This window comes from Ixodes scapularis, unplaced genomic scaffold (assembly GCF_016920785.2).
Source record: "Ixodes scapularis isolate PalLabHiFi unplaced genomic scaffold, ASM1692078v2 PGA_scaffold8__174_contigs__length_109621045, whole genome shotgun sequence".
Taxonomy (NCBI): Eukaryota; Metazoa; Arthropoda; class Arachnida; order Ixodida; family Ixodidae; genus Ixodes; species Ixodes scapularis.
The window spans coordinates 71,023,750-71,095,838 of NW_024609883.1; the positions used below are offsets into that span (position 1 = coordinate 71,023,750).

At 45.8% G+C, this 72,089-nt stretch overlaps 3 protein-coding genes and 2 pseudogenes across 3 annotated transcripts; 2 read left to right on the forward strand and 3 right to left on the reverse strand.

Moving 5' to 3' along the window:
- Positions 1–18,557: 18,557 nt before the first annotated feature.
- LOC120838589 lies at positions 18,558–27,952 on the forward strand (annotated as a pseudogene).
- Positions 27,953–31,838: 3,886 nt separating this feature from the next.
- LOC115324609 lies at positions 31,839–50,802 on the reverse strand. The gene is made up of 4 exons (XM_042287025.1): positions 50,775–50,802; positions 50,367–50,531; positions 47,022–47,123; positions 31,839–31,876 (listed from the first exon to the last, which is right to left on the reverse strand). Exons 1-4 carry the CDS (start codon positions 50,800–50,802, stop codon positions 31,839–31,841), a joined length of 333 nt encoding a protein of 110 aa, XP_042142959.1.
- Positions 50,803–51,079: 277 nt separating this feature from the next.
- Positions 51,080–54,474, forward strand: LOC8037465. Its single transcript, XM_002405014.5, has one exon. It carries the CDS (start codon positions 51,143–51,145, stop codon positions 54,326–54,328), a length of 3,186 nt encoding a protein of 1,061 aa, XP_002405058.3. The 5' UTR covers positions 51,080–51,142; the 3' UTR covers positions 54,329–54,474.
- A 6,861-nt stretch (positions 54,475–61,335) lies between these two features.
- Positions 61,336–67,791, reverse strand: LOC115309437 (arginine kinase Pro c 2.0101-like). The gene is made up of 3 exons (XM_040208582.1): positions 67,747–67,791; positions 67,016–67,600; positions 61,336–61,437 (listed from the first exon to the last, which is right to left on the reverse strand). Exons 1-3 carry the CDS (start codon positions 67,789–67,791, stop codon positions 61,336–61,338), a joined length of 732 nt encoding a protein of 243 aa, XP_040064516.1.
- A 48-nt stretch (positions 67,792–67,839) lies between these two features.
- Positions 67,840–68,575, reverse strand: LOC120838590 (annotated as a pseudogene).
- Positions 68,576–72,089: the final 3,514 nt, after the last annotated feature.

Genomic DNA, 72,089 nt, shown 5'->3' on the forward strand with positions numbered 1-72,089 from the left:
ACAGCTCTTTTATACTTCACTCAATTTTGAATTGAAGCTATTTTATCAATATTATTAGCACGATGCCCACTCGTTTGGGAAGCTTTTTTGCTTTCAATCTATCAATCTTTTTTGTCATTATACTAATACTGATTTGGTTTTGATAAATTTGCTTAAATAGCCTTAGTACCTAAAATAGTTTTAACATGTCTTACACTAACGTCGACGTTCAAACTAGCCTCAAACAAGTTGAAGTTTTCCTGTTAGAACGTCTTGTCTAAAAGCAGAATTCGATATCTAAATGTTTGGAATCTTTGTCGTTGAATGACTAGAAGCAAAGTCTTTTAAATATTGAGATCAACGGAAAGCTCTTAATTTCAGTGTAGAGGAATAAAATGTTTGATTGCCACCTACAGGTTGAAACGAATGTGCCGATTCGCGTGACCTGCTCCTACCTTAATGTGCAAAGTCCAACGGCGAACTGTTCCGAAGGCTACCTGATGATCAACAGCAAAAGGCATGTATCACGTCACTGTGACACCAGTCACGAAATTGTGAACCTTACAGGAAGATGAGCATATCCGAATGCCTCGACGAACACTAACGAGGGAAATATCTTACGCTACCTTAAACGTTTTGTAAGCCTTTCGTACTCCGCGTCTGCTTCAGCAATAGTCAATGACAAGTTATGATAGGCATGGCATGGTTGATAAAGTGGAAACTTGGGCGAGTTGGTGATCTATATTCTAAGGTTAACAGCGAAAGATCAATCACACACACCGACACACAAAAGCAAAACACACGCGCTGAGTTGCAACTGGGGTAATCAAGTAATAAGCGAAGTGAGAGATAAAAAGAAAAAGACAGCTGTTGTTCCATATATACATAATGTGTCACATGGACTTAAATACCGCAGCCTCTGCGGTATCGATTTCCGATTTTGTGGCGTTTAAAAACTGTATTGCCAATATTTATATTCCAGAATTTGACTAACCTATTGGTATTTTTCTTGTTCTGTTTCATGTGCATATCTTAGATTTGCTTTATATTATGTAACCCACTCCCCTCTGTAATGCCCTCGGGCCCTGAGGGAAAAATAAATGAAATGAAATGAAATGAAGAGGATAGGAAACCGTATCAACATCAACGTAACCTTTTCTGCAGCGAATGAGCTTCTGAGCTTATGCAGGAAAGTCAGTGTGTCAGCACATCGTCAACCTGGTTGTACAAAAAAACAACAACAAAAGAACTTTGTTATTTCCATCAAAGGGGTAGTTTATTTTATTCAACTCTCATGTGGTAGAGAATATATAGGACAAACCGGCAGCTGTTTAAACGATCGCTTAAGAGAGCGCTTTTATAACACCCACAGAGTCGTTTCAGTACACCTGGACTTGAACTGTAGAGATTGTGGATGCGTTCCGAATTTTGAAAAATGTTCTGTAGCAGGAAGAAGTCGGGACCCGCTGACCACAGAGATAATGGAAGCTAAAAAAATAGCGCTTCTCGCTGACAAGTGTGTTAGTAGTCCGTCCTTAACACTGTCTCAAAAAGAGCTCAAATTTGTATCCTGAAAATTGCGGTGAGGATTCAGAAACATATTTAGAAGTGTTTCCTGTATTCGTGCTATTGTGCTGGTCTTAAAGATTGGGAGAGTCAACCCAGTGAGAAGAACAAAGAAGTAACAGAACACAAAACGAGTTGTAAGTTAGCGCATGTGTTTGTCTTTTTGTGTGTCGGTGTGTGTGATTGATCTTGAGTGTTAACCACAGAATATCGCATGGTTATTTTCGAGCATCTCATTATTCCTCCACAACTAATGACATTGAGACATCAGCTGGCCAGTACACCGAAGAATGAATAACGAAGTAATAAGCGTGTTCATAATAAACCACGCACTGCTTTTCTTCGGCCTTGTGATTAAAAATGAAAGAAAAAAAACCTGAAACCCCTAATTAATTTATGTTGTTTATCACCTAGCTTGCAAGCTATCAACGCGATTCTACTTAGTGTTAAGAATAGAGGAAGTTAACTCTTTTAAAGTTCGAAGGATTTTCTTTTGTCGTTAACTGTTCCCTCAAATGCAAAAAAAAAAAAAATCTGCCTATGCCATAAGTGCTACTTAAGAGTTGGTCTTCGCATCACAAGATAGAACTTGCGCAGAATATATTTCTTCATTTTATTTAGTATGGGACCTATATTTAAATGCGTCCTTCACTATATTAACGTTGGAATCAAACACGACGGCACGACAATGAAAAATAATTGCACTGAAGTGCTGCCCCTTGAATCTGTGATAAGATACAAACGTATTCCCAAAATAACTCAGTTTGAGTTATTGCCCCTAAAGTGTTCTGCGTTTTCTGAGTTTTGTTTGTTAGAAAATTTAGAGGGTCTTTCTTGAAGATTATAGCTCGCCAAGTATTCACGGTTTATCGGTGTTTATGTTTTTTTAAATTCCCAATTTTTTAATATTCGGAGTATAGTTTTTATGTTAAAAAACTTCAGAAATTTAAGATATATTTTCGAACTCAAGCATACCCAAAATTCACCTGCATCGATGATATTTCTTCAGGTAGAGTTGGCATAGGCGCCATTGCCATTGGGAATACTATCTGTCATGACAATATTGTTAAAGAAATGTTGCTTGATCATTGTCGATAATTTAAAGCCCCTTAGCACTTGGCGATCATATACGGTAAAACCTTTTTGGTCGATAGTTCGATATTTGAAAGGAAACTTAAGTGGCCTCTCCTCGGGATCACTTTTGTGCTCTGATCACAATTGCCGTTTTTGTTTCCATGGCAACCTTGAACTTTGGAGTTTTTGTGATAATTCTGAATCGACGAAAATTTTATTGGCAAAATATTATCAGATTTTATCGGATATATCCGGAAAAACGGAAGCCTAAATGTAGTAATATATGCGGAGTTCAATGTTGAAGTTTACATTTATGAGCCATGCATTAGAAAACAATCTCTCTGCAGTAAGAAGTAATATGCCGCACTACTTGTTTCTTTTGATTTTTAGGTAAAAATCTGGGCAGTGTTGGCGTTGCACTCAATTTGGAGTAAATTCAGTTATGTCAGCACATTAAAGAAAGTTTCAGTAAAACATAGTAGAATACAAGACTAATTGTTTTAAAAAGGTTGCCCTTTGTGATGAGAAAATTATTATTTATCTAGTATTGACCATAGACGAATAACATAAAACGTCGTGGCGCATTTCAGTTTCGTATTATTATAGCCTAAGTAATTTCTCCATGCCTCAGAATAAAAAAAAAAGTTATATGGACAAACTCAAGTCACTGACGTCACGCCACTCCGGTGGCGCTGCTGTCGGTACTGCGCATGCGCATAGGCTTCCCTCCTCCCGAATTTGGTTTCTGTGCACACGTAAAGCGTTCCTGTTTTTAAACATTGTCTTGGTACATACGGAGTTGTTATATGTGGAAGTAAATAACACGAAAAAAACAAATGAGACTGATATTGCTTTATTTTTAGTTAAACCGTCAGTTTTAGGTTTCGAAAGAGCAGAAGTTTTGTACGCATGTGCACTATGCGAGCAGTGCGAGTGGTGGTTTTTTTTTTACAAAAAAAAGTTTGATATCTTAAGAATTCAGACTGCGACTAAATTACTACTGATAGTTTCATCCAGTAAGTTGATATAAATATATATAACATATTTTTTATGCAGGTACTGCAACCTTCAGAGTCCCCCGCCTTCATTCACCTTCATGTCTAGCTACCCTGGATCTCAGGAGAGCATGATCGTGCTCAAGACCCACGACCCCCAACACGCGTCTTACTCGTGCGAGCTGCAAGTCATGAAAAGTAAGTTTCTTGTACCTGGTTTCTTTACAGTTTCATATAAAGTTCAAAAGTAAATAAAGGACCTGCGCGGTTACGCGATCTTTGAAGAGAAAAAAGTAAAAGAATATTATTTTACAAGACGCTCTCAGTGGCGTATAGTTATCACAATTTTGGTTAAAGCTGCTCAATGTTTGTCGACTTTCAATTTACCACTAATCTATTCACTGAAGGGCTTTGATTTGGTTATGAAACAATGAATGCAAACCTGGAGTACCTTGTTTAAAAATGACACAAAGCTGCGTTATATTATATGAGGAAAGGTTGTTCTGACGTGATATCTGTGGAATAAAAATTTTGACTTGACAGATTAGAGCGTGCTGATAAAGTTACGAGGAAAAAAAGCAACATGAACACCATTCATATTGTTTTCCTTTATCCGCGTAAAAGTTTTAAGCGGCTTCTTTTTATGTAAAGAGCCCGGTTTCACAGCAGCTGTTCTTAGAAAGAGTTAATGAAAGATGCTTTACGGCACTCAAGCATTTTGCTTGAAACATTCAGGAGAATATATCACCTTTGTCCGACGTGGCAAACAAACAACAACAATATACTTGCGCACTTATGAGAACAAGCGGTCGCTTTAAGTTGGATAGTAGTTGGTTATTTTCAATTTTATGGGTTCCATTCGAATTGTTGGGAAGTTTTTTCTTTCTAGAAATTTGCTTTTTTTTCTAATTACAGTATGTGCAAACAAATCAATATTCCACTAAAATAATATAATTGTAATACACTAGATACGCATCAGAGGGCGAGTCATGAGTGATCGTAACGGTAAAAAAAACTAAGCAATTAAATTTTCACGTTTTACGATGACTGTGTGCTACTTAAGTAATGTACCAAGTTGTTTATGGCTACTGCTAGACTAAAGGAATAAAATTGATCAACGGTGTGTATGCTCTGTTCCAGGGTAACAAAAAATCTTGATATCCTTTTAAAGGAATGAAATCAATCATGTTTTTATTTAAAATAGATAGATACGATTTAAATCAACATAGGTTGAGAAAAGTAATTATTTATCACTAATTGCATTGTATTACTCGATGTGTCCCTCCAATAACTGAAAATTAAAAAAAATTAAAAAATATTGTGAAATTTTAAAATTTTAAGTACAATACAATTAACAAAGTGCATCCATGTAAGCCTTACCATGGTAGAACAAACTTCAAATTGATTTTTTAGTTAAGGAATTAGCTTAATTTTTTTTTCTATTATGGATTCTCAAATGCTTGTAACAGGAGATTACTTGATTTCCTTGCAATGGTCGTTATGTAACTGACGAACGAAGTTGGAAGAAAGCTCAACGCTCTGATTTTCTAACACTGTTTTCTGTTTGTGCTCAAACTGCTATAGATCTTTCTTACCTGATGATTATTTAATTTAAACACAAAACAAACACCACATGGAAAACATCAAATTATAGACAAATGTTAAGAAATATATTATTTGGAACTAACCGGGAAATGTTTACTTAAATCATTTTAATCAATCGAACGTGAGTTATTTCATGATTTATATGTGAATTAAATCGTGATTCAAATCAACATGATTTTATTCTTCACCCTGCCTTGTTCCGACAGTCAAGGGACTTGGTTGTTGATGTTGCATTACTTCGTAAAAATATCTCTACAGTAGATTAACTAATTGCAAATGCAAAGAGGCGTTACTAAATGTTTGAAATGTTTATTATTCAAGCACGGAATGCTTTTTGACGGAAGCCCGTAATCCCAAATGTTTTTCCGTCTGTGCGTGCAAAATTAGAATAGTTGACGTCACGTTAGGTCGTGGTACCACGTGACACCGCGACTTGACAACGCGACGTGACGCCCCATGACCAGGTGAAGTTACGTTAGGTTACGTGACGTCATTTTCTACGCTAAAGTTAGTGGGAAAATAGACGCCACGTGATAGCATGAAGTCACGTGACGTCAGGCCACGTGACACAGTGACCTAACGACGTCAGGTCCCGTGACACTGTGGCGCCACGTTGCGGGATCACATCGTGTGATGTCAGGTCACGTGACGTCGATTTTTTCATATAATTAGCATGAACATTAACGAACGATATGTTCTTCACTCACCGAAACGACTGTCTAATGCCCTATAAGCATATTTGAACGATCACTCCTTAAACTTTGCATTCTATACTTTAGATGTAAAGGTCCCTTGTATTTCTTTTTTTAATATAGTGTAGGCTAGCGTAGGTATAAAATGTCTGATTGAAAACTCCATCAGACTTGCTGTTTTTTTCGTTTTTTTTTGTTTAAATCAAGCGGCTTTTCTTCGCTGACACCACGCAATAATGATATCATGTTTATATGGTATTTGTGAACAATTAACGATTTCAGAAGGCAAAGAGAACATAATCGATTTGACGAAAGCCGAGACGTACGACCTTGCCATCGACGGAGGATCTGGTCACCAAGATATCGAATATCAAATTCTTGTGAGTAACGCTGTTAGCGTATGCAGCTATGAGTTATTTTACAGTTCGAATAATTTGCATTCAATTGTAGTGTATTCTACTAAATTTGTTCACGCGATTTTGTTTTCACAGAAAAATTATGCAATATAAATCATATTTGCGCGTATACGTCGAATTTGATTTGGCACACTACTTTATATTTGGCTTGTGAGCTGGAATACTTACGCAAGGTGGTGCTTTCTTATTTTATGTCGAGTTCTATGCATTTACTGTCTTTTAGAAATTTAGATCTAACTTTTTCATATCGAAATTGTGATCCAGATTACACTTCTTAAATCCGAAGGAATCACACAGGCAAGCGATTAATGTTCTGGTCTGAGTTCAGAAGTGACAATTTTGTACACCCATCAGACAACTTGCCGAGAATTTCTGAAAGTGAATGGAATAATTTACCGCGTAAAAATAAAGCATTAGTATTTGAAACTTCCGTCATTTTTTTCTTAAAAAGGCACTTAAAATGTTAAATAAGGGCAAGTATTTTACTTTTTTCATTCGATGTATAATTCACCTGCTAACGCTCACCCGCTCTTTTAAATATGGGTCGAAATCGCTAAGTCAGCATCGCGGCTACCAGGTACGGTTCTGCGTTTTTGACTTCACGAATAATAATGGACCTTATCAAGGGCGGATTCCGAAATTTCTAGACAGGGGGGGGGGGGGGGGGGGGTCAGGTGTTGGTTAGCGCACCATAAGTTTAGGAACAACCCCCCTCCCCCCCTTCTTTTTTTTCCATTTCCACGCCCTGAATTTTTACACATGCAGAAATAAAGAGGGGGGTCAGGACGTCGGGACCCCCCCCCCCCCCCCCCGTCTAAATTCACCCCTGGACCTTATACATTAAACGTGTAAAAATATAATGCGAACTCAGCTATAGCAAATACTTCTGCATATCCTTTCATAACGAAGTTTTTGCTCATTCTTTTATAACGAATTTTTCTACATGTCTATACAAAACGCTTTTTAATGCACACCCATATACAATGAACGAAATCAAGTTAAGAAGGACGCATAGTAACTATACCAGCCCACATAACTTTTCTCCAAGACGTGTTCCACACTGCGACAGTTAATCACGGCTTACCGTGAATGAGTGCGCTTTTTTTTGTGTGTGTTTTTTTAGTCCACTTTTAATCCGCAATCGCCAGCACCGTAGGGAGCGTAACCTCTGGTCATCAGTTCTTAGAATTGGAAATGAGCGTATGATTAAGCAGAAGACTGAGGTCTAAATTTTAACAAACGAGTACCACAGTACAGAAGCAACAAGTCACGGACATTGCGTTTGTAATGTGCTCACCAAACTTGCCCGGAGCACGCGAACGGTGTCTTAGCTCGTGAAAGCGCTATCCTGGCGGTGGCTGAAGACGTTCTCCATACCGCAGTGCTCAATTGGATTGTATGAGTAGGGGAGTCAGTTCGCTGGAATGTGGACACGGCAGTAATTTTGTCAGTCAGTCCATCTATGTTTATCGCCACCCCTTCGCAAAAAGGTGAATAGGTGACTGTCGAAACAGGTAGTGATTGAAAAATTCAACTGTAAGCAACTGATGTGTCAACTAAAGGAGGCGAAAAGCGTAGATCGTCTCGTAGGCAAAGTTGCTGCGCTGTCCCCGTTCGAGTAGCCATTTAAATCTTCAGCGAGCAGCCTTAGCTTCTCGGACTGTTCCAATGAACTCTGTCATGGAGCAGTTCGGCCGCCGCCAGGATAGCGCTCCCATGAGATAGGACACCATTCGCGTGTTTCGGATACATTTGGTAAGCCTTGTATATTCTATTATTATCAAAACATGTCCTGGTGACTGTCTTACTTTATACTCAACCAGCCCTAAAAACAGAAGAATCGTCAGAGAAAAAACGTATGAAGATATACGAATAGCTGAATTGTTTGTTTATCTGCATGGTTTACTATGAACATGGTGGGGCAAAACTCAATGCTTTGAGCTGGAATATCCGCAGCTTTTTGGACTGTGAAAACATCAGGTTTGATGGGCCGACGTGAAAAAAGTGAGGCATGCTCTCCTTCTCCAGTCATGGTAAAAGCCGGGTGAAAAGGATCCTGTGAATTATGCATGCATGGTCCTGAGGGAGCTTGAGCAGCGAAAGTGTGATCAGTATTTTAGCGCATATTTTTGAGTGATATCACGTACTTTGCACAAACGTTGACAATGAAGCTTTGTTTATTTAAGAAACACAATAAATAATACGTTTTTTTTAAACCAAAAACTGTATAAATGGCAACGAATACTACAAAATATTAGTTTACTTAGAGTATAATAAAATTAGTTATCGTTTACAACTTAGTTGCCAAAGTGGATCGTCGCACACACCATTGGCTAAAAGACGAGTACAATAAAGGTAGATTAAAACTATATTTCAGATATTGAAACAATGTTGCAGAATATGAAAATATCCGTTAAGTTACCCTTTGGTTAAGAAACAAAAATACACGAATAATATACATTTAGCGTTTTGTTCTTTGAAAAGAATTGTTGCGCAGGATTTCCGTTGCACACTAATTATGAGGCTGCACTATATCCGGCAGTTTTTTTTTTAAATAATTAAACATTTTTAGAATGAATATTTCTTGCGTCCAAAAAGTTCTGTTTCCGATTGTCAAAACTGAATGCTCCGCATCATTACGATGTTCAACTTCAGGCTCCAAAGAAGTCCTACGTGGTGCTCAAGTGCCCGGTCTTCGAAGTTCAAGACTATTGGCCCTGCAAAAACAGCTACATAGTGGTGAACCTTCATAGGTGAGGCGATATCTGAATATTACGGTGGTTTATCGGCTTTAGAACTTTGGAAGTGTTGATCATATTTGCACAGGCATCCCCTCTTCTTGGTTTTGAATAAGTATGCGCCGAGCAGCCTAAAAATAAGTCCTGAGAGCTAAATCACGAACAAAATCATGCTGCGATCTGTAACGGAAAGCAGACTGAGTCGCAAAGCTGAAGAATGAAAAAAAAAGACACAGAGCTAGGTTAATATTTTTGGTTGAATCTTTGCGGGGAAACATTTTGTAACACACAAGGAAATTAGAATAAGCACTTGGATGTAGAATGCCTAGATTAAGATCATATGAGGCATTTATTTCCTCCCAAATTTACTAGGTACTGCCATTTTCCAACCGCCCACGACGTTGAAGTGGAAATACCGCCAACACGATCCGCGAACATCCGGGTAAAAATGGCTTCATCCCAACACGATCGGATCCGCTGCACTCTGACAAGAATAGCCGGTGGGTAAATGAAACACTATAGATAAAGGAAACGTAAGAAACGCGATTACTATCCCGTATGGCTTTAGGATTTCTACTTTGGCGTGTTTATCGGTGGACGAGGCAATCTCATTAGCTGTGGATTGATAAGATGCTCAGGTGTTGTCCCACCTTGCATTACTTAAGTTGTCAGTGGTCGTGGTCACTGACAGATTAAAAACCGTAGGACGTAACGATTCCAAGGGTCTTATTATCGCTCGAGAGCCAATAAGATTGGTGCATCATGCGATGAGAACGTCTAAGAACAAATCGCGAAGTAAGACGCGTGAATAATAATCCACACCCTGAGGTTTTCCTAAAATATCAGTGAAAATTTAGTTCTGTACGACAAAATATATGGTACTCGATGTGATTGAAGCTCAGAGAGATACACCAAAAAATATTGAAAGAGTCAACGCATGCCGTTGAGGCTGGGGTCTTGATTCATTTCGTGTACATGATCAAGTATTTCGAGATTTCGAGTGCCTGTAAGAGTTTACGCTTTTTCTCCAGTAACTTTGGAAAGTGATTATGCGTTTGACGTGTGTAGTTAACTTTGCATGTTTTCGCAATTGGTTGCTGAATTAAGTTATCTCGAAATGACAAGCTCTTTATCATTGTTCTATGATATTGAGATGAACGTGGCTGACTACACTCTCCATATTAAATTTCAAGGGATTCTGGAGTGACTGAGGGCTTTAAAAAATAAGGCGTGGTTGATTATTTTCACGCTTCTTGCTTCGTGATTTGTTCTTTAGAGTTATTATTGAATAATGCCCTAATCTTAAGTCTTCTGAGTGATGATTAGTTTCTTAAGCCCTGGATAAAAATAAAAACGTGTTTTGTTTCCGTAGCACCTTTAAGCCTGAACTTTATGTGAAATGTTAGGATAACATTGTCAATCAATTTTCCACCTTGCTACAATTTGGTAACACATTTTGAGGTACAGCTTGAACTATGGATCAAAATTAAACCTATATATGACTGGTACCGGCTAGTAGAGTATGAGAAACTATTTAAAGAAAAACAAAAAATTAAATAAATTCATATTAACAAAGCTAGCGAGAGACACCATGTTCTAATACAGCTGGATTTTCGCTCTTGTAGCCTATTTTTTTATTTTTTACGGCGTAAAACACGAGACATGAGAGAAGTGCGCGACAGCAATGCAGCTAGCCGTCAACATCGTAAACCTTGCTTCCTACCTCACAAAAAGTAAATTAAAATTTTATGAGAAAAAAAAATTCCTGAATCCTACACTCTAAAAACTTTGGAGCGACTACTCTAACACAAGGCACTTGGGTAAGCCAGCTGCTGCACTCTACGGGAACATAAACCGCAGACTGAACTGTGGAACTGAGAATGACATTTCTCATTTCTCAACTCGGCAGCCACATCATTTGCCGAGGTCCATCCTTAGAATGCAGCAACAGGCTTTCTCAAAAGCATTAGAGGAAGGGTAATGTCACTCCAGATTTTTTAGAGTGCACAGTCGGCACTAAAACAAATTGGTCCGAACAAACGATTGCCGGGTCGGCGAAAGGGCGACAGGTGGCGCTGCAGTCACTCCAACGCAGGGGGATCGGGATTGCCTAGAGGGCTCCATAATTGTTATGAATTGATGTCGGCAGGCAGCAAGCGTTTCGGAACCCCGCTTCTCTGCCTCAACGTTTCGCGGGTCATGCTTTATTATCCACAGGGGTCTTTTTTACTTGCTCGTTGAGCGCTGTGATATCTTCTTATATATATATATATATATATATATATATATATATATATATATATATATATATATCAGGGTATCGAACCGGAACCGAACCGAACCGAAAACCGGAACCGAACCGGTATTTCTTCCGGAACTGAACCCGAACCCGAACCGTTATATTGTTATCCCGATAAACCCGAACCGGAACTGAACCGAAAAAAAAAACGGTTACCGGCTCATGTCAAAACGGTTCGGCCACGCGCTGTTGACAATGAATGTGCTATCAATGCCATTTGTTCTTTAAAGGGGTACTCCACCGTTTTTTTTTCATTGTCTCCGATTTTCTTGAAATTTTGCTAAACTAACCAACAAACATTGCTAAAATAGTATCCCAAATATTAGGTAAAAATATTGTTTTTTCGCAAATTTATTGAATTTACAATTTTGGTCTTCACCATGATTTTCAAACTGAAAGTCTCTACTGGCAACAACAACAAAGTGACGTCAGTGGAAGGCAGGGGTTAACTTTTCGGACTACACAAGTTGTTCCCAACGGATTTGAAGCAGTTTATTGGTGTCAAATGAGTGCGTTGGAAGTTCGCTCCGATATCCGCGCTCCAGCACGGAACAAATGATTGGCATATTCTATTTTTAGACTACTTGCTCGACTGGCAAGCCTGCCTGCCACTGACGTCACGGTACTGAAAAATGCGCGAATATTTGAATATTGGTTTTTGCACCATTTTTATTTGCCGATTTCACAATACCTATTATGAATTTCGCGATGCTAAATAGCATACCGGAAAGGCTAAAGGCCGGGGAGTCAGAAAGTATAGTTAGTTGAGGTAGCTCAAAAAATCGGTGGAGTACCCCTTTAAGTGCCGTCAACTGACACACACCTCGTTTACATATTTTTCTTCTCCACTCAGTCTTAGGAATATAAACGCTGCATCCATGAATCTTGACAAACGCTGCATCCATGAATCTTGACATAGGAACCAGTATTGCGCTGGTCGCGGCTTGCACGGAAGTAAAAAAATTAAAAGACTGTGCAGAAAAAAAAAAATTCGCGTCACGGGATTTTATTTTTCTACAATCTCGTAAATCCTAAATGCTGCTGTGTGCTCATTTCATAACACGTTTCTAGAACGCGCGAGTTCTTGAAGTTTGCTTCCATCGGAATGAGAAAAGAAAAGGCTGTGGAGTTTGATAATAATGCATCCGGTTTCGTATAGGCACTTAGAAGCTAACATATTTGTGAGACAGCGATCTCTTCTATTTTAATATTTATCCTATTACGTCCTTCTGGCGTTGCGTTCGGTGAAGTGTTTTTCATATTCCGTATCTTGTTTAATGGAAACTTCTTTAATGGTCTAATTTGAGTTACCGCAGGCTAGTTCAAATAAAGAAAGCTGTATTTTCTCCCCACTGTTCCTTCAATTGCTTACACGCCGAGGTGGCGGGATAGTTAGCGAGTTCTACTTGTAAGTGGGTTTGTAAGGAGGTCGCGGATTTTACAGCTAATGCGTCGGGCCCAATTAGATGAAGTCCGAATGCGTAAACGTCGGTGAGGTAACCTTTGAGTACACATAAAGAAACCATTCCTGGTAGAAATCCCTGAGCCTTACACTACGATGTATCCCGTTTCGTATGTGCTGATTTCAGATGTTTTATTTGTAATTTATTTTGATGTTGCAATTTGTCATTTATAATTTCCGACCCGGTTCGCGAACCGGAACAAAATAAATTTACCTGAACCTGAACCGTAACCGAACCCGTATTTTTTTTCGGTTCGACACACTGATATATATATATATATATATATATATATATATATATATATATATATATATATATATATATATATATATAAAAGTGGTGCAGGTTTACAAATGCTTCCGTTAATATATAGGGAAAAGCAAGGTGGGCGCAGACGCAGCAGCCGTAGGCTGATAAAAATAAAAATGTAGTTTCGTGGCGAAAAAGTCGCCCAAATAAAAATTGCGGTGGCTTAGCTCGGCTATGCCAGGATATACGTTTGGCGTGAGCTTATGCGCACAAACTGAGAGGTGGTATCAAGCGGCTTCGGTGCAGCGTCAGACTTGGCTACTGCGCAACGGAGGCGCACAGCCGGGCACGCGGCGGCGCCAGTGCGTCTGCCACGGCTATGACGTCACTCCTCTGGAATGCGCAGATCGGCGAGGCGGGCGCGGCGGCGGCTCCGGCGCGCCAGCTGCCCACCGCATGACGTCACTGCTCCTCGCGCTTGCGCAGCACGGCTCTTTGGGAGCCACGCGAAACTGCTCAACCTCGGCCAGTGTAGCTCACGCTACAAAAGAGTATACTGCCCCCCCCCAAAAAAAAAAAAAAAAAGAAAGTTGTATTAGTTTACAAGAACGAACTCTAGGTACGCGGAGAAAGCACTTAAAATGAGGAATAAAAGTCAAAATTAAACACAAGAACTTACAAACATAACTTGTTAAATGGAAAATAGCTTAAAGAATTCAACATAAAAAAAGAAAGGGGCCTGACATGCGTTGACGTTTCGACAGTGGCACTGTTTACTTCAAGACGTCAAGCCCCTTTCTTATTTTTTATTTTTTTTATTTTATGTGTTATTTAACAATTCATTTTTGTGAGTTCTTGTGTATAACTTTGACTTTTATTCTGTCATGTTTTAAGTGTTACCCATAGTAACCCCGAAACCTGGGGGAAAAAAAAAAACGGACAGAACAACGCAGTCTCTAAAACAGCTTGAAATTTATATATAAAACGATAGTTGTTAAATAAATGTCAAACTGTGTTAGAGACTTCGTTGTTCTCTCCGTGTTTTTTTATTTTCCTACGTCTCAGGGTTACTATGGATATCATTCATCAGCTCGCCGGCGTTTTTTAGCTTTCTTCATGTTTAAGTGTATTCTCCGCGTGTCTAACGTTCTTGTGTCTAGCCTTGATCTTGTAAGCTAATATCGGAACTTTACTCTCTTTTAGCGTGACCTTTTTCGCCAATAAATTAGCTTTTTATTCGTATCATCCTGCAGCTTTTGTGTCTGTGCACCTTACCTTTGCCTATACGTATATATATATATATTTGTAAGAAAGGTAGCTGTGTGCACAAGTACCCCCTTAAGGTGGAAGGTTCAAGCGGCCCAACCACTCACGATCTCGGCATAATCTCGACATCGCAGCACAACGTGTGACAATTGCACAGTTCCGATCGTAACCTCTGAGCCTTTATTTCAGGCAAGGCGACTGCTTGCTCTCCTACAACTAAGACCCCGACGTATCCCGAAGGGATAAAGGAGATTTGGCACGGTGGGATAGTTGGAAAATACCCAGGTATGTTTGGACATCTGGTTAATATCTCCATGTTTCTAGCCCCTGCCTCGGGATATTTTAATCGCGATGTTTTTAGCGTCTCCTGCATGACTGCTTTATAAAAACAATTTGTTGGAAAGGTTCTGATATTTTTTTTAGAAAGGTGACCTAACTTATGCTTATTCTGGTTCACTCGTTCTGTACCCTGTCAGAGGTGTGTAGCTTAATCATATTAAAACTTCCGAAATCGCGGTCTTTAGACAGGCGTTGTTTTTGTTTTGGTTACGAAGAAACCTATTCACGAGGTAATCTGAACTTTGACACAAGGGCACAGTTTAACCTTCTTAAAACTTCTGAAAACTTGAGGATTATCCTTTTATGTTTAAATTTTTTCGTATTTTCACATTTTGTTGTGAGAACGTTGACTGCGTGCCATAAACTCGTAGCCTGAAGGTGAAAGAAACGCTATCGCATTAAGATAAAACAAGTCTGATGTTGCTTACCTAGCGAGTGCAGACTGAAGATAGGCTCGATTCTCACCAATCATTTGTGACAATAACAAGTTTGTTTCGTTTTAAAATCATAATGACCTAATTGCAAAGACGTGCTTAAAGACCAACGACCAGTTCGCGCTTTCCCTTTTCCCCCTTTCCTCTTTTTCCTCTTTTTACCATGTCCACTGTTGCCAGTTTTCTCCTCCCGTGTGGGGAGGACAATCTTCTGCCTTGCAGAATCTCGAGTCTGGTCGTCGGCCTTTAACAAGGAAGAAAAATACGTTATCATCATATAGGTAATATATCGAGCATACATGCATCGCGATAGAAAAAATGCATCGTAAAGCCCGCTCACACATTTGAGACTCCTTAGAACCGAGTGCCTTGAAACCTCTTAAAATTTCTTAGGATGAGAGGATCGCCACACTGGCAGGCTGGTGCCATCTATGCGGTGAACATGGAACTGCATTTCACGAGAGCGAAGGCTTTGCGGGATTTTTGAGGTCAAATGTGCGCAATACCTAGTAGAAGGGCTCCTTATTAACGTCGACAAACGTTTTTCGAGCCAAGAAAGACAGGATGATGCGCGAGAGAAATAGAAATTATGCGGGACCGCCACGTTTCCACTGCTACCCAATAGATGGCGCCAGTGTTTCCTCTCGTCGTATAAAGTTTGAGAGGTTCCAAGACACTCGGTCTTAAGAAGACGCAAGTGTCTGAACCGGGCCTTTAAGAATATCACTCCACAACTCCCCCGAGTACCGAATTATGAACGCCTATCCAGAATTAAGTTATGTGACTTTATCATGGTGCACTCGAACGAACACATTCTTCGCACACAACTATGCTAGGTGTCTCCGAGTAAGAGTGGACATGGTACATTTATTGATCGTGTCGTGTCATTTTACATTGCATGCGAGATCTGTACTTTAATCTTTATAGTGCTGTAAACTGGGCTCGAACAAGCAGCGGTGACAGTGTTTTCTTGTGCGACGTAATTTATCTTAATTTCTTGAGTCTTTATACGTGTTAAGGCTGGTGCACACACTTGCGACTGCTTAGGACCGTAGAGGCTTAAAAGCGATTTTTAAACCTCTTCGACCGTAAGCAGTTCCCAGTGTGTGAACTAGCCTTTAACACCCCTGCTTCCTCGACATCGGTGTATGTACCAAATCGATAGCTTCATACGGAAACCCTGCAAGGACCTTTCTCGCTCATGTTGGTGGTAGTCTCACCGTAGTAAGGCCATGCGAGAGAATGTCAGCAAAGAAGCTCAGCTGTTGGCTTCGTGGTGTTGTGCTACGCGAAATGAGAAAAAAAGAGGGGGGGGGGGGTTGAGTGGTGCGCTGGCACTCCGTTCTCTCCCTCTCCCTCTGCGCTGCGTAGGACCGGAGGCTGCGCATTTAAGTAGGAACTGCGTATTAGTAGAGTGATCTACTAGGCTCGGAGGCATTTCCAAGTGCTGCTGGTTTAAAAAGTCGTATCAAGAGTCATTGAACCTTCTTTGCATTTGACAAAATGTCTGAGCGAGCCGATTTCTTTTTTCTCATTATATCGCGCAACTATACGCCTGTGATTACAAGCACCGAGGGAACGAACTGGTCAAGGGAATAAAATCAAAGTACTCTCCTCCATACTCTATTCATCACTAAGCCGATAGGGCGCGGAGAAAGCTACGTGCACCAACCGTCGGTTTTGTACCATGTGATCGCGCTCTACGCTTATACTCTATCAGAGAGCGGGGTCAGCCAATATCACCTAAAAGTTAAGGCCTGTACATTACGTCATTGTTCGATGATCACCGACCCGCCCCAAGTGACCGTCTTGGCGTCGCCACGTAACTGAGGTCGCGCTCGTCGTAAGACGCTGCACAATGGGCCGCGTTTACAATAACGAGCTGCGAGGAGGTGCCGAAAGCGTTGATCGTCTGCGAACGTCCCCGCCCTTCCGCCTGCTTTCCTCTTCGCCACGCGACAACGCAGCGCATGCGCACTTGCGATGAATCTCCGCCGGGGGCGTCCGCCATCAAATTGCAAACGCTTCGCCCATGATTCGAGATGGACGCTCTCTTCAGTCTCGGCACTCTAGAGAACACACTCGCACGCTTGCGCCATCTATGAGGAAGCCCTGGAAGATTTTTGATCTCGTACACATCATATTATTTTTTGTTTTGGTCGTGTACGCATTATAGTCACACCACGGGCTCGAAATTATGCCGACGTCGTTATGAGCGACACTTTCACTCGAATAATGCGTAGATTTGAACTCGCAAATATCAATTAACCTCAGTCGAGTTATGCGCGATTCCAGGACTACCCGGTAGATTGCGCCAGGGTGCCAGTGTGTTCTCTAGGGGAGCCTAAATTAAAGAGAGGGAACAACTCAAGCCTAAGAGAGCATTTGCAGCTTAATGGCGGGAGCCTCCTAGCTGCGTATATTAGCCGCAACTGCGCTTGCGTTCCGTTGACGGGTGGTGAGGTGGGAGGCGGGAGACGCTCGCAGAGGATCAGTACTTTTGACTCCTTCCTCCAGCTGGCATTTTAAACGCGGTTTATAAACCACATAACTCAGAAAGAGCAGTTTGCAGGCACTTTTAAATCTAAGCAGGCTAGTGTTTTCTCGTCGACGTTTAAATGCAAATCAGCGAAACGGCCCCTGTTGGTTCGGCGAGCACGTTACTTCCACCACCGTGTACGCTTAGCGCAGAAAAGGTATTTGCGACTCCAGCAAAACGGGTGGCACCTAACGGAAAAGCACTGAACTGGCCGGTGGCCGGAACAAGTCTTCTCGCGATTTCTGCTCATCTTCCGAGGCTTCAGTGATTTCATGTTGTCGGCATGTGGCGCGATGACCACTGAAGAGAAGCGAAAGCAAGTGCGTTGGTTGAGTCTACAGCAACGAAAACGGCAGCAACAGTGCCGCGGGGAATACAGTATCGTGACTCATACTTACCCAACAATGTAGGTGTGCCTTGCATTGTTTCTCATGCTGTGACGGGCCAACAGTTGTTCCGGTTAGTCCGTCGTTACTGTTGTGTTGCATAGGTCGCTCTGAACGCAACACGCACTCGCGTGAACCAGACATCGGGGTTCACCAGCGTTCATCGGAGTGGTACAACGGCAGTAGGTAGTCCTTCCGTCGCTTCCCGAAGAAGGTTAGGCCTCTGAAAGTTCAGTTACGCCAGCAGAACATCGGAGGTTTTGAACGCAGTGGATCACAATATCGGTACAAACCAGTTTGTAACTAACGCTTGCCTGCTTAAACCAAAACGATGAACGTTGAGCTGGCATATGGTTCGGAATGACCTGTTTTCAGCGGCCATGTTTTGTCAAAAGTGGCAACCTGTATAGGTTGCCGGGGTCGCAAATATTCATCGTAACGCACCCGCTCGTTTTTCAAGTAGTGCCCGATCTCCTGTGTTTTTTTTTTTTTTCTTCTAGCTGAAGTATGTGTGAACATGATGGCCAACCCAATCGTGAAGATTACTTCGCCTCCGAGGGATGAGATGGGCAATACTATGGACATTGATATTCGCTATCGTATCATGGTGAGTTCAAAAATCATCGCGTCATCACGGTGTCGGGAACGCGCGTCTGACTGGTGCTTCTACCGCGTGTTTTTGCATACCGTAAAATATATGGCGGCTGCATTCTTAAAGAAAGGAACAACAACACTATAATGTTGAAGCTTGTTTCGTTTCTGTTGTCTTCTATGTAACATTTTTGTTCTCGTAGAATAATTTTTATTCACCATAATTTAATTTCGGGGGATCCTCGATATTCCGTTACATTTGACGCTTGCACTCTTTCTTAAAAGTTCTTAACAATACTAAAACAAATGTGTACTCTTTGTTTGAAGCCCTGCATACTTGTTTGCAATGAGTCACATCAAACAATATTGAAAAATCTTAAATATCTGACGACCACATTAAGGAAAAGAAAAATTGTAATAGCCTTTGACTCACAGATCAATATTTCAATATTTCCCCAAATACTCCTGATTCCTCATTAAAGGATCTTTTTTTTTATTTAGTATAGGCCCATATAAAATCACCAACCCCGTGTACTTTGGGGCATAGATGCCAAATAACCTCTACAAACGCTAATGGTCCTATAATCGATGTCATGAAACATTTGTAAATCCATTAACGCATAGGCATCACAATACCTCGCAAGGCAACGAAAACGGAATTTCTCAGAATGTTGCTCATGTAAACACGAAAGTAAAACCTGTACGTTTCCTGTTTTTTTTTTTTTTTTTTTGCTGCATTTGAATCTTGATTGTGCAGAACGCAATCACCGACTTTATTTTCCTAGAGTGTGCCGAACATGGTACATTTCCTGTGGTGCCAAAGCTTCGATCTGGACACGGACTGCTCCAAAGAAAGCCTTTATTGGTTTGACTACAACACCAGGTGAGGCACAGGCGTTGAATATATAAACTGACTCTGGTTATAAATAAGGTATTTGCCGGACACCCAGTAACACACAGGTGTTCACTCTTGATAGCTTTAACTCACTTGGGTTGGCGGGTCCAGAAGGCCAATGTGCTTCCTTGACTTCGCCAACAAAAAACTGCTAGATATTAAAACTCCTCCATGCTGATGATCATGTTGGCGTTGAGGAAAGCAGAAAACGTCGGTCATTATGCGCCTGTGCGGCATCGTGTCACTGTCATAGGGAAAGGGGGAATAGTGGGAAAAAGGTGGACAGGGTAGGGGAAGGAGTAGAGATAGTTGTAAAACTATAAGGGGGTAAAAGTCCTGTCGTTGCCCGCGTCCGTGGTCACCTCCGCCGTATGACCGCCCGATACTACGAGATCATTGACATTGTTTTCCAATAGTTAGGGGGGGGGGGGGCGGTTACATACGGGGCCCTTGGCTGCAAATGTGGCGGTCGGTCGAGGCATCGGTGTGAATTAGAGGGCGCGACGCCGACTCAAGTCAACGGCCCGCTTCTCCTTGTCGAAGGCTCCGCCGATGTCCTGGTTCAAGACCACCGCGGTCGTCAAATCATTCATCTGCGCTGCTCCGTCGGGGAAGCGAGGAGGCCCCGGTAGAGAATACAAGTGGAAACGCGCCGGGTCCCTCCACTGCGGCGCCGGGTCCTCCTATGCCGCATGGCCACGAAAGTAGCGCGAACCATTGAAATTAGCTTTCCATCATGCCTACACCGTCACCCTCAAATATTTCTCTCTCCCCTCTCAGCAGACAACGCCATTTGTATGCGCGAAGGAGGGAAAAGAGACGAGTGCCGCGTCAGCGTTCGGCTGGTACTCGGGTCGTCACCTATTGGAGACGAGTCTCCACCGAATGATGAAGCAGTACGCGTGTCTAATCCGTGCCCCGCGTTTGCCTTTGAAGTGGCGCTGATGATTCGGCATTGCGACGTCGTTATATATGACGTGTTTCACGAGTACGCTCAAAGATGGCGCTGTTGGCCGGGAGGGGATAACATAGAGAACTTGTAGTTTGGGCTAGTTGGTGGGCGTTAGATAACATAGAGGTACCTTTGGAGGGGAAAGAGGAGGAGAAGGGTCCCTCTCCCCCCTGGGGAGGAGGAACCGGTGTGTGGAGAGAAAGTTCGCGTCACTTTTCCGTATGCATCACCACGTTGACAATAATTACCCCTGGAGAAAGGGAACAAGGGGGGCAAAGGACAAACACCAAATCTCCAAACACAGCTAAGTAACTGATGCGCGCTACGACCCGGCGGATTTTAATCACCCGCGCACCATTCACCTAGCTGTGTTTAGAGATTTGCGTTTGTCCTTTGGTCCCCTTGTTCCCATTATCCTGGAATTATTATCGTCATTCATGTCCAGATCGCTGCACATTTGCATTAATTGCATCAACATAATTCCCAATACGCTGTTTACAAACAAGACCGCGTGTGTCCACACCTGGGGAGAAGGGGGGGGGGGGGGGGGCAGTGCGTTTGCGCAGAAACCAGATTCGCTCCAGATAAAGCTTCTGAGCATGAGCGGTGTTAACAGCAGCCCTAACACAATTGAGTGATGTCAGAGAGTTGGTGTATACAAGTGTTAGGGGGTGGGTGTATACAAGTGCTGTACTCTACTTTGTTTCACCCTGACTTGGCAAACGGCAAATGCTATGGCCCCAATGAACCAATGAGCGCGTCCAAGGAAGGTACGTGACTATAGTCTATCTCACTAGTTCCGCGCACTGCTATCAATGCCACGGGCGGGTGAGAGATGAAAGCCGCTTTTGTACGAATTTCGAACGACGGGCTAATCCCCGAGGGGGTACAAAAACGACGTCTGGGGCACAGAAAAGAGCGTCCAGGTCAGAAGGGGGTTCCTTCTTCCCTTCTCCCCTTAACTTCCTGCACTCTCAGAAATAGGGGTGTAATACTTACACCACCTCTCCCATATATAACACCCCATAAACTACAATTCGACGTTCAGTCCGCTGACGTCTAACCGACGATAATAACTTTCACGAGCAGTTTGATAATCGACTGATATAACTTTTTAAAATAGCTGACATGCGCATTAATGACTACAGTAAAACACTCGAAGTTTCGTTGGCCCTGCTGCAAAACGTCAGTGTTTTTTTTTGTTGTTAGTGTTTTTTCACGTAGGCTTTGGTACGTGCATTAGCTATTTAGTAGATTCTATTACGCAGCTATCAATCGGCTCGTAAAAACTGCCATCTTCAGTTCGACCTCAGAGCAATGAACGTCGAAACGCGGTTTGGCGTTGTTATATATAGGAGAAATCGTTTAACTGCTACAACCCCATAATTTTGAAAGCTGGGGTATCGCTCTCGGCCCTGTTTCTTTGTTAAGGAATTTCACATGCTTCGCCTCCGCCGCTCTGATTTGCTCGAAAGGTCTGAAGCGTCAAGTTTCGGTAAAATGAAGTTTGTAGATGGGCATTGCACTTGATTTGATTCTAAGGGCAGTAACTAGAACCGATTGTTCCCGACTCTGAACCAGGTTGTGCGGTCGAACAAGGCACCGGGAATTCGAGTATAAGTACGGTGCCGTAGAGGACGCCGAGACGTACAGCCTCCGCTATCGAAAGAGCGTCGGCGTCAGCCAGGGATCATTTGCCTGCTACATCTACCGGGAACCCAGACCAAAAGGTGGGAACAACGTTGGACCTGTTACCGCGTGGTTGTGGTAGCCAATTTATTGCGAGATGTAGCGGCACATTCGGTAGACATTAATACATACTTGCGTCTACGTTTTAGCCGAGTTGCCGGAGTTCCAATAAAATGAGCTGGGAGTCCGCCTAAAGCGGCTGCCGTTCAATTCGTGGTCTCAGCATCTAAAAAGAAAAGGTTTTGAAGTCTTAGTGACACTTTAACAACAATTTCAGGGCTGTGTTCATGCGTTGCTTCATTGTCAACGCCAAGAACTACATACACAGAAAATAAAAATAACGAATGAAATATGTCTTATTTTAGAACATAGCTAAGCAAGTAAGGGGGTAATATACACCACCAAATTAGGCCCAAATTAGGTACGGTGATAGCCGCTAGGTGATTTTGAATTTCGACATTAGATTCATTTGCCCTAACTTTGTTTTACCTTCAATCCTCTAAGAATCGCCGCCCTATGCAATATCTCAAATGTCTGCGTCTTGTTAAGTCTAAGGTGGCAATTACTTAAATATGCAATTTGTCGCACTTCGTGTGTGGCATGATGTGAAACAGTGAGGCTGTGCTTTGAAGTGACATATGTGTGTTATGTATCCTGTTTTGAATGTTTCACTCCTGTAATGCACCCACTAAGGTGTACAGTATTAATGAATAAAAAAGCAAAAAAAACAATTCTGTTTTCATACTTGCGTGAGCTATCGACACTTGCTGTAAGGGAGTTAAATGGAGTTAATATATGCATCAAGAAAGGCTCACCAGTTCTATTTTCTTACTTCCGACGTTCTAAAATTCGCAGTAGGCTTTTTGGGACCGAGACGCTGAACGCTGTGTTTTGGTGGTGCCCTAAATTTCGAATAGGTTTCAGGTACATACACTTTGGACTTGTTCTCCAGTCAATCGGCCACAATTGAGAAGGACGCCTTGAAGAGAATGTTTCTTCACCGATCGCAGACAATCACCTACAACGTTGTGGTGAGCAAATGTTCACTTTCTCAGTTTACAACGGCTTTCGTATTGTTCCAACTCTGCAAGCATTTTGAAATTGTTCTCAGGAATACAGTGTTAATCTTCTTTATGGCTCTGAGACGTGTGTAACTTCAGAGTAGGTATACTTGAGGGGGCTGTCGTTCCGTATATTGTCTGAGTTCTAACCAAAGTACCCAGGAGAGTAACTGCGGGGGGTGGTAGCTTAAGCAAAACTTGGACACGTAAAAACCGTTAAGAAACACTTTTTACTTCTTAATTTGTTCTTAGGCGTACTTAACTGCTCATGACATAATCTCATTAGCCGCTGAGTGATCATAAAACGCACAAGATTAGTCACGACCTGCGTTTCTTAATTTGTCCGCGACTCTTAGCGCCGAGATGTTTCGGTGGTGCCCTCTTCTGGTTTTCGTTCGTGACGTCATGACAATAATTTGCCTCGCCGTTTGTTTGGTTGTCCCATCTCCAACGCGAGCTTTGTACCCTCGATAACAGTTAAGCGTCTCGTGGGCTTCGAGCGTGCACACGCAACCAAAGCATGACGGGAGGCCACGAGCGTGTTCTGGAGGCCGAGCATTCGAACGAAACACTTAACGCCTCTTTTCTTGTCGGTGACTAGAGCTGAGTGCGTTTCGCTCAAAATATTTTTTTCTTACACGGTTTATAAGCAATGTTTGATTAAACTGCGCTCTAGTAGATTACAAGTATCGACACTGAGATGAGAAAAACGACGCGACGTGCAGAAAGAGGCGTTCGTCGTTTTTCTCATCTCAGTGTCGTCTTTGTAATCCCTCGCAGAGCAGTTTAACAAAGCGTGAATAATCGACTAACCTAATCCCTAAGCGCTACAAACAGGGCCTTATTGCGGATTCGTATTACAATTATTACGACTGCCACTTACCAGAAAATTTATTAGGACTGTTTTCTGTTTGTTCTGTCAGCATGAGGTCACTTAAAACAGGCGTCTGGCGTAATAGGGTAGCACGTTTAAATAACAGGGTAAAACTCGGCAGGACACGCAAACCTTTGTCAAAACGGTTATGATAAATACGTTCGACGCACAAATTATTTTGTGAAACATTTTATACATTTATGGCACAAAACTGAAGTCTCCATTACTGCCACATTCCACGATTAACCTTGCGATTTCAGAAATGGAAACTAATGTTCTTATCTGTAAAATAGGGCAGCTGCAAAACATTTTTTCTTTTTTTTTGCGAGCGCGCACTCAATATTGAAATATGAAAGCAAATTAGCAGAAGCTTCATTTTTCATTTTGCGCACCTTTCAGGCTCCACCGGATTCGGTGGTCACCGTAACTTGTCCAGTGTTCAACATGCAATCTGACGAACACTGCAGCGACAGCTACCTCAAGATCAACGACGTAGTGTGAGTCTGTTTACACCTGCCCAATGTTTGCTAATTCGTAGCCCAGCGTGTAATCTTCGCATACCAGGTGGCGCGAGTTTGTCGCTTTATTAGGCAAGCTGATGGGTAGCCTTCGCACGAATGCTGACAATGTCTCCTTACGTCACGCAACTCATGCCTCTGACATCACACAAGGCCGGTGTAACTAAAGCTCCTATGTCGGAGTACTATACTCCTTTCATTTTACGTCCGGACGCACAGGACGTTACGAGCTATCCTAGCCAATCTCGTTCTGAGGACGCGGCCAGTGATACGCTTTCCGCGCGTCGTTGTGCCCCCTCTCTAAGGTCACATGACACTCACAAGGCCTTGGATTTTCTCCGATGGCTCGTAGCATCCGCTGCGCTCGGACGTACGCTAAAACTTAGTAATGATCGACCTCTTAGCATGGCAACCCCACTGTTGTAGATTATGCCATCTGGTAGCAGGTAACGAGAGGAAAGGGAGGTAGAGGAGCGCAGAACCACGAGATTATGAACGGCACGAGGGAGAACGATAAACCGACACCATCGAAACGGACGTGCCCGGGATCTCTTCCTTAACACTGGTGCCGAAACCCGGGAAACGAGATGGACCGCAGCCGAAGAACCCGCGGCATCGTCCGCTCAGCCGTTAGCCGAACACTAACCCAAATAGACAATCCTCTGCAAGACGAGAACACGACAGAGCTAGACCTCCGACTATAACTGGACTACCTGCTTCAGAAAGAAAGCGACCTAATCCGCCTTGACCGTGACATCCAGACGTCCACCTCAGATGACGATCTTGAGGGCGAGCTTGAGGGAGCGGAGCAGTACCGTCTTCGTATCAGTCATAACCTCACGCGCGTCCGACACGCCCTCGACTCTCAAGTCTCTGTGCTACAACCCACGAATGTCACGCCCAACGTCCCTCTCGACAGAACCCAGTCCGGCGGTCTTCCTCCAACTCTGACGTTAAGGAGCCACAGGAGGGTCGCCCTACCGAAACTGCAGGTACCGACTTTTGCCGGGAGCCGTCGCGACTGGCAGGGGTTCTGGGATCATTTCAATTGTACGATACACACCAATTCCGAACTCCCGCCAATCGAGAAGTTTAAATACCTTCTCACGTATCTCACAGATGACGCGAAGCGAGCCGTGGAAGGAATCCGACTCTCAGAACAAAATTATGACCTCGCGGTACAGACGCTACAAGATCGATTTGGACGACGGGACATTCTAATTGATGATCACATTGATCGGCTTCTGAGCTTGCCTGCGGTCAACAGTTCAACAAACGCAGTACAGCTTCGTAAACTCTACGATGCGATACGCTTCCGAAAAACATCTCTTCAAGGGCTGGATGTCCCGCCTAGCGACTACGCTGTCGTCCTACATCGTGTTCTCATGCGGTGCCTTCCTGCTGACCTGGCTATAGTATACCGACAGAAGCTAAGGGAAGCAGCACTGACACAATCAGCCGACACACCTGACATGCGCCCGGAAGAGCAGGTCCGCGTCATCATGTTATTTCTACAGACTCAAGTGGAGATTCGAGAAGATGTCCAAATGGAACCCCAAGTCACTCTCCCCGGTATGGGTCATACCGATACCACGTCAAGAATCCGTACAGGCCAGCCGCCCTTCCGCACTCGCGCTCTCGACTGAGGCTATTGGCTACGGAGCGGCCACCTGCCCTTTGTGTGATACCACCCAGCACGCGTTGCACAACTGCCAGGCTAGACTTTCAACACAAGAAAAACGAACGAAGCTTGCGCGAGCACGCTGCTGCTTCAAATGCGGCAAGCGAAATCACATTGCGCGTGTTTGCCGTTCGTTCAGTAACTTGACATGTGCCACTTGTGGAGGTCACCATGTGACTACACTCTGCGATCTTTCACGTCCAACATCAGCCGCATCCGACAACCCAGACCCAGGAGGACTTCGTGAAGGTACCGCAGCAGTCGTGAGTGCCCCAACCACCAGTTTCCGCTCTTCTGCTGTCTTGCTGCAAACTGCTAGAACGTGGGCCCTAGGGACACCGAAACACCTCTTACTGAGGCTGTTACTGGACAGTGGGAGTCAGCGCACGTTTATCCGGCAAGTCATTTCTGAAAAACTGGGCTGTGAAGTCGTTGGCCAGGAGGAGCTTACTATATACACATTTGAAAACACAGCCACCAAACGGTCCTGTCGACGAGTGGGTGTGACCCTCCATAGCCATCAAAACAACCAGAAGACATCACTTGAAGCACTGGAAGTCCCTGACCTGTGCACAGTATCACACCAGCAGCTAGATGACAATCTACTGAGGCAACTTCATTCCAGCGGACTTCAAGCCGCAGATATCATCCCTGCTGGAGCTCAAGGCAGAGTGGACAACGACGTCGGCGTTCTTATAGGCTCAGACTTTTACTGGCAAGTCGTCACGGGACGGATTCAGCGCATGACAGACGACCTCACCGCCGTAGAAACGATATTTGGGTGGATGGTCCAAGGAACGTACTCTCGAGCCATCTTTCACCCTTCAGCAAGTATTACTGGGCAACGCCGAAAAGCGCACACCGTCGACATTGGCGCCATGCAAATGACCACGAAGAAACCCGTGCTCGCCGAGCGGGTGCTGGGCACCGTCCAGCAGTTCAACGTAAAGGATGGCTACGGCTTCATCAAGCGCAACGACACGCGGGAAGACATCTTCGTCCACCAGACCGCCATCATGCGGAACCGTCCGCAGAAGCTCACGCGCACGGTTTACGGGGGCGAAACCGTCGAGTTTGACGTCGTCGTAGGCGAGAAGGGACACGAGGCCGCCAATGTGACAGGTCCCGAAGGCGAGCCCGTGCAGTTCCTCCCTTATACCATGGACGGAAGACGCTTCAGAGGTCGCTGGTTTCCTAGACGGAGTCAACGCCGACCGACGCCCAACCGCGCCATGGTGAGCAGGACTCGGACGACTTCCATGACGTTGTGCTCGTGCCGGACTTGCCGCGGCCACAACCGCCACCACAGCGATGGCTGCAGCCTGGGAGACCCTGTTTACGCCGCTACTACCGCCGTTACAGAAGTATGACCAGGAGCTCACTACCCGCGGAAGACATAAAACCCCACTTCCAGTTTGGAGAGGAGGACGAATACAGGTACACCCGAGTCCAGCGGAAGCCACATCGGCGCTTCTACGCGAGGTACTACCGCTGGCGTCGCGGAAGGTCTAGGAGTGATCCAGAGGAGTTTGACTTCGAGCAGGAGCCCAGGAACGCGCCGGGTTCGTGGCGAAAGCCGAGACCTCGGTCGAGGTCGGCGTCGGCTTTGAGGGCGTCCGCCGGACGTAACCGAAAGACATTGTTATCATAAAGGACGACACGCCACCGCTTCTATGGAAATTTGGAAGAATAACACCGACATTTTTTGGAAAAGACGGCATACGAAGAGTCTGCGCGGTTCGCCTTGCGAGCGGACAAGAAATTCGGCGCCCTATGCAAGGCCTTCTCCTTCTTGAAGGAAACTTATCAAATTAAGAATTGGCACAAAACGATGGACACCCCTTGTTTGCTACAAGCATTGCGTTACCATGACTTCACTCAAACTGTGTGGGGATTCGGCGGAGTGTTGATTCAACTTTTGTGTATTTTTGTATCCCCATTGACCTTTCATGGGTTTGTGTTTACTGCGCTGCTCTGTACTGTCTTAAACTTCCTCATCTCGCGGTATGGGAATGCATGGTCTCATCTCCAGGCCGGCGCGGGAAGTTGTTGTAGATTATGCCATCTGGTAGCAGGTAACGAGAGGAAAAGCAGGTAGAGGAGTGCAGAACCACGAGATTATGAACGGCACGAGGGAGAACGATAAACCGACACCATCGAAACGGAAGTGCCCGGGATCTCTTCCTTAACACCCACCTTCCGCACATTTTTTTTCGTTTTGGGGGCGGTAACTAACCCAGCACCTCACGGCTCGTTGATCTGAAGCTAGGGCCATATCTCGGCATTTGTTCGCATCACTAAGCTGATTTCTAAATTGTCGCAACGTGACGCAGCTCGAACTTTTAGAGTTCAGTGCTAGAAGCCCATACGGAAAAATGAAAAAAAAAAAAAAAAAAAAAAGAAACTCTCTGAAGAGCGCCTCTTGCTATTATGGGGCTATCATGATGGCGGGCGAGTCAGGGCCGTCAGGGAGAGCAAAAATATAAATAAAACAGTGTGCGTGGTAGAGGAGAATGAAGAGAAGGAGGGAGGAGGAATACCTACGTCTTTAGAGAGCAGTGGAGGCTACGAGCTGATGGCCCCAATCGGGAAACGCAACAAGCTAAACGTCACGGCACTCACTGTCTTCCTTTGGATGTGTTCTTGACAGCTAACACAATAAGATCCAAAAAGTGCCCCGTGACAATGCGCTTTTAGCCTGAGTGTATGCCGTTTGCATGCGCCTTTGACTTCACTCTTACTTTATACTTAACCAAATTTAGATCTGCTCCCTGCTATGCTGGGACGATCGCAACAACAATAACTGCAAGGAAGAAAAAAAAAAAGTGAAAGCCGTTTACAACTCCCTGTAACGCCGAATTAGAGCGCAGCTCTTGAGGAGGAGGAGGGAAGGGTACGGGGGGGGGTCAAGTGACCTTGGGTGGAGGTCACGTGACCTAGGGGGTCACGTGACGATGACGATGCCGATGACGTCATCAGTAGCGATGACGATGCGGATACCGATGACGTCATCAGTGACGTCACTGATGACGTCATCAGTGATGATGACAATGACGATGCCGGTGACGTCATCAGTGATGATGACGATGACGATGCGGATGCCGGTGACGTCATCAGTGACGTCACTGATGACGTCATCAGCGATGATGACGATGACGATACGGATGCCGGTGACGTCATCAATGACGTCACTGATGACGTCATCAGTGATGATGACAATGACGATGCGGATGCCGGTGACGTCATCAGTGATGATGACGATGACGATGCGGATGCCGGTGACGTCATCAGTGACGTCACTGATGACGTCATCAGTGATGATGACGCTGACGATGCGGATGCCGGTGACGTCATCAGTGACGTCACTGATGACGTCATCGGGGGTCACGTGACCCCGGGGCTCACGTGACTTGGGGAGCCACGTGACTGGGTGTCACGTGACCTTGGGGTCACGTGACCTTGGGATGACCTTGGGGGTCAAGTGACCTTGGGATGACCTTGGTTACGCCGACGGCGACGGCGACGCCGACGCCGCTCAAGCCGGGAACGGGCCCCTAAGAGCTGCGCTCTAAAATAAATAAAGTGGGCACTCTGAAAGAGAAGAAATATGTCACAGCATTCTTATTTAGGGACCTTAGGTGAAACTTCATGCGAAAAACAAATGCGCACTCGCTTTCCTAAAACAGAAAGAAAAGAAAAGAAGGAGAGGTTTTTGCCTCGACGCAGAGCTTACCGTTCTCGAGGGCAAACTTACGTGGCAATACTAGCTGGTGGTATAGGACTTTATGTCAGAATATAATAGCTTTTTTATTTGTTCTATGCCTTGTTTCATTTTCCGGGGTGTGGTACGCAGCTCGCAAGTGTATTATTTCAGAAAATATTGTATGTCTTTATGCTTCGAGTGCTGGATCTTAACCACTAGCGAGAATAACTTGCCAAATCGAACATGCCAAATGTGCGTTCGCTCCTCCAGTTTCTGTAACGCAAATCAGCCTGGAACAAGAACCTTGGAGTTGACGTACAACAATGCGGTGATCGTCTTCCGCGACGGAACTAACGCCAACAACAACTTCCGGTGTATCTTCCAGCGCGGAGAGAGTGAGTAAGCCGTCATTTTCTTTCGACTTCATATCGTGTGCATTTAAATGATGATCACTTTGTGGTGGTATGATGCCTGTAGCCCGCCTCCTGCTGGTGTGTTTAGCGCATCCTCAAAACTGGTCCCTAGATTTCCGCCTGAGGACGTCATAAAAGTGCCATGCTACTGCCTGCCGCGATCCGGGCTGTGGCACAGCAGCAAAGGCGGATGTAACAGACGCCTGTCCTGCGCAGGTCGATCTGCATCTAGACTCGATGCATACCAAAGCAGACATGAGATGGGACGCTGTGACGAGATCGACCCCTCTCTAGCAGTCCTAGGACCAACCACCAGGATCACAATATCTGACAGCAAAGCAAGCCAGCTTCCGTGACGTCATTTGGTGACACTTCTGGACCGCTTTAAGTACATGGGCCGGGTATACGCTAAACACCCCAGCCGAAGACCCGTTTCAGGCAACGTAGAACTTTCATTCAGTTTTAGTCACAGGACAGCGTTCGAAATATACGCATGCGTAACCGCATTTGAACAATGCGCAGCCCTAAAGCTCTTCACACGAGAAACAGCGCCATCTGGGTTGAGGTGTTGCCTTTTACGGGTGCGTCGATGCCATTTTTACGCAAACCACGTGTTAATCTTTTGGATGTAATCAAGTCTTGCCAGAAAAATGTACTTCAAGGAGAGGCATCCCACTGAGAATGACGTCAAGGCAGGCTAGGCTTACTCACTCTAGCTAACTTAACGATAGGACAAATGTGTCCAAAAGAGTTATGACATATATTCATGAGTAAACCGAGCGTCCCGATTACACTCTGCGAAACGATGTATAGTATCGGCCACATCCGAAGGCCTACTTGTACTCGCTGAATTAAACACTCAACATTATATTTTTTCACAGACGTCCTGTTCCTTTATTGGTGTAAGTTTAACTAATTATGGAGACTAGTAGTAAGTTTATGAGAGTCACTCTCTTCATTCGAAGTTTATCCATGAACAAGAGTCGTTAGTATGGAATACAATTCTTGGCCAGCCTAGGGTATTTCTCGGGGGGAGGATCGGTGGCCCAGTGGGCTGCCGCACACCAGCTCGAAGCACGTGAAACGAAAGCTCGCGCTGCAGAACCCAGGGATCTTGGACTCGATCCCCAACCCTGCCCGTTTCGATCTAGATGAGCATCGTACCGGCGTGAGGTCGTGTGTCACTACAGCATGATGCACGTTAAACATCACGGACTAGCGGTTGTACTGCGCTGGCTAAATTTCTCATCTACAGCTGAGAGACAAGTCGCCCGTTGAGGCAGGCTGTATAAGAATACCCACACCCCAATTTGTTGAGGGTATTTCGGCAGAAGACAATCGATTCTGAACTTTCTGCATAAGAAAGGATTGTTTGCTTACTAACGGCCCTGCTTTAGTCACTTCCTGAGTTGCAGTAATACTTAGTTACCAATATAGTGTATGATTTCTGGTACACTTCCTGAAATAAATTCACAAGAACATAGCTATTTGAGCTGTTAATCGTGATAAACTATTAAAACAAAAGTTTTCTGGTTTAGATTTTTTCCCAAATTTACGTGAAGAAAGTTTGAGTTTATTTACTGTTTTATTTTTTTCCCCTAACACTGTTTTTATGCGATCACACGTATCTCAAGAAACTCTATTTAGCTTAAGCAAGGAATGCCTTCACGCTACGTGGGAATACAGCAAGTGGACACTTTAAGGAATGGCCAAGTGACTTTATGTAGTGAGCCCAGGCGTTGCATCAGTAATTCATTGTTTCGCCGTGGGACCGCACACCTGTCTTGCTGACAAGCACCTGGTTGTGTCGGCTAGTATTGCCTAAATTATTTTACCGAATCTCCATGTCAACTCAAAAAAACGTGTACCCGTGTCTCACGACAAGACAGGCCTTGCGGTGTTTGCTGAGTAAAAAAGAAAAAAAAATGAGAAGTCACCGAGCCAAGTTTTATGACGTCCACGACTGATCCTTTGTTGTAGTTTCACTGCGTCGGCTCGGCGTTTCTTTTTTTTTTCTGTTTTACCTTCTGAAAACCTGGGAGTCAAATTGGCCTTCTGATTTACGTAGGTTGTCACGCAGCCGCCAGACGACACTGGGTAATTTTTCATATGCCGTCACCGTGCGAGTTATCGTGGACCCGTGGTTCTATTCGCCGATTGTATACAATAGACCATGGGCACTGACAGATTAACATTTCATTGTACCAGATCTAAGTTTTCGTAAATCAAAGATTACCAAAATGACTAAAAACTAGTACTACTTGGACATGTACTCTATCATTGGGTAATCGGTGGCATGATGACTTTTGGAATACGAAGCCGTGTTTTTGTTTGGTGAGACATCTATACTTCGTCTCACCCTACGATGGACTAAAGGCAAAAGCTACGAACCGCCAGATCCAATCACGAGCCACTTAGAAATTGTGCGGTATTTCGCTTCGATGCACGTATCGGTGCCTGAGTCTCGGGTCACTGATGAGGGGACGGGTGGACAGTGGCTCGAATCGAAGAGCACTGAGTGACTCAACAATTTTACGTGGCAAAGAAAGCCACGACATGTAGGCTCTTTGCAGCGTCGAAGCTATAGAAATCATGCGGCGTTTTTGGATTCGAGCATTATTCGTCCACCCCTAATCAATGTTAAGCGTGTCATTGAACGTGATTGGATCTGGCGCCTGTGGCTTTGGCCTTTAGTCCATCGTCGAATGAGACAAAGTATAGTCGTTTGCAGGTTAGACACATAAAGAATTATATGGATGGAAAAAAAAAGTGGGCACACCCAAATTATTTCTGGCTCTAGATTTCAAAGATTATAGCCACCAACAGATTGAGAACGGGAGGGAGGTCCTTCAGTTGTCCCGTCTCGAGCTGGAGCTTACTTCTGGCCCCTGGTTGAACTCGTACTTTCTCGGTCAAGATCTAAGATCCAAGCACCCTTGTGATTAGAAGGACCGGCTTGAAGTAATGTTCCTTCGTTGATGCACGGTTCCCAAAGGTCGTCGTATCCTCGGTGAACAGATGGCTGGCATGCGCGCTTGTTCACAGTATGACATATTGTGTCGGAGGATTGATATAGGGTGGTGCACATCTACAATCATCCATTCCACTTAACGACAGTCGAGTGCAAGGTGACAGGTGTCACGTCTCGATCACTCTCGAGGAGGCGTGGATCGTCCAAAAGAAAAGAAGATCTGAGCAGAGACAACGAGTACGGCATAGAGCACTTTGGAAAGTACGACGTTGCAATTTACTACCAAAATATAGCCTATATACACTGTGGGCGAAATGGATTGAACGCACTTTAAACTGACCGCACAAATCGGTTTCTTAACATATCGCGCTGAGATTTACTGCAGAGGTATTCGAAGCTGGTACATTCATTAATCGAGAGCTTGAATACACGAAACCTCTAGAGTCGAAATAAAAATAAATAAAAAAAGGTGATATTGTTTATGTATAAATTATTACTAAGCCTTTTATCCCAAAATCATCAGAAAATCGCTGACGCAAAGTGTAGAGAAAACATGTTTTTTTTATGTACTCAGGTGAGCCACTTTTTGCCCAATTTTAGCGAAAGCTTCCACCAACTTCCGGCACTTTCGTAGTAAATCCCAGCGCGATAAGCAAAGAAATCGATTTATGCGGTCAGTTTAAAACGCGTTCAATTCATTTCGCCCACACTGTACATTGCCGTGTGCATGATCAAGGAGATACGCTTCTCCGTTCATCTAAAGTACTTTTTCACCTCAAGAACCGTAGTAAAAAAAAGTCCGGCTTCTCGCCGAGCATTACAAAAATCCCTCTTTATGCTGAAAATCGAGATATATGTATAGGTGCATTTTAGATTAGATGTATGTTACCTAATCAACACGTACACGTTTTAAACTCCAAAAGCACCGTGTTTGCTTCCGACAACCAAAGATTGCAAGAACTCCGCGCGGCGTATGAACAACGCGCAAAGCTCCCTTTTTTTTTTCTTGAGGTGAAAACGAGTATAGAAGATTCGCGTAGACACTTACTTCGAGCGTAAACGACAAAGAAGCCAGCGTGACCTTGCCTAGTCAGCGTCGCCATAGTTCTTTCCCGAACATTCGAAGTCGAATATTCGAGAAAGAGCTAAGGGGACTTTAGAAGGAAGTGAAGCACATGGTAAGCGCAGAGTTGCGCTAAAGTTTCCTCTCGTGCAGCAGGCGCAAAGCCGGCGACGCGAAAACACGGATGAAATTGTCACGAATCAAAGATGATGAGGCAGCAAAATACCAAATCAACTAATGATTGAATGAGAGCGAACTTGCGCCAGAAACGAAAAAGAAGAAGAACACACGTCGAGAAAGCAGCAGCGAGCGTCGAACGGCGGCATCAGCAAGCGACGGGTACATCGGCGTAACTGAAACCCCTAGATAAGAGCTTCCTACGGAGGCCTTTAGGCGTAACAGCCGGCTATCGCTAGGGAGACAATCAGTGAGGGAATCGGCAATACGGTGCTCGGCTCTCTATCTACTATGCTGGTCATCTCGAATATTCGATCTAGAACGTTCGGCGGGAAGGGGGGCGGGGGGGGGGGGGGGGGGGGAAGAGCGAGGACTAGACTGACTAGGCATAAAGCCCCTGTATACAGAAAAGTAGCGACATCCTTTGAAGAGTGCCGCCTGCTATCTTGGAGCGATCCAGGCGGCGCTACCGTCGACGCGCGAGCGCGAAATAGCAAAATATAAAAATAAGAGTGTGCATGAGAGACAAGGAGGGAGAAGGAATGCCTATGCTGTCGGAGTGCAGTGCATGCTACGAGCTCATGGCACCAATCAAATAACGCCGACTGTGCACCGTCACGGCTTTCATCGTCTTTCTTTGAGCACATTCTTCGAGGCTGGTAGACCGTGACAGTGCGTTTTTGAGCCTGTGTGTATGTATTTCGCGTGTCTTTCAGACTTTGTCTTTGCTCCGACTCATGTATAGGAAGGCCGTCTGATATCTTGGAGCGATCCAGGCGGCGCTACAATGGACGCGTGGCTCTAAAAGAGCAAAACACAAAGATAAAAGGTCTGCGCGTCAGTGGAGGAGGGAGACGATGTCGCTACACCCTAGTCGCTACCTTTCTTGTTCAGGGGCGTTAACTAGGCAGGGTCATTCTGCCCTCCTTATCGTTTACGCGCGGGGTAAGGGTGCACGCGAATCTTCTAGATGAACGGAGGAGCGTATCCCCTCGATCATGCACGTGGTAATATCCTTCGTTTCACACTAAGCACAAGACGATACGCTTTTGCTGACACTCGATTGGCATCGCTTGCTTTCGCTCTCAGTTCCAAATGGATATGAAAAAAGGTGCTTCGTTGACTATGTTATAAGCATACAATCTTGCGTCAATAGAATAGCGCACGCTAAAGGTTTGCGTACGCAAAGAATAGCGTCGTCGCCACTGCGCATGCTCCGAACGCAAACCAGGTCTCGCGCATTGCGTGCGCAATTTTAGCGTGCGCTATTTCTCGGAAATAGCGTGCGTACGCAAAGAGCCTTTGCGCTTCTCCAAGCAGGATTCGTGATGAGAAGTTGGCTAAAGCCAAGACCAGCAGAGTTAAAAAAATGGCGGCTTCCAGGATTATGTCGGCGGCTGCTTTGGCGGCGTCGTGAGTGCGACGTCGGCGGCATCCTCGCGAGTGCGATTTTCATTACGGGACGACATTGTACTCGGTTTGGCAACGATCACCGACAAGTTGATGCTTGCGACGCGCGAACATTTCTCGGCGAAGGTACGATGTGCGAAGGTCAGTACACGAGACCTCTCTTGCCGAGGCGACACAAGCGGACACGACCGGTCAACCGCTCGCGTCGCATTCTCATGTTTAAACAAATCTAAATTGTTACTCTGAACCAAAAAAACTTGCTTTTCTTTTTTTCTAATGTTGCAGCATTTCGTGTGTGAAATAAAAATTTTGAGTGTATCTTGGTGGCGTCGCAAGCGCGAGCTGATACAGTTTTTTGCGTCGCGACGGAGAAACGCTATTCTAAAACTCTCTTGCATCGCGTCGCTAATACAAGCGCTAAATTTAGCGCTGGCGTGCGCTAAAATTGCGTACGTTATTCTAAAACTCCCTAATTACAGATTACAAAGTAAACAAACATTCAACCTTACTGGGCGTTGAAAAGGGGGAGGAGGGGTGGGCAAGATTCATACCTATAGTCGGTGACAACTCAAGAAAGCAGGGCGAGAGAAAGGAAGGTGGGAGAGGAGGAAAGGATGCAACACTGGCGCGGGTGGTCGAGAGACAATGACACCTGTCTGAAAATACTGGATCTTCCTACCAAATCACAGTTTTGAGCGCAGTCGCCTCCCTTTCCTTCTACTGTGTGCGGTCGAAAATATAAGAAAAAATCCGCTATATATGAACTTCACGGCAGTGTAATATTTGAGGGATCGAACTACGTCACCGTCCGGTTTATTTAAGCCAACGGGATCTAGCAACGTTGCCACAAGGTCGGGGAGCTAGAATGTGCTCCGCAAACTCCTTGCTTTGTAGAAATAAATAAAACAATAAAACTTAGGGACAAAGTAATCTCGGAATTTGGGGAGAAATCGGGTTGAACCCGATTTCTCCCCAAATTTCTAGAAACATATTCGGGGCGTAAAAATTGGGCAAATTCGGGTGTTACCCGAAAACGAAAAATCATAACTATAGTGCATCTCTCTGTTTTGGTAAAAATAAATGTTGTCGATTTTATTTTAAAAAAAAATGAAATATATCTTCATATAAAATCGGGAGACACCAAGTGTGTGGTAGTAGGACGCGTATTGTTATCATGTTATATTTACTTAAGTCATTGTCATGATTAAACAATTCACTTGTTTACTCGACTAAATTGGTCGTGATGTCTCTGCCGCCCAGATATGGCGAGAAGTCCGCTAAATGAAACAGCCACATGGCGTTTTTTTTTCGACGTTCTCTTGTAACGCATGTGCATTGGATCCGGCTATATTACATATTTCGTGTTCAAATCTATCTTAGTAACGTTCAGTCTGGCCTAAAGCAACTGAAAGCGTCACCTATGCATTTTTTTCTTTTATGTTAAACTATACTCGCGACACCGTAAAAATAATTTGCACAGGCTGTTGACAACAGCAACTCCTTGCATTTACTGCCCTTCCTCCGCATCATCTAGGCCGCGACAGTTTTTGCTGCACACTTGGGTAGGTGGTAGATCCTGCTCTTGTCCTTCACGTCTTACCCGCTGGGTGACGTTGCCTCCTTTGTAGTTGAAGAGAGAGCCTAGATTTAAGAGAGGGAGCGACTGAAATCTCTGGTGGTATTTGCAATTTAATCTCGGGCGCCTCACGCGGAGTTTGGTCACCAGTGCGCTGCATTGTCGTGTGGGAAGGGGAAAAGCGGGCGGAAAGGCGAAGACGCTTGCGAAAAATCGACGCTTTTTCTATTCTCTCCTAGCTCGTATTGCAAACGCTGCCCATAAACAACGTGACCCATATTGCACAGTTGGAGACTCTATGTAATCTAGGCTCTCTACAGTCAAAAATACTTCATCTTGCCCTTATGGCAGTACTAAAATCCAAACCTACGTGACACGTGGTCCACAATCAAGAGCGAGCTATAGAAACCACGTGCTTTATCAGTGCTCTGCGACCCAATCACCGACACTTACGTCGGCCCAATATATTTTGGGGTTGTGTAACACGTTCGTGATGGGACCTGGCAGCCCGTAGCTTTGGCCTTTATTTGATCGTAGGATCAGACGATAAGACGATGTGATCTTTCGAATACTCGCCTTCTGCGCGTACTGCCACTTTTGCTTTACGGGGCTTAGTGGCGCATTCAGGGTATGCGCAGTAGCCCTTCTCTGCGGAATATCAAACGCTGCGCATGCGTTTGTACCCCAGCGACTCGGCATTTTTTGCCCTGGTGATAAACGTTGGAATTAGGCATATGGCGTGAAAGTTCGTCATACTTCATGCTTTTATTAACCCCCTTCCCCCCCCCTCCCCCCCCCCTCCCCCCCCCCCCAAATGCGCCCACGTGCTTTTGTTTTGCCACAACCTCAACCAGTGAATGCGTGAGCTTGGCTGCCTCGTCATCATGCTTTCCTTTGGCGTTTTCTATGTTGTCCTTTGATTGATGTGTTTCTCCCTGCATTTTGATGCGCTGAAGTACCATCATGGAACACTTGTCTCACATATAGTCTTGCGCTGTGAACATCCCCTACGGTGATCTCACTTTATTTAGGCGTAAGGATTTTGAGGTCTTGGATTAACGCCAAAAAAACGCGGGAGAAAAACAAGTGTCGAGTTTTTCTTGCTATATAAAAGAACCGCGCATCATCGACCTCTTAGTCTCCAACCAATGACAGCACTACCGGATGGCACCAGACGTTAAAATTTCAGAACCTACCGTTATCTGGCTTTAACATTATAATCGATTTTTGCAAATAATAAATTAGAAGATGGGTTTTATTCTGGCGGTGGCACACGCCATTAAAACTCCAGGTATTTGCGGGCTGTCGTTCGTCGGCAGTTTTTGATTACACAAAAATTGCTTATATTCTTTTTTTCTTCGGATAACGGTAACTTCCGAGATTTTGAAATGTAGTCCGAGGCCGCTAACGCTAGATTGGGCGGAGGGCTATACTCTTTCACCTTATTATCTACCACAGGAAAGACTACAAGCGCGAACTCCTTGCTCTACACTGTTAGCAAAAATAACACGCCCAGACGTGTAAACCGTTGTCCCATAGCGGACACGTCGAAACGTGTTCGTTTTACACGAGGCCATCTGTGTTTTTCGTCTACACATGAGTTGCTGTGTAAACTTAACACGCTACACCATGTCTGCCTTCCGCAAAACCGTTTCGAGCGTGTTCCTTATGAAGCATGGCGGCCAGCGGCCGAGAACAGGCGAGAGACGAGCCCAGCGAGCCGCGCGCCTTTCAGCCGAATTGAAAGCACACAGGGCGCGTTAGTTCTCGTTCGATGTCTTTTATACACAGTAAAGTCTCCAAGCGGCGGACGTAGCTACTTGCAAAGGTACGTACGTGTGTTGTCGGCGGTCGGCGGCGTCAATAGCTTCAACGAGCCGCTAGACAAAAAAAGAAAAAAACGAATGCCGAACTCACATGGATAAATAACTTGAGCAAACTATTTAGAATCGGGCGGTAACTTGCGCCACCTATCGAGATTTCTAGCAGCCTGTTTTTAAAAAAAAGACGAGTCTGTTAACACTGGGAACGACCACGGCCACACAGCAACCCTACATACAACGCAGGCAACACAGCACACAGCTACACGGCACCGACATATACACAAACACAACAACCGACACCACGCCCGACACTTCCTACTCGAAATTCATTACTCCCCGCGGCGCATATAAGCTTGACATGTGCGGGTGAGCTCCTTGGTCACTGACCATTACAGATTTATAGAAGAATACACAAAACACGGCGCAATGGACAGCCGTGTGTTAGAACTGTTTGCATTTAAAAAGTATGGAGGCAAAATCTATAATGCTAGTCCGTTGCAATAAATAATGATATGTTAACAATAAATCTTAAACCGGTCGTGAAAAAGTTCAAATTTTTGTTATTTTCTTGCTTGACCAGTGTTATGAGCAGTCCGACTAGCTTGAATCAGATAGGAAAACAAATTATTGGGATTTTGTCATTACGTATACAATAATAAATGAAAATGATCCTTGCGCAAAGCATTTTTTATATATTTTGGTGAAAGACATCCGGACATCCGCCCAACACTTCACTTCCGCTAGTTGCAGCAGTTGCAGTACGGGAGCAAACGCCTTCACTTTTGATGCAGTTTGTTGTCGTATGTCGTGTCGGTGTCGAGAAGAGCGGTGGGGCTTGGGAGTTTGTGACCGGTGTTATTCGTGAACACTGGTGTGGGCGCTGATGCGTCTTTTTTTTATACTGCCACCACCCCGAACTTTGAAGATACACGGGCCCGTAGCAGTGTATTATGCTGAATCGCGAGCTCCTTCTCTGTTGACGTCGCTTTCCTGGTACCACTCGTGGATACTGCAAGCGTTTAAACAGTGTGCACCGTCTCGCCTACATCCCCGGTGACGTACTCGACCTGTTGAAACTTATTGCTTCCGTCATTTTAGAGTACGCAAGGCAGTTATCTCGTTGTTCTGGTTTCGGTTATAAAAGCAAGGCAAAACGCTCGTAGTTCCCGCCCTCAGTACACGTTGGACATCTTCCACACTTTGACACGGGATAACTGAATGAACGAGGATTTACATTCACTTCCGAGGTTACTCTCGCCGCTTCCTCACCGTTGAGCAGCAGGATGAGCTGGCGACAAGCCGCGGATGAAAGGCTGGAGCATCAACAGCCCAAGCGCACTCGGTGCCGATGCGGGCGACGCGGGTTTCTGTCAACCGGGAGGCCAGCACAAACCGTGACCATTCCAGCTCTTCGTCATGACACGGTGTTGCAGAGAGCAGGGTAAACTACAGCTACACGGATTACCGAAGCAAACGACTGCTATCTTAAATCTTGGCTTGTGATTGCGCCTTTGTAGTAGATCATCTTATTCGTTTTGCTGGAGAGACGCAAACGACGGGCGTAACAAAATCGCTTGCATATTCCGCATATCTCACAAAAGCATTTACCCTGTCACCTTGCGAAAAGCGCGAAACACGGAGTCTGCACCGTCCTAAGCTTCCCGTTTTTTACCTGCTTTAGAGCAGTTTGTACCTGCTAGTAGATATGCCTACTGAAACTGAAACAGGGCAGTGCCAGAGAGAAAGAGACAAAGTTGAGAAAGCTTGCTCGCTCTCTAATTTCTCAGCTCTCAAGTGATTGTACCATAATAAATGCACCAACGCGTCTTCCAAAATAAAGAAAGAGCACTACGTTCACAACATAAAAAAATGGTCTCAGTACATGCATCTGTGGGCAGGTAGGAAACCTTGCCCTTATTTATTCACGCCGCATGATTGCCGCAACAAACTCGTTGCAGGACCGAATCATACTCGAGCGGTGTGCGTCGCTATGCAAACGCAGTCCAACACGAAGCCTAAAAAACGGCAGATTTAAGACAACAATCCGGAGTCCATTATTCAATTAAAACAACGTAATTTTGTTGAAAACGCCCGCTGCTTCTTACTCACGGTATGTGTCGGGATACTTCCACAGTTCGAAACGGAACGAAGGAAGATTTACTTTCTAAAAACGCTCGCTGCGTCCTCCCGGACCAGCTGGACCGGATCAGTTGACGACGACGGGACTGTACCCGTTGAACCTCCACCACGCAACAAACAATTTGCGCTCCGTGTTAAAAGCGTGGTTCAAACAGACCCGGAATACAAAGCACCGCACCACACACGACGAATGTTTCAGCTCTTTTTCGCCTCGCCGGGTTGCACCAAACAGAACGAGATCGCCGAAGTCAACGCCGCGCTGTCGTGAACCTTGGCTTGTGGTTGCGAACTCGTGGACCCTGTGACTCCCTTCGCTTTCAAAGCACACACGACGATTACGAATGCTACTTTCCGTCTTCCAGGAACATCACAGGGGCACTTCTCCGGTCACGTCTTCACTATGTGCTCGCAAACTCCGAAGCTCTATGCGAAGCTTCTGGCGTCCCGTCAAACCCAGAGCCGTATATTGGGAGAGTTTGGCCAGTGGGTGTGGCGACGAAGGCGCCGGAGAGGAGAAAAGTAAATGAAAGGGAGGAGAGCGCCGAAGGAGCGAGAGAGAAAGAAGGGAGCAGAGAGGAGACGACCGCCATTTTTTAGCAACGCTGTCGGAGACTGGTCGGAGAAGAGCACTGCTGAGGCTACGCGTCGTCTGCTACGGGCCGACTTCTTTTTCGCCTGAATAAAAGTTTGTGGCCATGCACCCAAAAATCTTCATTTATTAGCTTTTTAACCCACCGAGGAATAACAGAATGTCATTTTCTTGCCAGAGTCAGCGATATAAAAGGCAATAATCGAGATTTAGATGCCGATCCCACGCATTTCGCCGGGAGAATGATCGAAGATGGCGGCCCTCCCCACTCAGGTGGGAGCAGCCGGGAGTTCACGCGCATGCGCTCATGCCTCTCGCTCTACGCCGCGTGCTGATTGGCTCACTTGGGAGGAGAGCGTTACGGCGGCGAGATCATAGACTGACCAAACTCTCCCCATATACGGCTCTGGTCAAACCAAAACAGTAGCGACGCCATGCGTACTTGCCAGATTTTCTCCGGTCAAACAAAAGCAACGAAAGCCAACCGGCGCTTGCTTCCAGCGTAGATCGGCGTTGCGCTTGCGCCGTGGCCAGATCGCCAGATCGCTTGCAGTTGAAGGTTGAAGCAAAAACGAAACCAACTGCAATGTCACGTGTTCACATCGAGGACACGCTTTTTATATCCATTTTAACTGTTTGGAACGAATAATTAGACCCATAACTTTATTTGTGGTGTCTAAGAAACTGTGATCAGGACCCCTAAACTAAATACAAACATGGGCGACATGAAGCAAGCCGCATTGCCATCGACCAGAAGATGGCGGCGAGCCCGGTAAGCGTGGGTTTCGCCAACGTCCTGCGACATGTCGCAATTACTTTTGGTGCATATCTGTCTCTGAGACATGTTTCTTTCCGCGGCATTTGTCTCGACGGTCCTTTCTAAGTGTGTCCCCAAGCATTCCGGTGCTTCGATAGCCGGCAATGCCGCGGTCGTCGCCGCGGGCGATGCGTGTTTTCGAGGTCGGCTACACGGTTATGCGTGTATGACCGAACCAAAACACGTTTTTTTACAACCTCGCATGATTTCTGAACGAATTATCCGTTACTCATCGTGTAAATTTATGGTAATTTGTGTAAATGGCGTGTTTTTCACCCCAAATATTCGCCAAATACACGGGACTTGCTAACAGTGTACGGCACATCTCGGCGGAACAAGCTCTCGTACGTTAAGAGCATCGCCCAACGCTATGAGCTCGCGCTTCTAGCCTTTTCTGCGGTACAACATAAGGTGAAACGGGGTATTGCGTTTGATTAGGTGTTGTTTTACTTTTGCGGCGAGAAAAACGCGTTTATTTTTTTCTCCCAAACACCCGGTACCTTAGAACCAGGCAGTGGGTTCGGTGGTAAAGCTTTGCGATCCTTGCAGGTTCTGACGCCTGCGCTGTGAATGTGTTCAATGAAACGACGCCGTCATTGCCGCTACGCATGAGCACGATGTTCACCCCGACCAGCCCTGGATTCAGCTTTACAACACTAACAGGTCCGTTCGTCTTTTCCAATTTTCTTTCATCTTTGCTTCTTTTGTGTTTGTATTCTGATGTTTTGGTTCACCGGGTATAAATATTCTGATACATTACTTAAACGTTATGGTTCCGTGTTATATGTATATATATATATATATATATATATATATATATATACCGGTAAACACTGAAAACTAACTCCCATGCCAGTTCTATCAAAACGGGCAAAAACCAAAAAGCACCCAATTGGAACTAATCTTAATAAAAAAATAGCAAAGTGGTAAGCTGTGCGAGTTGGTAAACGTTGAACATGATAAAAAATCTGACACAAAGAGACAAGTAAAAACGAGGTAGTGTGTCCTGTGTTTCCTCCTCGTTTCTCCTTGTATCTTTGTGCGCGATGTTTCGTCAAGTTCAAGAATAAAGTAAATTTTAGAGCGCAGCTCTTAGGGGCCCGTTCCCGGCTTGAGCGGCGTCGCCGTCGGCGTTGGCGTCGCAGTCGGCGTCGGCGTAACGAAGGTCACCCCAAGGTCACGTGAGCTCCCAAGGTCATCTGAAGGTCACGTGACCCCCAAGGTCACCGCACGGTCACGTGACCACCAAGGTCATCCCAAAGTCACGTGACCCCCAAGGTCACATGATCCCCAGAGGTCACGTGACCCCCAAGATCGCGTGACACCCAAAGTCACGTCCCCCAAGGTCACGTGACCAATCCGAGGCCCCTCAGGGTCACGTGAACCCCTCCCCCGAGGTCACGTGCCCCCCGATGACGTCATCGTCATTGATAACGTCATCAATGACGTCACTGATGACGTCACCGGCATCTGCATCGTCATCATCGCTGATGACGTCACCGGTGACGTCACTTATGACGTCACCGGCATCCGCATCGTCATCGTCATCATCACTGATGACGTCATCGGTATTCGCATCGTTATCGTCACTGATGACGTCATCGGCATCGTTACGTGACCCCCCAAGGTCACGTGACCCACCCCCCAGTAGCCTTCCCTCCTCATCCTCAAGAGCTGCGCTCAAATTCGGCGTTACAGGGAGTTGTAAACGGCTTTTTTACGAACAAAGTTTTGATCTCAGCTTTATTTTAGGTTTGCCGGCACACGCCCGGGGATTGTTGTAGACGTTACCCGAAAAAAAAAACACAACAACTAATGTATTACAGTTACTCTTGGTTAAAATATTTTAAATTAGATACCTCGATTACCCAAAACAAGAGAAAGTGGCCGCTACTTGAAAAAGTAACCATTATTTTTCCGACTACAGATTTTCAAAGCGACAGGTTTTTCAGCCGGTTAGAAAAAAGAGTCTTTCATTCTGTTACTAAATAGTTGACGGCGGCGACAAACGAATATACATGTATATTGAAAACATTATTCTGAAATTTAATAAAAAGTAACTAACCCCCCACCCCTTCCCCCCCCCCCCCCGAAAAATATCGTCCCGTGACGGTGGAGCGTGCATTTCGGCAGAAACTATCTAACGTACGATTGTGTCACGCGGCTAATTAAATATATCTACATGCAGGATTCCCTGGAAGCTCTGTATCAACTGCCATCCCTTTTCAAACCACGCCAAGAGCAGAAAAAACATCGTACACTGTGGAACGGGGAACTCAAACCTCCAGAACACTCAAACATACGTCGGAAACGTTACCAATGGAGTACTCTACCGCCGTGACCTCAACGTCTTATCCTAGGATAACAGGATCGCAAGTTGAATTCCCCTCAACAGAAGGCAGGATTTTATCAACGATATATTACCCGGGACCAATGCAGACCACTCCGGTGGTATCGCACGTTCCTCGAGAGCCCACAGAGATTCCCTATAGTTCCCCACCTGTTACACCTTTTAGCACCACCGAGGAAACACTAGAGATAAGTACTCGCCCAGAATTCGCGACAGTGATATCGACGGAACCTACTCCTCCAGCATGGCTGCCATCTAGAGAAACCAAAACGGCGCCTCCACCCTGGCCGACCGCATTATCTCCGAGTGTTCTTCCGCCACAGAGTACACCACTGAGCACCACCGGAGCAGTCCCAGAGACAACAACACCAGAAGAATTCAAGACAACTGAATTGAAACCGCCAACTTTTCTCCCTTCGCCTTCCCCCAGAAAAACAGAAGCGCCAACAGCGTCAGTTGTGACAGGGGTATTATCAAGTGGGCCACCAGTTATTACCCCAATGCGCACAACTGAAGAAGTACCAGAGATGACTACCAGTACAGAAGGCCCCATACCAACGGGAACGAAGCCGTCTTCTCAACCTAGTTGGTTCCACCCAATAGCTACACACACACCATTTCCTCCACTGCAGACGGAGACAGTGCCTAGTCTGCCAGGACATGTTACTCCCATGAGCACAACTGAAGTAACGCCCGTCAGCACTATTGAAGTAGCAGGAACGGTAACCAGTCCCGAAGGATTCACGACAGAAAAATCAACCGCACCTACTCCTCCAACGTGGTCGCCGTCTAGAGAAACAGAAACGACGCCCTCTTCCTGGCCGACTGCATTGTCCCCCAGTGTTCTACCACCAAAGAGTACAGTAATGAGCACCACTGCAGTAGTCCCAAAGACAACCTTTGCGCCCACAAAAACAACCAAATTGAAGCATACACCGATTCTCACCTCGCTAGTCTCCAGGCCAACAGAAGCGCCAACAATGTCAATAGAGACGAGAGTACCACCCAGCGGATCACCAGTTATTACTCCGATGAGTACAGCTGAAGTAGAACCGGAAACTACTTCTGCTACTGAAGGTGTTATGACTACAACGTTCAAGCTTCCGCCTCATTTGAATTGGTTTACTCCGATAAAAACAGAAACGTCAGTTCCCTCAGGACAGACAGAGATAGTGCCTAGTGTGCCGCCACATGTTACTCCCATGAGTACTACTGAAATAGTACCAGAGATTTCTACTGTTGCAAAATACCCCACGCCAACAGTATTCGAAATACCCACTCATCCGACTCGGTTCACTCCGATAGAAACAGAAACACCAGTTCCATCAGTACAAACAGAAATAGTGCCAAGTTTGCCGTCACATGTTACTCCCCCGAGTACTACTGATATAGTACCAGAAATCCCTACCGGAACAAAATTCTCTATGTCAACAGGATTGCAGCTACCCACTCATCCGACTCGGTTCACTCCGATAGAAACAGAAACACAAATCCCCTCAGTACAAACAGAAGTAGTACCCAGTTTACTACCACTTGTTACTCCCATGAGTACTACTGAAATAGCACCAAAAATTCCTATCGGTACAAAATTTCCTACACCAACAGGGTTCGAAATACCCACACATCCGACTAAGTTAATTTCGATAGAAACAGAAACATTAGTTCCATCAATACAGACGGAAAGAGTACCCAGTGTGCCACCACACATTACTCCCACGAGTACTATTGAAACAGTACCAGAAATTCCTACTGGAACGAAATTCCCCATGTCAACAGGATTCGAAATACCCACTCATTCGACTAGGCTCACTTCTATAGAAACAGAAACACCAGTTCCATCAGTACAAACAGAAATAGTACCCAGTTTGCCGCTACATGTTACTCCAATGAGTACTACTGAAATAGTACCCGAAATTCCTGCCGGTACAAAACTCCCTACACCAACAGGGTTCGAAATACCCACACATCCAACTCAGTTAACTTCGATAGGAACAGAAACACCAGTTCCATCAGTACAAACAGAAATAATACCCAGTTTGCCACCACACGTTACTCCCGTGAGTACTACTGGAATAGTACCAGAAATTCCTACCGGTACGAAATTCCCTAGACCAACAGGGTTCGAAATACCCACACATACGACTCGGCTAATTTCGATAGGAACAGAAACACCAGTTCCATCAATACAGACGGAAAGGATCCCCAGTGTGCCGCCATATGCTACTCCCATGAGTACTACTGAAACAGTACCAGAAATTCCTACTGGAACAAAATTCCCTATGTCACCAGGATTTCAACTACCCACTCATTCGACTCGGTTCATTTCGATAGAAACAGAAACACCAATTCCATCAGTACAAACGAAAATAGTACCCAGTCTGCCGCCACATGTTACACCCATGAGTACTACTGAAATAGTACCAGAAATTCCTATCGGTACAAAATTCCCTACACCAACAGGGTTCGAAATACCTACACATCCGACTCGGTTAACTTCGATAACAGAAACACTACTTCCATCAATACAGACGCAAGGAGTACCCAGTGTCCCGCCACATCTTATTCCCATGAGTACTACTGAAATGGTACCAGAAGTTCCTACTGGAACAAAATTCCCTATGTCAACAGGATTTAAACCACCCACTCATTCTACTCGGTTTACTTCGATAGAAACAGAAACACCAGTTCCATCTGTACAAACAAAAATAGCACCCAGTTTGCCACCACATGTTACTCCCATGAGTACTACTGAAATAGTACCAGAAATTTCTACCGGTACAAAATACAGCACGCCAACAGAATTCGAAATACCTACTCATCCGACTAGGTTCACTCCAATAGAAACAGAAACACCAGTTCCATCAATACAAACAGAAATAGTACCCAGTTTGCCGCCACATGTTACTCCCATGAGTACTACTGAAATAGTACCAGAAATTCCCAGTGGAACAAAATTCCCTACACCAACAGGGTTCGAAACACCTGCACATTCAACTCGGTTAACTTCCATAGTAACAGAAACACCAGTTCCATCAATACAGACGGAAAGAGTACCCAGTGTGCCGCCACATGTTATTCCCATGAGTACTACTGAAACAGTACCAGAAATTTCTACTGGAACAAAATTCCCTATGTCAACAGGATTTAAACCATTCACTCATTCGACTCGGTTCACTTCGATAGAAACAGAAACACCAGTTCCATCTGTACAAACAGAAATAGCACCCAGTTTGCCACCACATGTTAGTCCCATGAGTACTACTGAAATAGTACCAGAAATTTCTACCGGTACAAAATACAGCACGCCAACAGAATTCGAAATACCTACTCATCCGACTAGGTTCACTCCGATAGAAACAGAAACACCAGTTCCATCAATACAAACAGAAATAGTACCCAGCTTGCCGCCACATGTTACTCCCATGAGTACTACTGAAATAGTACCAGAAATTCCCAGTGGAACAAAATTCCCTACACCAACAGAGTTCGAAGCACCTGCACATTCAACTCGGTTAACTTCCATAATAACAGAAACACCAGTTCCATCAATACAGACGGAAAGAGTACCCAGTGTGCCGCCACATGTTACTCCCATAAGTACTACTGAAACAGTACCAGAAATTTCTACTGGAACAAAATTCCCTATGTCAACAGGATTTAAACCATTCACTCATTCGACTCGGTTCACTTCGATAGAAGCAGAAACACCAGTTCCATCTGTACAAACAGGAATAGTACCCAGCTTGCCGTCACATGTTACTCCCATGAGTACTACTGAAATAGTACCAGAAATTTCTACCGGTACAAAATACCTTACGCCAACAAAATTCGAAATACCCACTCATCCGACTCGGTTCACTCCGATAGAAACCGAAACACCAGTTCCATCAGTACAAACAGAAATAGTACCCAGTTTGCTGCCACATGTTACTCCCATGAGTACTACTGAAATAGTACCAGAAATTCCTACCGGTACGAAATCCCCTACACCAACAGGGTTCGAAACACCCGCACATTCATCTCGGTTAACTTCGATAGGAACAGAAACACCAGTTCCATCAGTACAAACAGAAATAATACCCAGTGTGCCACATGTTACTCCCATGAGTACTACTGAAATAGTACCAGAAATTCCTACCGGTACAAAATTCCCTACATCAACAGGCTTCGAAACACCTGCACATTCAACTCGGTTAACTTCGATAGAAACAGAAACACCAGTTCCATCTGTACAAACAGGAATAGTACCCAGTTTGCCGTCACATGTTACTCCCATGAGTACTACTGAAATAGTACCAGAAATTTCTACCGGTACAAAATACCTTACGCCAACAGAATTCGAAATAGCCACTCATCCGACTCGGTTCACTCCGATAGAAACAGAAACACCAGTTCCATCAGTACAAACAGAAATAGTACCCAGTTTGCTGCCACATGTTACTCCCATGAGTACAACTGAAATGGTACCAGAAATTCCTAGCGGAACGAAATTCCCTACTCCAACAGGGTTTGAAACACCTGCACATTCAACTCGGTTAACTTCGATAGGAACAGAAACACGAGTTCCATCAATACAGACGGAAAGAGTACCCAGTGTGCCGCCACATGTTTCGCCCATGCGCACTACCGAAATACTACCGGAAATTCCTACCGGTACAAAATTCCCTACATCAACAGGCTTCGAAACACCTGCACATTCAACTCCGTTAACTTCGATAGAAACAGAAACGCCAGTTCCATCAGTACACACAGAAATAATACCCAGTTTGCCGCCACATGTTACTCCCATGAGTACTACTGAAATAGTATCAGAAATTCCTACCGGTACAAAATTACCTACGCCAACAGGGTACGAAACACCTGCACATTCATCTCGGTTAACTTCGATAGGAACAGAAACACCAGTTCCATCAGTACAAACAGAAATAATACCCAGTGCGCCACATGTTACTCCCATGAGTACTACTGAAATAGTACCAGAAGTTCCTACCGGTACAAAATTCCCTACACCAACAGCGTTCGAAACACCCGCACATTCAACTGGGTTAACTTCGATAGAAACAGAAACACCAGTTTCATCAGTACAAACAGAAATAATACCCAGTGTGCCACCACATGTTACTCCCATGAGTACTACTGAAATCGTACCAGAAATTCCTACGGGTACAAAATTCCCTACACCAACAGGGTTCGAAACACCTGCACATTCAACTCGGTTAACTTCGATAGGAACAGAAACACCAGTTCCATCAATACAGACGGAAAGAGTACCCAGTGTGCCGCCACATGTTACTCCCATGAGTACTACTGAAATAGTACCAGAAATTCCTACCGGTACAAAATTTCTAATACCAACAGGGTTCGAAACACCTGCACATTCAACTCGGTTAACTTCGATAGAAACAGAAACACCAGTTGCATCAGTACAAACCGAAATAATACCCAGTTTGCCGCCACTTGTTAGCGCCATGAGTACTACTGAAATAGTATCAGAAATTCCTACTGGTACAAAATTCCCTACGCCAACAGGGTTCGAAACACCTGCACATTCAACTCGATTAACTTCGATAGGAGCAGAAACACCAGTTCCATCAATACAGACCGAAAGAGTACCCAGTGTGCCGTCACATGTTACTCCCATGAGTACTACTGAAATAGTACCAGAAATTCCTACTGGAACAAAATTCACCATGTCAACAGGATTCGAGATGCCCACACATCCGCCTCGGTTCACTCCTATAGAAACAGAAACACCAGTTCCATCAATAGAAACAGAAATAATACCCAGTTTGCCGCCACACCTTACTCCCATGAGTACTACTGAAATAGTACCAGAAATTCCTACAACAAAATTCCCCATGTCAACAGTATTCAAACTACCCACTCATCCGACCCGGTTCACTCCGATAGAAACAAAAACACCTGTTCCCTCAGGACAGACTGGGATAGTGCCGAGTGTTCCACCAATTGTTTCTGTCATGAGCACGACTGGAGTGATACCTGAAACCACTAGTAGTGCAGGCGGCCTTATTCCAACAGGAATGAAGTTATCAACTCATCCGACTGGGTTTACCCCAATAGAAACAGAAACTCCATCTACCCCAGGACAGACAGCGATATCGCCTAGTTTACCTCCATATTTTACTCACATAAGTACTCCTGAAGTAACATTAGAAATTACTACTACCACAAAAGGCCTCACGCAAACAGGATTCTATCCTCCGTCTCACCCGACGTCGTTCCCTCCGACTGCTACAAGGATATCTCTTCTTCCAGGGCAGACAGAAATACTACCTACTGCTACTCCGCCTATTACTCCCATAAGCACCACCGAAGTTGTACAAGAGATAACTGCAACTAGTGGAAGCCTTCCCTCAACAAGGTTCAAGCCGCCGCTATATTCGACTCGGTTTCCTCCCACCGAAACAGTAACACCTGTTCCTTCTCTGCAGAAAGAGGTACATCCTAGTGTTCCGCCACATATTAGTACCGTTAGCCCTCTCGAAAGAAGAACAACAGAGATAACGTTTACCGAAAGCTCTCCTGCGAGTGAATCGATCTCACACCCAAGGCCTACAGAGCTGCCTTCAAGAGAGCAAACGACCATTCCACCATCTTTACGATCAATATATCCGTTTACTTTTGTTCCAACACAGATCACACCCTTTAGCACGACTGAAGTTGTAGCACCAATCACCACTGGTGAAGCTTCCTCTCATCCGACTTGGCTTCCTTCTAAAGAAGCAACGTCTCCTCCTCCTGGCTTGACACAAATATTTCCTACATCACAAGAAACAGTTATTTCTGCAAGTTCTCCCCGCGCGGGAACGCTATTCAGTACTGCCGTCAGCGCCACGAGAAGACTACCTGGTGGCACTGGGGTGCCGAAAACAACGGAACTGTCCCCATCTTCAGCACCTGGAGTGTGGCCTTCAACGAAAGAAGAATTAACATCTTCTGGATTACAGTCTGTAATATACCCGTCCGCTCCTCCTATTAGTGGCAGTGCTGGCACTACGGAAATTAGTCCTGCATCGCCGATATTCGGTACGCACACCTCAATGAGTAGTACCCCTAAGACATCACCAAGTCCTTTTACAAAGGAAGGGGAAACCGGCGGTCAAATACACACTACCCTACCTCCTTCTGAAACAACATCTTATGAAGTTTCTACAGGAACTGGCGGCATAGTCGTAACATCTTTATCACAAAGTACTGTCGAAGTTTCTACGGAGGTTATTACACCCGAAATAGGTTATCTCATGCAACTTCTTGCCATCCTGCGCAAGGACCTGGGGTACCTTACCGTAAACTCTACGGTTCTCAGATCTCTTTTTATTGAGGTGGCTTACATTGGGACTACAAGGGCTTACGACATCTTTTCTCTCGCCCTGACAGATCTGAAGCGACATTGTGACCGCCTCGACCCCAGTCAAAGAGTTATAGTAGCCTTCGAAATTGCCCGCTTCCTGAAAACCTACGGCACTAAGATTCCTCACAATATCGTGGTTCAAGCTGTGAGCGTCTTTCTGTGTGCTATTGACCACAAGAGTATCATCACCAAGCTTTTTCCAAAAGAGGCTTATGTAATTGGAATCGCTGAAACCGTTGTCGACGATCTTACTCCACCCGACCTAATTCATTTGATTCATCTGCTTTATGCGGAGCGCAACATAAGCAGAGTCGAAGAATCTCCATGCGCTGGCATTCTCTGCGAAGAAGTGCCCGAAAGCATCATGGACACAATTGATATGCTAGTAGACCGGTATTTTCCAAATTCCGCGCCCCAAAAGAAGTGGCTCATAATTGATATCGCGAGAGCACTGAACTTGCAGCCAGAGGTAGACGAAGACGGGGATGAGATGGTATATTATAAACTTGGAGACTACGGCGTCGTTTTGGACGAGCTACGAGAACCGATGCTGTCGGAAGACGAAAAAGCTCTTCTCACTGGAAAGTTCTTCGCAGAAGCACGTAAAAATGCCAAGGCGAACCGTAAAATAAACGTCAGCGACTTGGAAGAAGTGTGGAAAATGGGAGAGGGTAATTTACCGCTTACAGCCGTTAGGTCGTTCATAGCCCTACTGAAAGTAGTTCACGCCAAGAAGATCGCCCTGGAGCCGAACGATCGTGCAAGACTGCTGGAAATAGCTCTCCGTTGCGACGGTCACGAGTGTACAAAGCTGCCCTCGAGAGACATCCACAACCTAATTTTCGCGCTCTGCAACGTGGGCATTCGGGACGGCTTTGCACTTTCGAAAGAAGTAAAGAAGAAGGTTTCAGACTTCATCGTGGCGCTTAAGGACGCCTACATCGACTCAATTTCGCTGAGGCGGTGGAAGCGCAGCTCCGAATTGCTGAAGCCGAAGGCTCACGACTACCTCTCCGAGAGCTCTCCGTCTGAACTCAAATACCTGAAGGGGTGGCTCCAGGCCCCCATAAACCTAGATGACCACCATTTTGACAACCCGGGACAAGGCCGTTCTTTGAGTGATCCTCAAGTTCGTAACCAAACGCTAATTTCCGAACTCTTTCAGTCCTACACAAACGAGAAAAGCCCCAAACGCAAGGCCATGCTTGCTGAAACCTTGCTGGACAGTTATAACCACAGCTTCAGGGCACTTGGTGCTGGCGTGAAGGACACAGAGAAGTTCATCGTCTCGGTGCTTCGGCAACTGCCGGCCACCACGACCAGGCAGAACTCCCTCGTGCTTGGTATTCTGGATCAATGCATCGGGTTAGGAGAACCTTGCATCAATGTGACAAGATCGGAAGACGTTGCACCTCTGAAGGTTATACTGCAGAACATGTCCCTGGAGAGAAGTCCGAACCTCGTGTCCACGCTCGCCCACAAGCTGCAAGACGCCGGGAAGAGGAATGGCGGGCACTTTGATCTGTCGTGGATGCAACCCCGTCCGTCAAAGAAGAAGAGTTCGAAGGGCAAGGTCACCAAGCAGAAGTCTCCGTTAGCGGAAAGAATGAAAGTTCCGTCTTGAGAATGGGGCTCTTGCCGCTTCATACGATTTTGGGGAAGAATAGAAAAATAGAACAAGAAAATTAAAAGGGTGGGGGAGGCGAACTTTCGAGTAGGTTGTTAGTTATGTGTCCTTGTTTTTGTCCAATCGGCTATTCAATTTGAAGCACTGTGGTTGTAATAAAAAATGCTTCTGTTCTTGAGTCTATTTGTGTTCGCTGAAGTCGACCTGGGATGTACCGTTTCTATAGTTAAAGTCGCCGTAATTTGACCACTAGACACGAATCTCAGTGTTTTCCGCTATGAGGTGGTAAGGTGCCGGAACCTGATGAAACTGAAACGGGTAGGAGGCCTAGTGCTGGAGACATTCATATGCGCGGGAGGAGTGTCGTAGTCTCTACACTCGTGCATTGAACCAGGTAACTCGACAGTTAAACGACCTCACTGCCTTTTTTAGTTGCTGCAAGCGTAGTGTGCACATTGCTTCACTTCGTGGTTTTGGCTTGGGGCTACGGGGCAGCCATATTATTTACTGTAGTTTATAAAACTTTTTTCTTAAACCGTCTTGTTAAAGTATCAACTGAACAACTGGTTTAAAGATATCATTTTGCTGGTAAAAGGATAGGCGCGCGTTATTGGCACATTTATTATTCCTCCTTTGGTGTACCCACCGCATTCTCGAACGCAGAAGGGTGGGTTCAGAGCAACGTCACCTTTAAGTTTAACGTATATAACCTAGGTAAATTGAAAACTTTGTTGTACGGCGAAGCCGTAGATTGAACCCAAAGGTGCCAGTGTTTTCTCGAAATTTGTTTCAGCATGAACGTTTGTTGTCGCTACTTAAAATATGGATTTTCTTTATTTTCACTAGCTGGAAGTCTTTCAGCGCTACATAGTTAACGAAGACGCGGACGGACGTTGCTGCTAACTGTAGTTGCGTTTCTACATCAATGAATACCATAAAGAAAGTGACAAAGGTAAGAAGACTTGGCTACGGTGGACTTACATCATAAGGCCGTTTTCTTTTATTCCACGTCGAGAAATACAAGGCGATACATCTCCTGCGAGAAAAGAGTCCCCATTCTCGTGCTTATTTTTCACCCCATTAGGTTTGCAGTACGGGCGGGACAAGTATCCACATTCGTAAAGTAGTCCTACTGATGCTCGTCAACAGGAACCTGCTGCCATGGACAACTGGAGGCGTAAAATAACAGTAAACATCCGTGACATACCCGAGAAAGCCTGTAGCAGTTCAGGCACAAACCACAATTGGTCTCAATTACGGCACCTAGAACGCGTCTTAAACTGGTGTGTGTTTTATGTAATTCCTCTTATTTACATCAGCATAACTGGTCCCTGCTTCGATCGAGTCCAGACCCTGTTCTCGTGCGAGTCCAGCTCTCAGTCTCGTGCCCCGTGCAAGCGGGAGCACATCATCTTCACACGCACCTGGTTCGCTCTGGCCTCACCCATGGCCAGTCGCTACCACACATCCCCCTCCCCTTGGGAATGATCAGTCATCTAAGTATCGAGAAGGACGTCTAATGCAGCGTCCCGTCCTTGTGTGAGGATGCGATGCGTCCTCGCACCCCTCCTGTGGTACTTCTTGCCCATCACTATCGGCAGGAGCCGCAAAATTCGTGAAGGTCTGAGTGGTCTCATTGGTGTATGGTACGAGATGTGTACGATTTCTTCGCACGACGCTTTGGCCGGTGTCAACGAGATATGAGCGTGGCTCTGATGTTGGGCACTGCACCGTTCCCTTCCTTTGGAGATCGACAACCCATACGTCTGTTCCATCGACTATGCCGGGCAGATGGCGGACACCATGGTGTTTGTCGTAAGCCGACCGTTGCTTGAGCCGGTAGCTTGTTTCAAACTTCGCGAGCTGCTCTAGGTTTGGAGCTGTTGGCTTCAGCAGTCTGTTCGGGATGGGAAGCTTTGACCGCAGTCGGCGTCCCATAAGTAGCTCGGCTGGGCTGTACCCGTTTTTCAGGGGTGTTGTTCGATAAGACAGCAGGGTCTCATACGGGTCTCTTGTCTTATTCATGGAGCTCTTTATTATTTTCACTGCAGCTTCCGCAAGTCCATTGCTTTTTGGATAGTGAGGGCTCGAGGTTATATGTTGGAAGCCGTATTCTCTAGCAAAAGTGGCGAATTCTGAGGTTGGCACTCGTGAAAATTGTGGGCCATTGTCCGAGACGACAACTTCTGGAATACCGTGTCGTGCAAAGATACTCTTGCAATGGTTCACTACGACTTGTGCGGTCGTATTCTCCAGGCGGGCGATCTCTGGATATCTTGAGAAATAGTCGGTCACGATCAACCACCATTGCCCCTTCTGGTAGAATAAATCCATTGCGATCCGTTGCCAAGGTCTCTCGGGGAGTTCGGTGGGTTTAAGCGGCATCTTTCTATTTGTTGATCCTTCGATGAAAAGATGACAGCTCTTAACTTTTTCTTCAATTTCTTTCATCATTCCTGGCCACCACAACGTCTCTTTAGCTCGCGCCTGGGTCTTTTCGATGCCAAAGTGTCCCTCGTGAAGAAGACGCAAAATTTCCGATCTGCAAGATGTTGGCACAAGGATCCTTGCTGTGAACATAAGCAAGTCGTCTTCGAAGGTGAACTGATGGCGAAATGGGTAGAAAGGCTTAACTTCGTTGTTGAGGTCACGCCGGCAGGGCCATGTATTCTTGCAATAGTATCTTATTTGCTGACAAACCGGATCCTTTTCCTGGCTGTCGATGAGCCACTGGAGGCTGGAACTGACAGCCGGAACGGTTGACCTTACAAATTGGACGAATGCTTCAACCTCTTCTTCCAGTTCAGACGACTCTTTCAGGGGAAGAGGTGCTCTTGAGAGCGTGTCTGCGGCCATGAGCTGCTTTCCTGGAACGTATGTTATCTCGTACGTGTATCTCATCATACGCATGCGCATTCGCTGAAGTCGTGGAGTGAGATCGTTTAAAGACTTGGAAGAAAATAGACTCACGAGAGGCTTGTGGTCAGTCTCTAATTTGAATGTTTTCCCGACGAGGTAGTCGCTGAACTTTTCGCACGCCCACACTGACGCGAGGCCCTCTTTCTCTATTTGCGCGTAGCGTTTTTCTGTATCTGTCAGCAGTCTCGAGGCATAGGCGATGACTTGGAACCTCCCGTCGTCTTGTCGTTGACGGAGAATGGCGCCAAGTCCATACGATGAGGCATCTGCGGTCACTACCGTTTCTTTGTTGGCATCGTAGATGCCCAGTACTGGTTCAGATGATAAGACAGCTTTCCATCTGTCAAATGCGTTTTGCTGGACTGGTCCCCAGACGAACTCTTGCTTCTTTGAGAGCATCGCAGTTAGTGGCTGCAGGATTTCGGCGAAGTTGGCTACGAACCGAGCCAGATAGGTCGCCATTCCGAGGACCCTCTGTAGCTCTGTTCTTGATGTAGGCGGTGGCATAACAGCCTTGAGTTTTGAAATGTCGGGTCGAATTCCTAAGCTGTCTATTCGGTGACCAAGAAACGTGAGTTCCTGTACACCAAACAAGCATTTGTCCTTGTTGAGAGTAATTCCTGCACTGCAGATCTTTTCAAGGACGTTACGGAGTCTTTCGTCGTGTTCTTCTTTGCAGGATCCCCAAATCAGAACATCGTCCATGAGGCATACGACACCGCTGAGTCCTTCAAGGATGCTTGACAGTTGTTTTTGGAAATGTTCTGGAGCAGATGAGATCCCGAATGGGAGTCGGTTGAAACAAAATCTGCCGAAAGGTGTGATAAACGTGGTGAATTTCTTGCTTTCGTCGCTCAGGGGAATCTGCCAAAACCCGGAGTTAGCGTCGAGTTTCGAGAAGATTTTCGCGCCATGAAGAAGGCCAAGAGTATGTTCGACGGACGGAATGGGATGCCACTCTCTCAAGACATAGCGATTTAATTCTGTGAAGTCAACGCATATGCGCACTGCTCCAGTCCGCTTTGGTACTATCACCATGGGTGCGCACCATTCGGTTGGGTCACTGACAGGGGAGATGACGCCGATGTCCTCCATACGTTGAAGTTCTTGCTTCGTCTTTTCGTATAGTGGGATCGGGACACGACGTGGCGAGCTTAGAGCAAACGGTTTCGCGTTCTCCTGGAGCTGCAGGTGATATTCCCCAGGGAATGTTCCCAACCCTGTGAACAGTGATGGAAAGTCGACTTTCGGGTTTACCGTCGTTTCGATCCTGTTGATTGGTGAAAGTAGTTGGAGCCCTTCGATAGCCGGCTTTCCTAAAAGGGGTATGGTAACGTCTTGGAGAACATAAATGTTCTGCTCGGACACTCGGTCCTTGTAGGACATTGCGAGGCGTACCACACCTTGTATTGCTAGCGCCTTTCCGTCTGGTCCACGAAGTTGGCGAGGTGGATTCTGCAGTAGCGGCTGTGGTTCAAGCTTGTTGAACACCGCTGGTGGGATTACCGTTTCGTCGGCGCCTGTGTCGATCTTAAATCTCACTGGCTCGGACTGGATTAACACGTCAACCTCCCAACTATTAACTTGCGGAGATGTCACTATTCCAAGGAAACCGACGTTGGGACCTGGAGCTTCTACGAAGTCCACTCTTTTTGACAGGCATACCTCGGAGAAGTGTCCTTTCTTGTGGCAATTTGTGCATACTTTAGACCGCGCTGGACACGAAGTGCGTGGATGCGTGTCTCTCCCACACCACCTGCATCGTGCTCGGTTGTCTGATGGTATGGTCAGCGGACGTTGCTGGTATGGAGTGTTTTCCCTCTGTCTTCTATCGTCAGGACCCTCGCGTTTGTTTGTACTGAGGGCCGTAGAAGCAGTTTTTTCTTTGTCCGATGACGAAATCTTGTGGACGTTCGAATTTCGATCCTGGTTTAGTTCCTCCTGTTGTTTGCGCACGCTTTCTACTTGTCGGGCTGTTTCCAGCGCTGTCTGAAGCGTTAGTTCGGCGTTAAGCTGTAGCTTTGCAGAGAGTTTTGAGTCTTGAATGCCGACAACGAAGCGATCCCTCACCAGTTGCTCTCGCAGATTGCCGTAGTCGCAGTCCTTCGACAGGGTATGAAGTGTCGTTGCGAACTCTTCAATGGACTCTCCGTCTTGTTGGGATCTCATGTTGAAGCGTGCCCGCTCGAAAATTATGTTCCGCTTTGGGATGAAGTAGCTGTCAAACCTTTGCAGTACGACGTCGAAATTCTTGGAATCCTCCGCGGACAACTGGAAAGTGCTGAGAACGTCCTCTGACTGATCTCCCATTATATAAAGGAAGGCGTCAATTTGGTGTTCCTCAGGCTTTGTGCAAAGTCCTGATGCGGTTCGGAACCGTTCGAAGCGTTTCTTCCACTTGGGCCACTCATTGGGTGACGTAAAGCAGAAAGGTTCAGGTGGCTGAATCATAAACGATGCCATCGAAGCAGAAGGTTTGAGGCTGGCTTCAGCCATTGCTCACCTTTCTGTGCAGCAGGTGAAGACTGTTCGTTGTTCCTCTATTCTGACACCATGTTTTATGTAATTCCTCTTATTTACATCAGCATAACTGGTCCCTGCTTCGATCGAGTCCAGACCCTGTTCTCGTGCGAGTCCAGCTCTCAGTCTCGTGCCCCGTGCAAGCGGGAGCACATCATCTTCACACGCACCTGGTTCGCTCTGGCCTCACCCATGGCCAGTCGCTACCACACAGTGTGTTTATTGCCCCATCTCACCCGTGCATCGAAAGTGGACTCCAAGTGCCGATGGAGCAAGTGTCGCTGTCGTTGTGGCGTCCCATCTCGTGTCTGCTTTGACTTCCATCGACAGTCTGACTGCAGAGAGACTTACAGCAGAACAGGTGACCGCCGTCGTACACCTTTGCCGCTCTGTCACCGCCAAGATGGCAAACAGGGCAACTGTAGGATAGTTTTATGACGTCATCGGGTGGAAATCCAGGGACCACTTTTGAGGATGTGGTAAACAGGCACGTTGGTGACACGGTCCAAGCACCATCTCGGTGCCATAGATAAAACAAGGTTAGTATGTGTTCGTGAAAAGCAATAACAAAAATTGTGATCACCGTAAGCATAGCTCCGAGTACATTTAAGTGAAGCTTCAAGCATTGACGTGCCTCATTTGCTGCATGCACCCATTACACATGCTGCCGGACGCTGCGTGTCTAATGGGATATTTAGACCTTGGCATAGACGACATCGGCGTTAATGACATCAAGGCATAAGAAAGCCTCAACGTGGGCAGAACAGGAATGTATGAGAACGTAAACTGGAAGGTTTACAGGTGTGCCGAAATAGCCTTACGAAGTATTTTATTTTACCAATATAAATTAAGTTTCACTCTGGTTTTGGGAATTGCAATTTTTCGGGAATATATATGGATATTACATTCTACTCTTTCGGAGGTTATGGGCCGACCTACCTGATTTCTTCACCTTTGCTATTTGTTTTTCTTGCGCTTGCCATAATACAAGTTTCAGATGGTTGATGTTTCAGTCAATATAATAATAGTTTATTTTAATTCATTTTCTTTACGCTATGTCACCAATCAGCTAAATCGAGGATGTCCTCATTTTATGGGCTATGTTCCCTAGTCACAGCTTATTGCTATCTGTAGGTGAGGAGTCATCTGTTTTAGACACGTCAAAAGCTTATTAAATGTTTGGTGAGACATTTCTCAAAATCAGTCAAAAAGGTTTTAAAACTTAAAGTAAAGTAAAAGAGATGCTGGATGAGAAGGCGGGTGAAGCGACGCGATGCAGTTTTATGAAAAATGGATGTTCTGAAAGTGCCTCCTTCTTTTTTAGTATATTTTCTTCGCCGAGCAATATGTTCCCCTCGAATACTTGGAAATCTACAAAAGGAAAAAGCGTAGCACCCTAAAAGACCGTGTGAGCAGAGGAGGGCAAACATAAATGCATTTAGTTAGAAGGACGGTGTATAGATGGCGGCACCGCTCCGGCTTCCTCGACTACCCATGCGCCTTTCTCTCATCAGCCTTAATCGGCGCGCTATTTTCAAACGAATTCTTACCTCATGGTAGAATCCTCACGAGAATATTTTGATGAGAGTCTGTTCCGGTAACTGAAGTGCCAGTGTAGTCAATTTGAAACTTTTCCCAGTGAAGTGTTTTTCGTGTGTGTAGCGGCACTGGAAGGGAATGTATTTTTTCCCGGAATTGTTGAAGAAATACAAAATCTCAAACATCCGGAAAGAAGCCACATTTTCAAAAGATTATTCCCAAGATATACGAGATTCAGGTACTCTGACGTTATATTAGCATAAATGTTCCAAGACGCCCTTCGGAAGCAACAAAATGCGGTGAGGTCACTGTCTTCATCACTTTTCGAAGACACAAACAAATTGGGATAGTTGTGAGAATCGCTCTCTAAGTATCCGTTTTCTTTTGCCCACTCAATTTTACTGTGCTGTAACGGCTGTTTTCATTAATATATTTTTTTTTCTGGTTTTAAGTTAGTTTTTAAGGATATGCATTTTCTGGTGAGAACCTCTTGAAAGAAGCCATGTACAGTCAACACCATCTAGAATAATGAAGGCTTTCGAACGCCCCGCTCTCCCTCCACGGAACGTTGTCACAGTTGGATGGCGCGAACTAGGCGATTGGACCCGAGTACAATGCTGAGCGTCATTCGACGCGCTGATTGGATACGAGGCCCAGCCGAGCACTGACGCAGCACTCGACTCCAATCAGTGCCTTTCGCTCCATCTCAATGTGATGATGTCAGACTTTTTAGCGCACGGGCTTTGATTATTCTAGGTGGATAGCCTGTTAAATAAAACGCCTAAGTGGAGATCAGAGGCGCCTAACAATAAAACCGATGATGCTGCAAAAATTAAAGTGGCCAAAATGGTATTCTCAGACGGTCGCCAATTCCTCTTTGAACCCATTGCATGGCCCCTTGTTTCTGTCTTTCTCACAATATTTTTTTGGTCCGGGCGGTTGTAACTTCTCAAATAAGTTCAAACTTCACGTTAACACCACGCATTGGTGATTTCTTTATTGGCGTCGTGTACTGCGAACGTCAGAGAGCTACCAAGCCGCGACAGCAAAAGACGCAAGCAGTACCTTTGTAGAGACGCGTGGTATATTGAACAGTTGAATGCCCTGTTCAAACGTCGATCATTTAATAAAACGTAAATATTTCTTGGTATTTCTATGGCGATATGAATTAAGCGCTGCGCTTGCAGTTTAGCACTTTCTTATTTCTGGTCAGTTTTCTTGTCACGTACATTAAACAAAGCAAAGTAGTGCACGTATTAAACAGAAAAAATAATTAGCTCGCATAGGGATTTGCTTACGTTTGGCCAACTACTTGACGTGCTCAGAAAATAAGCTTTGTTTAGAAATAAACAACGATATGTTTTGTGAAATTATTTAATTTAGTTCATTCTACGTGTCTTAGTATGATTTGACATAATTGATTTTGATGTTAAGGCCTTCGACATTCTGTTTCATAAGGTTTTGGACTCCCTTCTTTTTAATTATTACTGTCGCTTGAATCTCGAGCCATCATTTCTGATGTCTACAATGAAGGCACTTAGTGCCACTAAGTGCCTTCATTGCAACGATATTGTTAAATAATGATTCCGATACTTTACGAGGGTAGAAAGTTGAGCGAGTTGGTGATTCATAAAAATTAAAAAGCGCGACAGGACAACGGACACAGAAGGAGACACAGACACAGCAAGCGCTGTGTCTGTGTCTGTGTCTCCTTCTCTGCCCGTTGTCCTGTCGCGCTTTTTAATCATTCCGATACTTTATAAACATCCGTTGGAAGATCTGAAGGTACAACCGGTGGGTGCTTCAGAAATTTGTATTCACTTTCTCCACCACATCTTTCTTGGCCAGATGAAATCTACTTCTCCGCAATGCATCATACGCGATCTATCACCCTTCGTGATACCCATACGAACTCGATTCCGAACCATTACTTTACTCATAGCATTTAGTTTGTAAATTTCGCAAACTCGTCAGTGGATCTTTTATAATCTGCATGGTCAGACATTCGTCGCCTAAAGAAGACTTTCCGAGAGACCAGACTGGGAAAGATATGATTTTTGGTCTCTCGAAAAGCTTGGCGTTTCGACTTTGTTCTTGAAGGAAGTAAGAACAGCAGAGGAAGACAGGGAGGTTGACCTGGGGACTTTTCCAGGGCGGCTACTACTTCAAGGACACCATCAAACATTCTGATGTGAAACTAGAGCAGTTTGGCACGCCCTTGCAACGTCTCAGGTACGAAACATGAGGTGGCGCCACTGAGAACGGTCGCCTCCGCTATACCAAGACTGCAAAGACCGGTTCACGCGTACGACGCAGAGCTAAATCAACACCAGGAAGAGCGCTGATGGGGCGCTGACATGCACGTAATTTGAGCAGTGTAGCTCAGCATTAGCACTGAACCGCTGAAGGCCGGTTAACGCCTGGGGCACAGCGCTGAGGTAGCCCAAAGGCAATAGGGAGTATTAGAATAGCGCACGCTAAAGCTTCGCGTGCGCAAAGAATAGCGTCGTCGCCACTGCGCATGCTCCAAACGCAAATCAGGTTTCGCGCTTTGCGTGCGCAGTTTTAGCGTGCGCTATTTCTCGGAAATAGCGTGCATACGCAAAGAGTCTTTGCGCTTCTAAAAAGAGGATTCGTGATGACAACTTGGCTAAAGCCAAGACGAGCAGAGTTAAAAAAAAATGGCGGCTTCCAGTATTGTGTCGGCGGCCGTTTTGGCGGCGTCGTGAGTGGACGTCGGCAGCATCCTCGCGACTGCAATTTTGAATACGGGACGACATTGTACTTGGTTTGGCAACGATCACCGGCAACTTGCAACAAGCTCGTTGGCAACTTGATGCTTGCGACGCGCGAACATCTCTCGGCGAAGGTACGATCTGTGAAGGTCAGTACACAAGACCTCTCTTGCCGAGGCGACGCAAGTGGACACGACCGGTCAACCGCTCATATCGCATTCTCATGTTTAAACAAATCTAAAATGCTACTCTGGACCGAAAAACTTGTTTGTTTTTTTCTAGACTTACAGCTTTTCGTGTGAGATGAAAATTGTTACTGTATCTTGGTGGCGTCGCAAGCGAGATGCTTGGCCTTTTGCGTCGCGACGGAGAAACGCTATTCTAAAACTCTCTTGCGTCGCGTGCACTAATACAAGCGCTAAATTTAGCGCTAGTCGTGCGCTAAAATTGCGTACGTTATTCTAAAGCTCCCTATCGTATCAGGGCTATCGTTAGCGCAGACTCAGTACTGAGATGGCGCTACATTATGTTCGTAAATAATAAAATGCATAAATAATAAATCGTTATTTCCATCGATCATGATGGTGGGACCCGAGGAAGAAAGCTGCCATGTGCGGCTTGACGGGTCCTCGCGCCCCTACAAGGGTGAGCTCAGGGTTGGTCAGTGCCGCGATAGTATTTAAGAAATATATTTCATATATGCATTTCTTTATCGCGATACATTTTTTTTCACCGGTATCTGTATTCCTGTATCAAAATATATTTGGAATGTTTCTTTGTATCGCAATACAACCCGGATCAAATGTATTTTGTTACATTTCTTCAGAAATACTCCCCCGCCCCCCCCTCCCCCCCCCCAAAAAAAAAAAATACAAACAAACAAAAAACATACAAGTTCGAACGCCTTTTCTTTTTTAACTTCTGAGGGCACCAGCATCAAAGAGATTCTGGGGCATTCTTAGTATGCCGACCAAGGTTCTTTCCGATTCTCCAAGCTATTTTTCCATGCGTCCTCTTCTGTTTTCTAAGAAGTGTTGCGTACACTCTTGGACAAAAGGATCAGTATAGTCCTCCCTAAAGGGAGGAACACTCTTGATACATATGTTCCTTCAGAAAGGGAGAAACTTTCGTCCCTAAAGCAGGGGAGCAAAAGTTCCTCCGTCGCCCGCATCTCATTATGGCGGCCACGAATCGAGCAAATCGAGCTCAATAAGGCTTAGCGAGAACACTAAGTATATTGTACGGAGCGAGAGGAGCAGCAAATAAAAACGTAACCCAAGCTTTCCGCGCACTGTATTTACTTCCGAAGCTGGCTTCCCCTTGCATGCAGGTAAAGAAACTTACGTTTCGAAAGCATGCAGTCACTCAGTCTTCTCATCGTCAGCAGTGCGATTTTAAACGGAGACAACCGGCACCCAGCTCGCCCACTTTATGTCTTACCTTTGCTATTCCTCGAGCCACATTTCCTTCGTCAACCGTTGCGTCAACCGCACATCACGGAGGAGTAATAAACCATTCGCCCGCACAACCAAAAACCGTTCTCAAAAAAGCAGATCCGAAGCAACGTATTGGCTTATCTCAGCACGGTAACACGAAATTATGGCGTAGCCGCGTAGCGTAAAAGGATGTTAAATCGCTTGCTACCAGATGGCAGGGTGAAGCAGAGTGATCGCAAGTAGCTAGGCTAGGTGGCGCTAGGTACCGCCCAATTCATGTTCTACAAAAAATATTTTTGTTTTCTCACGCCACTATTGCGTCTTCTTATCTTCGGGAACCTCTATTATACATACATGTACAGACATGTAGATAGATTACGCATACGACAAGCATCAGGTATGTTGAATTGACCTGAGACTGGGGTAGAGAAGAAGCATCAAAACGTAGAAGGGACAGAAATACATGATGGGGAAAACAGCTCAGAAAACACGGACTACGAAGAGGAACACACACGACAGGACAATGCTGCACACGCAACTGAAGAATTTTAATAAAGGAAACAAAGACAGAAAAACCGTACACAGTATCTTAAAACATTGCACAAAAACAAAGGACCATTCTCGCCAACCGTGAAGCGTGTCAATTAACTACCCGTTCACTACGTGACTCATGTTTTGCCGCAGGAAGGAAATTTCTTTGGCTGACAGCGCCAATGACGGTTCACTTACACAGGAATGACCATGACACAGAATGTGGAAGGTCTCAATGATTTCTCTCGTCACCCTATCCTTGTGCGCTCCCAGAACGGTGACTCTGCCAGTCCCAGGCCGACACTAGCAATCTCTTAAATGAACAGGCAAAAGCCCCCCAACCGTAGTTCCGAGAGAATATGAGTGCTAACGTAATCTATCGTTCAGACATCTTCCTGTTTGCCCCACGTAGCACCTGTTACACGACAAAGGTATTTTATATACCACACACGAAACACAAGGGACAAAAGGTTTTCTGTGCGCCTTGGTGCACTTCACGCTGGAACGACCAACTATCCCCGCACTAATCCTGGAACATATCTGGCCTATTTTGGGGGGCGCCGAAAACACTACCGGAATTCCATATCTGCCACCAACTTGTTTCAGGTTATGGGAAACGCGGTGGAGGTAGGGGACTATTACCACACTCTTCTTTTCTCTTTCCGGCCTCGACCTCTCCACCCCCTTAGCTTTCTTAAGAAGTGAACTGGCTACTTCCGCCAAGAGTGTCGACGGGAACCCCGACTCCTTCAATCTACTAATTTGTTTTCTAAAACTGTCGATCATCTTGTGGGCACATGATTTTTTGAGGGCCGACCCAAGGCATGACACCGCTATGGACCTCTTAACCACCTTCGAATGGGAAGATTTAAAATCCAGTATCGCCCTTTTGGAGCGCGGGCAAAACGACCAACATATAGTGTTATCACCCGGGTACATTGTCAAATCAAGGAACTGTAGAGCCCCTTCCTTTGGCTCTTCACACGTAAATCCCAGGCCCCCACCACACTTCTCAAATGCGTCTTGGTGGTTTTGATGGCAGCGATGGCCGCCTGCAGGAAGCGGGCGCCCTCCTTGAAGAGGAAGTGGTCGTCGATGAGCTGCTGCTGCGTCTTGTCCAGCGGGTAGTAGGTGACCTTCAGCTCGCCCTCCAGCATACGCAGAGTCGACCTCACTTTCTCCTCCCTCTCGCGGTATTGGGCTTCCGTCATGCACGGGTTGAAAGGGTAGCCCTGCAGCGAGCGTCCGCAGCGCACGCCGGTGGAAACGACGAACTGGTCGTCGGGGTCCACATTGGCCAAGGTGCTGAGGTCTCCGAAGTTCGTGAGCGGGTGCTTGTCGGTCGCCTTGAAGCCGCCGTGGTAGTCCTCGATCACCGGGTTGAACAGGCCGGCGAACAGCGTGTGCGACTCGGCATCCGGGGCGCACAGGCCGACGTCGCTGTCAAGGTTCTCCACGCCGGACTGTATGATGTCGAGCAAGGTGGCCCCCATGGCGGTCTTGCGAGTCTTAAGCTTTTCGAAGATGGACGGAGGACCGTACGATGGTAGTGGGACTCCGAGCGGTATCTGACGTGCGGACCAAAGGACCTTTGAAAGGGCGCAAATCGGAGAGCTTGGGGCGGCGCAACGGCTGGCGGGAAGGACGGTGGAAGCAGACTCTGGTTTTTGGCTCTCTGAGCTTCGACTGAAAAGTGTTGACTCTTGACGCCTGCGCTGGAACGGGAGACGTTCACCGTGGTCCTGGTGTTAACGTCCACTCGGATGTGCGATCTACTCATGGCTACAGCGTTGGCAGATATGTGCTTGGCTGCTCGAGAGGACTCTGCCGGCCGCTCCTCTCAATGCGGCTTTATGGCGACTGTGCCTGTCCGCTGGGATCCTCATTCCCGGCGTCCTCGGAATCCTATGGTCTGAGCACGTCCGGTGTCCTATTCCGCGTTCGGGGCCGTTGGCTTGTTGAATGAGGCCGGAGGGAGGGGGCAGGGAGGCGGATTAAAGCTCGTCAAGGATGACATCTTCGTGTGCGTGTGCTGCCTGGTCAGGCGCCCTAAGCTTCTCGGGGCAGAATCTCGACACGACGATGAGCGCCGCCTCGACGTCGGCGGATGTTAGCGGCAGAGTTGCTGGCGATGCGTTGTTCTCTTGTCGTTGGCGACGCTCGGTGTGGTGGGCCCCGTATAGATGACTCTCCCCCGCTATCATGGGCACCTGGCACAGGGCGCATAACCCGGCACGCTCTTTGTCGGTGTAGGGCGACAGTGTGTCCTCTCTGCAACGCTCATTCAGGGTGCGTCCCTTGAATGGTGCTGGGAAGTCGGCCGGCGCCACTCCTTGTGGGACTTGTGGCTGTCGGTCCCAGTGCAGGCGGGAAGCGAGCCCCACGAGGCTGTGATGCTCCATGATGCACCACGTCGCAGCCTCATGGGTTCGGGGGCGTCACCGTGGGTGGTGAGGAGGCGGCCGATGGCCGAGACTGCGGCTGCCGAGGGAGCGCGACCGATGGTAAGAGGACCGCCGCGGAGATGGGTGACGTGGCCGTGACCACAGTCGGTCTGGCGGCATGGCTGCAGGTAGTTGAGGTCAAGAAGAGGCACAATTAGACAAGATGGAGACGACGTTACTGAACTCTCAACACTTCGCCCCGTTCAATAAAAGGTTTCAAGTCATTGATGTTAACAGGTTCGACGCGTGCGCCGGTTATGGGGCACTGTAGTTGATATGGGAGACCTGTAATTCCCGTCTCGACCACGAAAGGACCGTCTCATCGTTTGGCGAGTGAAGCGGAAAATCCTTGGCTGGCGTGACTGAGTGGGTGAGTGCGTCGGAGAACTAGATCTCCGATAGAAAATTCAACGTTTCTCCGGCCTTTATTATATTGTGTTTATTGTCGTGATTGGGCTAGTTCGATATTTCCCCGGGTCATTGTCACTGTATTTCGGATAATATCGCAGAGTCTTTGTGCAAACCTCGACTGTGACTGGCGCGGGCGAGCATTTGGCGCAAGCTTTATAATGTTTTCCATGGGTACTCTTAGCTTCCGACCAAAATTAAATCATGCCGGTGTGAATCCCGTGGTTTGGTTTTCTGTGGTATGGGTAGCAAAGGCCATCTCTGGGATATGGGTAGCAAAGGCCATCCCAGTCGCAGTGTTCGTTAGTGCACAAAATTAGCATTGCCCGGAGGTTCGATTTACTCTTTCAGTGATAATGTCCTGGGAGTGATAAGGGGAAGTACAATTATGTTGGATACCAAGAATCTCACAACAATTTTCAAATACAGTGCTGGTGTAGTAGGTGGCCTGGTCTGTTAAAAGGACAACAGGATACCCAAACCGGAAAATGTTTCTCGAAGTTTGTTCTTTATCTTCTTGGACGTAAGTTGACGCAGGTGATGAAGGTCGACCCACTTGGAGAAGTGGTCGGTGAAAGCAAGGAGGTACCTGTTGCCTTGTGGGCTGCGTGGAAATGGGCCCATAATATCACACTCAATAATTTCCCAGGGCAATGACCTTGAACCGACTGCATGAAACCCAGGGGCTTCCCGCCTCGGGGTCTTGCCGTCTGGCATTGAGGACAGCTGCGGGCATAACGCAAGACATCGCGGTTCATTCGAGGCCAGGTTGCAATGCAATAGAGCTTTTGGTAGGTTTTTTTTTTTCATCACTGTGACCTGTCAGGACACTGTCATGAAAGTTACTTATAAAAGTGCGTCGTAATATTTTCGGCACGACTACGCGGAATGGTGACGTGGTAGGGTCACCCTCATCTGCTTGAGTTATGTATCGAAGTAAAAGGCCATCGTTACTCTGAACGTAGGTGTCGGTGGGTGCATCAGTCATGTCCTGTCCCTTGGAACTGGGTTGATTTAACCGCGTAGATACCTGCTGGCACAGATTGTCCGCTTGCTGGGCTCTGAGCAGCTGTTCCCGTGTCACGACTACGCCCCAGGAAAGTTCCTCGTTAGTAACAGCGACCAACTCCGACGCTTCTTCCCTTTCCTGGGGTGGAAGGGGGGCGCGAGACAAGGCGTCCACCTCAATGTTGGATTTGCCAGGCCGGTACTCAATGGAGAAATTGTGTCCCTGTAAGTTGAGAGCGCATCCAGCTAGACGTCCTGCTGGGTTTTTAAGATTTTTGAGCCAGGTCAACGCTTGGTGGTCCGTCTGGATTGTAAAGGTGGCTCCGTCAAGGTACATATCGAACTTCTTTAGGGCAAATATTATTGCTAGGCACTCCATTTCGGTGTCGGTATAGTTACGCTCCGCTGCCGACAGTGTGTGGCTCGCAAATGCAACCGGTCGTAAGGCCCCATTATGTTCCTGCAGAAGCACTACTCCTAGTCCGTACTTGCTGGCGTCGGTTTGTAGCACAAATGTGGCATTGAGATTAGGAAGTCTGAGGGAAGCTGTATCGGCAATGGCGACTGCCAGCGTTTGAATGCTTCCTTGTGAGGTGCAGTCCAATTCCATGGGGCATCCCGGCGCAGCAGCTCATGCCATCAGTTATTGGCCAACCATTGGCCGATGAGTGGCTACTCTTTGGCCATTGGCCAAAAGACCATCGCCAGCCATTGGCCAATGCTTGGTCAAACTCCGTGCTGCTTGGGTGACCGCCGGTATCAGATAATATGAGGTCCTACGTTGGGCGCCAAATGTGGAGACAAGAAAACGAACACCACTTCTCGCGGTGTTCAAGCTCCGACTGCCACATTGCCCGCTCGCCCCCCGGTTGTCGGTTCTCTTTATTCTTGTCTTTTCCCATTCCCCACAATATATATACATATATATTAACAAAAACAGTCTTTCAACTTTGGTTAGTGTTGATGAACTCCAGACTAGATGGTAGTATGTTAGGTGAGAGTCAAATAGACAATTGTGAATTACAATTTAACATTCGTGGATAGGGAATAGCGTTTGCGACTTGGAATCCGCACCATTAGGGATAGCTTTGAAATAAGATAGTTTCGGACAATCCCAGGACATGTTCTCATTATATAATAACTGAGGGTTTGGAACTATTACGATGGGATAAAAATTTAAACCAAGTGGTTTAGATAGTACAACAAGCTTGTTTTTTGGACGCAGAAAAAAAAAAAGGCGGAGTCACATTCAGCGGAGTACTATGATACAGCGCTGATATAGCGCGAATTCTGCATGTTGTCTATAGCGCTAAAATAACGCCCGCTATATGTGCGCACATATCTTAATACGGTGCAAATTCAGTTGCAGACTAAGGGTCAATTCACACATACCAACCGCAGCACTAAATTCACACTAAAAACCACCCCCCTACAGCGCTGACTAGAACGTAACTCAGCACTGATGCGGCGATGTACCACTGCAGCCATGGCCCGAAGTCAGCGCCCGTATCAAAGTGCTATTACCGGCGCTGACTAATAGTGTTGCGGTAGTGCGTTGTTGCATGTGTCAACCAGCCTTAATATAACTAAGGTAGCTATGCGGTGTATGCGAAGAGTCCTTTATAGGCCGGTTCAGACATAGAGCACAGTAAACACTAAGAACAGCGCTGACTTAGCGTTAGACAAGCGTTGTAACACTAATGTACCGCAAAGTCGGCGCTTTACCAGGAAGGCCAGCAACGCTAATGTATAGCGCTGCGGTGTATGCGACCCGTCCTTTAATTAGCAAGTGCCGCATCAACGCTGTCTCTATAGCGCTTAATCAGCAATAAATTACTGTCGAGCAGTGCTGCGGGCGTTACCCCAAAAAAGTAACGAAATGCGTTATTCGTTACATGCAAATAAAAGGAACGCGTTACCGACCTACGTTACCTGAAAATAATAGGAACGGATTACCGTTACCGCTACCGGTAAAAAGTAACGCACGTTACTTTTGCGTGACTTCTTAAATTATGAATTAACACGTTTACTCTTTCACGTTAGAGGTATGCATGAGCGCCATTTTTCTAGAAACATTATGTCCATCCAGAAACTGAACATAATTACCTGACCTTTTTTTCACGGTTCCACCTAAAAAATCGCGAGAAAAAATTCAGAAAAAAAGAACACAAAATTCGCAAAACATTCATATAGCTTAGCGCCTAGAAACACACAAAAA

What these genes read in the sequence shown, in the direction of transcription:
- LOC8037465 (XM_002405014.5), top strand. Translation starts at nt 51,143, where the DNA reads ATGAGTACTACTGAAATAGTACCAGAAATTCCTACAACAAAATTCCCC.
- LOC115309437 (XM_040208582.1), bottom strand. Translation starts at nt 67,791, where the DNA reads ATGAGTAGATCGCACATCCGAGTGGACGTTAACACCAGGACCACG. An exon ending in ACGTTAACACCAGGACCACG is followed by an intron (nt 67,601 to 67,746) that starts GTGAACGTCTCC and finishes GCCCTTTCAAAG; the next exon opens with GTCCTTTGGTCCGCACGTCA. An exon ending in AGACGCATTTGAGAAGTGTG is followed by an intron (nt 61,438 to 67,015) that starts GTGGGGGCCTGG and finishes ATTCCCTTCCAG; the next exon opens with TGCCGCTACACACACGAAAA.
- LOC115324609 (XM_042287025.1), bottom strand. Translation starts at nt 50,802, where the DNA reads ATGGCGCTAACAAGTGGCGGCAAACTGG. An exon ending in CGAAGTTAACCCAGTTGAAT is followed by an intron (nt 47,124 to 50,366) that starts GTGCGGGTGTTT and finishes TAGTCGAATGAG; the next exon opens with TGGGTATTTCGAATCCTGTT. An exon ending in AATGTGTGGTGGCACACTGG is followed by an intron (nt 31,877 to 47,021) that starts GTACTCTTTCCG and finishes AATTTATTTCAG; the next exon opens with GAAGTGTACCAGAAATCATA.